Raw genomic sequence first — 72,089 nt, 5'->3', positions numbered from 1 at the left:
ACCATGACCTTAAAATAGGGGATGTTTGGGTGGCTAACTACCGACGTGATATGAAGGTCGTGAGTGCGCTGCTTTGGCCTAAAAGTTTGTTAGCTCGATGGTGATGGGGCTAATGGTGGTGAAGGGCGGTGGTGCTGGGCCGAGGAGCAGAGGAACTGATCTGTTTAGAAGGGAAGGACCCGAGGTGATAAAAGTCATAGGAAGGCAAGGAAGTGAGATGCAAAGAGGGAGGGCTGGGTGTGTGGTGGCACCAATGCGTGGAGTAGTGGCCCATGGCAGTGTTGTGCCGAGATCTAAGTGGAGCTACATTGGCGATGGGCAATGAAGGAAACCGGAGGGAGATAAAAGAGAGATCGATAGAGAGACAGGCCAATGGCGAGAGAGTGAGGGGCTGAGGGAGAGGAGGGGGTGGTTGGCAAACGATAGTGTGCTTGTAGAGGGGGTGCTGTCGACTACGATGACGTGGCCTTGGAGAGAGAGAGAGAGAGAGAGAGAGAGAGAGAGAGAGAGAGAGAGAGAGAGGGAATTAGGGCTTTTAGGGGAATTAATCTAGGCCCTACATCTAAGAGTTTCTAACTTAGATCCAACAGTGGAGACAAATCCAACTAAAATAAAAGACAAATAGGAATAAAGAATAGAAATAATTGCAAGGGAAATACACTAAGTTTTAAACCAACTTTTATTTATGATCAAAAAATAAGAATCTTCATCATAAAATAAAATGATGAGTTTAATAAATATTTCTTAGGAGAAATAAAATCATTTAAATAAATATAGTTTTTTAATATAAAATAAAATATGAATCTTGAATAATATTTGTAAAGAAATAAAGACATTTAAATAAAATGATTTTCTAAAACTATACTATTTTCAGGGTTTCAAAATATAAAAAGGCTTACTTGAAAATTAGGCTTGGTTCAATAATATTAAAAATACATCATTTAAAATAATTTTGGATATTTAACATCTTTGGAATATTTTAAAACACTTGGTTCAATTTAAAAATAATCTGCAATATTTAAAAACAGCGATTCGAGATTGTAGCTGTCAGAGAGGTGGAATTGGTCAATAAACTCCAATATTGCTTGCCAAGTATGGCCTGATTGAAGCTCTCAATGTCCTTGAAACACAATCCTCCTTCAACTTTAGGTATACCAATCTTACTCCATTTTTTTATTGGATCTTTTTGTAATGATTAAGTGTCCACACTAAAACCTGGCCATAGTAGCAGAGATTTCTTTGCACAATTACCTTGGCAACTTGAAAACACTAATTGAATACGTAGGAATTGCTAGTATTATTGCTTTGATAAGAAGCCCCTTACCTGATTGGGAGATGAAGTGGTTCTTCTAGTTATTAATTTTATTTCCAACTCTCTCTTTATTCTGCTGAAAGTTTTGTATTTAGACTTTCCAACCATTGTGGGTAGCCCCAGATATTTCTCATTGTCACCACTTCCTTGCTCTTGCTTCACTGACAATTTGGTCTTTGATGTGAAAACTGGTAATAGAACTAAAGAATATGGAAGTCTTCTGCTCGTTGAGACTTTGACCAGAAGCTTGTTCATATTTCTCTAGGATTTGCATCACACTCCACTCATTCAAGTTGGCCTTGCAGAATAGTATACAATCATCTGCAAAAAGTGTATGATTGATTCTAGTCCTTCCCCTTGCTATTGAAACACCTCTCATAGCACCTTTTTTGTCTGAGTACTTTATCATTGAACTAAGGCTTTCTACACATAAGAGGAAAATGTATGGAGATAAGAGATCTCCTTGCCTAATACCCATTGAGGGGATAATCTTTTCTCCAAGCTACTCATTCACCAAAACTGAGTAATGCTCTGAAGTAACACACTTTATAATGAGTTCAACCCATTTCTGTCCAAAACCAAGTTTCTTCATAACTTCCTCCAAGTAGACCCACTCCACTCTATCATATACTGAGTTATATCCGATTGAGAGCAAAACTCCCTTCTCTTCCAGTTTGTCTTTTTTCATCGAATGCAGAGTTTCATATGCTACCATGAAATTATCAATAATAAGCCTTCCAGGAATAAAAGCACTCTGGTTGAGTGAAATAATATCTGGCAACACCCTTTTTAGTCTATTAGCTAGTCTATTAGCAAGGGTTTTAGCAATTATCTTGTACAACACATTACACAAATTAATAATTCGAAACTTACTAACAGAGATAGGGTTTTAAACTTTAGGGATCAAAACAATATATGTGAAATTATGGAAGGGACCAAGTCCATTCCATTCAAGAACTTAAGAGCAACAGTGCTAACCTCATCATCAACTACTTTCTAGTATGATTGGTATGAACATGCCTCAAACCCAATGGAGCCTAGAGACTTTAAAGGGGCCATTTGGTACAGTGCTTCCTTAACTTCCAATCTAGTAAATTTTTGTTTTAGCCAGTCATTCATGCTTTATGTTACTCGAGCTTCCATATGTTTGAAACAATCCTCAATTGCTTCTATTGAAGGTCTTGTGACTAGTATACTTCTCATAATTCTGGAAAGCATCTTGAATCTCCTCTTGACCTATCCTGATTATAAAATTAGAGTCCCCAATCTATAGAATCTGATTTTTCTTTCTCTTTTTAGTAGCACAAGCATGGAATATTTAGTATTTCTATCCCCAAGTTGATACTAGGTTCTCTTTTACCTTTGCCTCCAATTGATATCTTCTTGCTCTAATAGAGCTCCTACTTCATTCTGTAGTCTTTTGATCAACTCTACATTGTGTGTCCCCTCAACTTCTTGTAACCTTATGATAATATTTGTTTTTTCTCTTATGTCTTTTTCCCTGGCTCTAATTCTCCTTTTGCTCCATCTGGTGCGAGCACCACTACACTAGTTGATAAATCACCAATTTGTCATTCCATCTCAATAATGTTTTCGGATTATTTATCTTTGGTTTAGTTGGCTTCAAATCTAAATAACTTTTGGATTCTATTAAACTTGAGAAATCCATCACTGAATGATAATACTAGTGGCTTATGGTCTAAACATTATGTTGTCAAGCCTTCTACCCGTACTTATTTATACAGATCTCTCCACAAGTGGTTAGCCACTGCCCTATTTAGCCTCTATTTATTAAAACTTTCATATGAATGCTTGTTACTCCAAGTGTACCAATCCCCTTTGCAACCAAGATGAAACAACTGGTTTTCTTCAAAAGCTTTCTTAAAAGTTCCATCTGATGATCTATTCTATCTTCCCCCTTTCTTCTTAGTGTGAACAAAGATCTTATTGAAATCACCAATGACACACCATGTACATTATTGGAATTAAGTCTAGCCAACAACTCCCATGACTCTCTCCTTTTACTAGCTTCTAGGTGGCCATAGAAGCCAGTAATAAGCCACTTCACTATGTGCTTCTCCTCAATGATCCACGTGTTAATGTGTCTCAATGAGAAGTTCTAAACTTTAAGTTCCACTCTTGCATACAAGTTCCACCCCAAAACAATGATCAAAACCCAATTTCCTCTCAAGAGCTTCCAATTTACATGACTTGAGAGAAAAACACTTTGGGTTGCTTTTCCTTTCATAAGGCAAAGATCTTGAACTATCTGAGAGTTCTCAATCCCTTGATAGTTCCAACTTAGTATGATAATTACTCTTGGCAGAGCTGGCTAGCAGCCTTCGGCGATATCACAACATGCACACATTCCCCTTCCCCTCGGTCACTCTTTGCCTTTTTCCCACCCTTTACCTTCAAATTTTCCATTACCCAATTTCAAAATCGAATATTTTTTAATAGACGATAGGAACATAGGCTCACCTACATTTCCATTTCTTGTTGCCCTCCTCTCCAGCTTCCTATGGTGGCCACTATTTTCCCTTGAGCTCTGGGTAAGGAGTGATCATTCGTCGTAGGCTAGTTTACCGTTGAATAAGCCTTTGGGTTAACGGCCTCTGTTGTAGAGAGCCTATACTGCCTATTATCCTTCTTTGGCTCTTGTGGCCTGGAGACCATAAGACCTAATTATTTCTTATTTACAGAGACAATAGGCCCTCCCGCCAAATTGGACTTTGAATCCCTAGACTAAGTTTTGTCTTTACTCAAATTCAAAAATCTCTTCTGATAATCTGTAATTGCTCCAAGATCTATTGCCATCCCCATTGTCTTCATGTTTTTCAAACTTTCATCAGCTCCACTTGAGTTGCTAACATTCTCGCCATCAAACACTAGCTTTCCTGGATCATATCGAATTGGTGTTGCACCGTCTTTTGCTAGGCTAGAACTTGAAATAGTAGGGTTGATGAGCTCCCTTAGGTCATTTTTGTGGTCTTAAGAATCATTGTTGCTCTGGTTCTCCTCTTTATGTTTTTGAAAACTAGTTGATCTACGATAGTTTCTAATATCGACCTTTAACTAAGGTACTAATTGACTATCCTTGTCATTGCTCTGGTTTCTTCTTAGTTCATCACTTGAACAACCTTGATTCCAATGAATGATTCAACCACTTTTGAAGCACATTTTTTTAGAGCTTCACGTATTTTATATGCATCTACATGCTCTTTCCTTGTATGTTTATTGTTCTTCCTCAGGCTACAACATTTCTAAGTTCAAGTTCACCCTTAAGAAATTGCTCCAACCTACTCCATCTACAGGTACATCTGCTTCCAACACTTTACCAATCATTCCCCCTATTTGTTTCTCTACTTGACGATTCATGCATGCCATTGGGATGTTAAGCAATTGGACCCAGTATTGTTCGAAATCAAAACTAATTAGGTGCAGCTAAGTAGTGCCATCGAAGTATTTCAAGATAAAAATGTTGGTATTGATAGCCATGTTTACCTTCCAAAACTCGATCTGTATCTTTTTTTTTTCTTCAAAAGTAATGATGAAGGTGTTCATACAGATCCCAAGGAAAGTCAGTGATATGCCTACCTTTCGAAGCTTCAGCATGGTGGTTCAAACTTCAAATAACTTCTTTCCCTATAAGTCAATCCACACATATCTTGCCAATCAAACTATGTTCCCCTTGATTATGCATCTCTTCCACCTCTTTAATGTTGATGTTGATTTCTAATTGTTCGTCATCATTGAATCTCAATTGCTCCCAAATTTCTTCTCACTCCTCCAAATTGTTCCGCCAAGATCACCTTTGTACCTTGGGACTTTTACGACTCTACTGACAACATGTAGTGCGTGACTGCCACTTCTCCTCTTCCTACTCTCAGAGAGTGAAAGAGAGAAGATTTGTGTGTAAAGTTATGCGTACTTATAGCACTATTCATAAATAAAATAATAAATATTTTTGCTATTCATATCATATTGACAAGTGATATAACGAAATACACTCATATGCTAAATAAATATTTTTTATTTGAATTTTTTTTTCTCAGCATTTTTTATTTGAATTAAATTGAGAGAATGGTAGCTTATAAGCAAATTAAAGTTGTATGTTTGTTTTTGTGTAGTTTTTTTTTTGTATTAAATCATTTCTCATTTATTTTTCTTATATTTTTTTTAGTACTGCTAGTGTGCTGCTCAGCTTTGACTGTTAGATGTGCCCATTAGTAGAAATTGTACAATTTTTTTTTTCTTCTTTTCTTTTTCACCTTTTTTAAACAACTTTAAATATTTTTAAAAAATTAAAAAATACATGAATAGATTAAAAATAATTTTCTTACTAGTAAGTAAAAACTAAAATAAAAAAAGTAAATACCTAATCGTTGAAAATGAGGGACAAATTATGGGACATACTATCAAATAGTTTTTAATTTGTTTTTTGTTTTTTGTTTTTTTTTTGGGAAACGGGGTACAAAACCTTGGCCAGAGGCCCAGTTTCTAACTCCTTTGCTTTGCTTTTGTCAATCTCCCGGTCGTTGTTCCCGGCGAGAGAGCCTCCACTCCAGTCCACTCCTTTGGCTGATACCTTCGGGGTTTCTCTCCCTCTTCAATCGTCGAGATCTGAACGAAATCCAACTTTTTGTTTCAAATATCTACAGAAAATGTCTCTGAAATCACCAGCAGGTTACGGCAGCAGCAGCACCACAACCACACAAACACAACCCTCCTCCCCGACGTCCCTGACCTTCATCGCGCGAGCCACTCGCACAACCCAAACCCTTATAGCCCCACGGCGTCCCTGGGCTGAACTCTTCACCCCTTTCTCCTCCTTCTCCCTCCCTTACTCCTATCCGGACGCTCTGTCCCGTATTAGACGGAACTTCTACCACTTCCGGGTCAACTACGCTTTGACCGTCCTCTTCATCCTTTTCCTCAGTCTTCTATGGCATCCTGTCTCCATGATCGTCTTCCTCATCGTCTTTGTCGCTTGGTTCTTTCTCTACTTCAATAGGGACACCCCAATCGTCCTCTTCGGTCAATCCTTGGACGACAGAGTCGTGCTCGGCGCTCTGGGATTTGTTACCGTGATAGCTTTGGTGTTGACCAATGTGGGTTTGAATGTTTTGGTGGCTTTGATAGTTGGGGTCGTGGTTGTCGGGTTGCACGCGGCGTTTCGGAGCACGGATGACTTGTTTCTTGACGAGGAGAGCGCCGTGGAAGGTGGGTTGGTCTCGGTCGTGGGGACTCAGCCAGTAAGGGCAACGTATACCCGGATTTGAGTTATTCTTCTTAGTTATCATTCATGAAACTTCTTATGATTACAACTGGTTATTTGCTTTCTAAAGTTTGATTCTGGTTGGTATTGCGGTGGTTGGCCGATTTCACAGCTTTGATCCGTATTCGAGTTTTGATTTATAGTGGGTATTGCGGTGATTGGCCGATTTCACAGCTTTGATCCGTATTCGAGTTTTGATTTATAGTGAGCATTGCGGTAATTGGCTTTCTGGGGTGAGGAGATGAGGTTCTGTGCATTGCGGTCTTGATTTGTATATTTATTTTGGGGAACAGATAGTGATATTATCGAGATTGATTTTGCGCTTAAGGACCCTTTCTACAAATTGGTTGGTACTAGTTGTGGGGTATTTGGTTTGTTATATGATGACTTGAATTTTGGTCGTTTCGGTTAGTCTATTGACTCAGATTCATGCTGCCAAGTGACAATGGAATCATCAAGGATAAATGGGTTGTCTTAATTTGCAGGCATCAATTGGGAAGGTGATTTCTTTAGTTTCGTGGGGTTAGTGTTTGTAGTTTGAATTCTGTTTTTTCTGTTTCTGATGTATCTTAAACGTGGAAAACTATCTTTGTTTCTTCACTTCTGCTAAATTGAATTATCCTAATGACTGTGTGGCTAGTTTGAGCTGTTTATTTCTTTGAAGTTGGCATGAAATTTGATATCGGTCTCAGTTTTGTTAGTAGTATACGATTCAGATAAATTGATGTAACAGCACCCCCCCCCCCCCCCCCCCCCCCCCCCCGGCGCCGCGTCCTCTCTCTCTCTCTCTCTCCCCTGCGGTGAATACTCTGCAGACAGACTGTACTCGTACTTTTGGGGTGCTTATGGTGTGGTACTGTGGTTATTTAGCATTAAGCTATAAAATTGAGCCTTTGTTTCTCTGATTGCTCTTACTTATTTGCTCTGCTTTTACTCATGTTGTTTTCGTCTTCTGATTCAGTACATTTGTTTACTTTTTTATAAGTTCGTACATTCGTTTTTTTCTTTATAGGCAACGTACATGTATTTTCTTAATAATTGTTAGAAGTTAAGTCGAGAGCATATGACAACGTATGTGGATTGAAGGACTTGTGTCTCTTTGTAACGTTTTTCAATTTATGTATAGATTGTGGTGAGTTGTGGAGATAGTACAGTCGTTGCACTTGTTACTGCATCCCTTAAATAGCATTTCATTTTCAGTCCATCTTGTTTTTTTTCCCCGTTTTGCTAGCTTTCTGATAAAGGCGGCCGATGCAATATACAATGGGGTTCTTATCATTTGTCGTTTATGTTGTTCACTCTCTTATGTAATGTGATTTGGTAACCCGAAACCAGGTACTGTGATTAGCAATTGAGATAGTGTTGGCTATTACTCCTCTTAAGAGACATACTTTTCTTCCCAATTTATTATTAGCTATTATTGTTTTGATGCTCTGCCTGTCCTAAAAGAAATTTCCATTTGCTCTTTTCTTTTGCGTAAGCTTTTGGTTGTATACAGGAATCAGAAAGATGACTGGCCAGGAGAATTCGATTTATTTATTACATAATATCATACCTGTGGTTTTTTATTTATGGCTTCTGATTCTCTACCTTGCTAGTTTGTGATGTTTTACCCTTTCAGTTCAAGTCCATTAGAGGTATTGACTTTGAGGTTCAGCAGAGTCTTTGGTCAAAAAGTTTGTAACTGCATTATCATTCTGCTTACCTGGAGCACTCATTTTATTGTTCTAGATGTGTGGTATGGTTCAGTATTTTCACAAGTAATGCGTTCAAAATCATGTCGGGGTAGTTCCCTGCTTGGAGCTAACAAACAGGTTAGATTGTGTAGACGTCTAGTTTCAGTTTAAGACCAGCCAGTCTGTATTTGATGCTGTTTTGTCCGATGGGTGCCAACGCCATTTCAGTTTAACACCGGTTTTGGTTCTTAAGAATCAGTATTGTACCCGATTATTTACAAACCGGACCGAATCCACCAATTCGGATCGCTCCGATTTAACCGGTTTTCATTTTTTTTCTACACCTATAGTCTTTAGGCCTAATGCTTAAACTTTTGGAATCTAATTCGATGAAAGGCCTGCTGCGTTTGCAGTATTTAAGGTCGTTTGTGGTTTAAAAAATAAATAAATAAAATGTCATTAATTAAAATTTTCTTAGTATCACATTTTTCTTGTCCAATTCAAAACCTAATTCTACAATATTAGATTATAAATCTAATAAAGTATTAATTATTTTTTACTTTTTCTTATAATATTTATCTAAGGGTCTTTTCTCCATATTTTGCTAGCAGAGTCTACTACTTATATTATTTTTTAATCAAATAAAATATATTTTATATTTTAATTATAATAATATATAATGCGGACTTTTAGGATGGTTTATATTTACAACGTAGTGGTTATTTCATTCATTTTAATTAAATTATTATTTTTTATATTCATTTTCAATGATATTAATTTTTTAATCTAACAGTATTATTTAAAATTCTATAATTGCACTATTTTAAAACTTAACTTGCCAACTTTTCTTGCATCCAACCGAATATCTACATTATCCAACGTAGAGATTTTTGTCTAATTAGCAAAATTGTATATAAGGAAAATGCTGCAGCAATACCAAAGTTATCATTTCATATTTTATTTTATTTATGTTTAAAGAGTAAATAGTATTTCTTCAAATTTGAATATGAAGAAATACTATTAATAGTTATGTAAAATTTTAGAGATGTATAAATCAATATAGATAAATTTAAATAGATATTATTTAAATTTAAAGACGAAGATCAAGATAAAGATGAAGGTGCTTAAGCTAATCCAAGTGCTCCAGAATCTGGAGTCCAGATCACTTTCAAATGACAACAGACTTGCCAATGTCTCCATATGTCTGTAGCCTATCTGTAAAGCCCCCCATCTATCCTACTCGCAAAAGCTGGCTACAGAAACCTGACCTCACCTACGTGTTTCCAGCAATTATCTACTATGGATGCATGCTAGGAGGAACAGAAAGGGAACTTTTCACTAGATTCGACCATCTTGACCTAATACTTTTCACTTATTTTTCATTTACCGTGATGTATAGAAATAAAGGAGGGTGTTATTTGTTAGTTTTTATAGTTGAAGGACATACATAGCATTCAGTGTTAATAGTTTGGAGTACAAAGTTTCTTTCTTTTCTTTTTTTTTAAAAGACATTCAAGTGCCCTGTCCCAACTTCGGCAAATTAGCAACGTTAGCTAATGATATCTCTAGTAGTTGTGTAGCTTTCTGATGATCCCTCACTAAGTTTTGAACGGTGGGCTTGTCAACTTCCAGTGTCGTTCAGTCCACAAGCAAAAACAAAGGAAACAGAGATTTTTTGTGTTGGGGCACAGCATATGTAAGTAGGGAAGCACTTCGATATACACTCTTTTTGTAGTGTGTAAATTTCATTCCGTAACAACTCGTACGTCCTAACATCACCATTTCGCCATTGGAGCTTCAAATGCTTCAAGAGGGAGGAGGGTGGAGCCTCTTCCTTGCCCTTTTTTCCTTTTCCGAATCCCCGATGAGGTGCAATACTCACAGTTGCCCCATCCCACTGCCAAAGAAAAGACAGCAAGAATCTACCTTTGGTTCGTCTTCACAAGAATGAAACATACGTAACACATCAAGTAAAAATATTAAATTCATCTAAAATCCGATAATTTTGATTATAGGCTCCATGTTTTACCCAAACGTAAACCATCTCATCTCATTTTATCATTACAACTTTTACAAATTTTTAGACATAATAAACAATTTAACTTTTTCAAATCCCAAAACAAAACTAATATATATTATAATAATATTTTATTCAACTTTTAAAAAGAAATCTCATCTCATTTATTTAACCAAAAGGGAAATAATTTTACGTTTTCTATCTAAGTACCGTACAAGCTCCTTGTTTTCTTTACTCGCTCATTAAAGAGCAAAGAATGCTGCACATCTGTTAACTATTCAGAATATTCAACTCTCTCGTTTTCAGCTTTCACACCAGCCAACCTACTAGTGCAGGCAACTCTTTCGCAAAGAGGTTTTAATGAATCAGTTCTAGAAACCAATCAAGCAAATGCATAGAATTTTTTAGTGGAAGCTCGATTGAGCTTTAAGGAAAATCTAGCATTAGCCATCCGGAAGGAGGCAGGAAAGGGTGTGTCTTTCCCTCTTAAGTTGGCGTGGTAGAGATCCACAAATATCTGGTAACAGTTTAATATTCTTTAGCCTAGGGATCAACAAGAATCAAACATGCATAATACATCAGGGGACATGCACTTCTACTTCTTTTCTCAGCTGACAAGATAAACATAAGAGATATAAACAAGATAATTACAATATCTAATACATAATAAAAAGTAAAAAAGAATAAAGACTTCTTTGAAACAGAACGTGTTTAAAAGTACTTAACCAGAAAACAGAAACCAATTCATGACATATGCCAAGAAGACTGATGAACACCCCCTTATAAATTCTACCATCTAATGACAATGGTGAAGTACCTGTAATATCTAAACATATCAGAATCTACAGGACGTCAAGTAATCATATCATCGGAGCATAACTAACGAAATTATACAAAAGTTACAGCTCATCCCTATCAATCCTCCTCTAGATTGATGGAGTCCTTGAACTTCCCATACAAAATCTTTTTCAATTCGGTCATCTGCGCAAGAACAGAATCCTTTTCTGCTTCAAGTTTTTCCAAGTTCTGGCCTGTCACCTCTTTCATCTGTTCTATCCTGCCTTCCACTTCTTCCTTTGGCACATGGGCAAAGACTTCACCTATTTGGAACCGAATCACCTCCTCATCAGTGAGAATCAATTCGTTGCTAGCATCCTCCAAATTATCATTTGTTTCCTGCGGGAAAGAGATCATTTAGTAAGAAGAGGCAAATAATTAAACGAAATAACAGGAAATATCTCTTCAGCTTCGTATAAATATACATTTTCACTGTCATATTGCATTCAGAAAATAAAAGATTTCATGCTTTAATGAGCTTTAAAGCAGACACAGATTATTGACCAAAACAAAAGACTGGAAACTTCAAGGGTAACCAAGCAACCGATCTACTTTGCATCTATGATAAAGTGATTTCCCTCTACTCTTTATCTTGTAAGCATATTGTTCCAGTTTCCTGTTGACACCTTGATTTTATGCTACAGTGGGAAATCCCTTGATACATGATATCCAACTACTAACCTAGTAAACATTTGTGGTTTCAACTGAAAGGACTTTATTGCCATATTACTTTGGAATGGTTTGTTTGGTATGATTATATCTTGGAGACCCTAATTAAGGTGATGTTTCGAAACAATTTTCATTTCATCCCCATCTCATTTCCTTCCCAAACATTATTCAAATACAAACACTTTCAAACAACTCATTACAACTTTTTCAAACTAATCATTACAACTTTCCCAATTTTTCAAACAAAAAACAATTCAACTTTTTCAAATCTCAAAACAAAAATAATACTAAAAAATTATATTATAACAATATTTTAACTTTATAATATTTTTTATTGAACTTTTTCTCTCCTTTCCCAAAACTCAATAAATACTTAACTCAAACTATCTCACTACTATTCACAAAATTCACATCTCATCTCATTCTCCAAGCATCCCCCTAAGAGTATGCATTTTGTTGCCGATTGCTTTGGCATGTGGAAAGCTTTAAGAGATTTTAACCTTTGTAGACAGTCATGGAGGGAAAATACTTCACATTGTTTATTCATTGATATACAACAATATGTGTATATATATATACTACATACATATATACTACATACAATTGACAATTATCCTCACAAGTTACACTTATTACAACCATGTCCCCTAACACTCCCCTCAAGCTAGGGCATATATATCATATAAACCTAACTTGAAACAAATAAACTTTAATCGAATCCAACACAATGACTTAGCAAACATATATGCGAGTTGATCAACAGAATTCACATAAGGTATAGAAATGTCACGGGTTTGGATATTAAGAAGTGTTGAGAAGAATTGTGAATAGTAATAAAAAGTAAGTGAAAAGTAATAATAAAATAATGAATAGTAATAAAAAGTAGGTAAAAAATAATGAATAGTAGTAAAATTAGGTGAAAAGTATAAAGTAATAAATAGTAGTGAGAAGTGTTGAGAATACCTGAAGTAGTCTCAGTATCCAAACATAGCCACTAGTATCTTAAGTTATTTTGTGATAATCAAGTCGCAGTGCATATTGCCTCTACTAGTAGTGTGAGTCATTGCCTGTATTCAGCTTATGCACTAGACCGAGCTACTATTGCTTGTTTCTTAATCTTCCATATAACCAAGTTACATCCCACAAAGGTACAATATCCAGTAATAGATCTTCTATCTAAATGGAATCCTGCCCAATCAGCATCTGAAAAGGCTTCAACCCTAAGGTGTCCATTTGGTTGATACAACAATCCAAGGTCAGGGGCTTGCTTAAGATAACAAAGATAATGAATTACAATATCCCAATGTGAGACCCTAGGCGTTTGTAAAAATTGACTCAGTATGCTCATTGCATAAGAGATGTCCGGTCTAGTGATAGTAAGATAATTCAATTTCCCAACACGTCTTTCATACTTAGCTAGATCTCCAAACAACTCTCCTTCCTCTTTCAAGAATCTACGATTTGGGTCCATATGGATGTTAACGGGTCATACACTCAACATGTTGATTTCTTCTAGAAGGTCAAGTACACATTTCTTTTGAGGTAGGTTAATACCCTTTTTAGATCTATTGACTTCAATTCCAAGAAAATATCTAAGCTTGCCCAAGTCTTTTGTCTAAAACTAATCATGTAAAAACGGTTTCAGCCTAGCGATTCTAGTAGTCACTCCCAGTAATTACAATGTTATCCACATATACAACCAACAAAATGTGACTTGCATCACTATGTAGGTGAAATACTGAATGGTCTGTTTGGCATCTATGAATGCTAAACGCCAAAATAGCATAAAAAAACTTCCCAAACCATGCTCGAGGAGATTGTTTCAAACCATATAATGTCTTTTTTAACTTGCATACGGTACCTCGATCTCCTCCTAAGCTATAAACCCAGGTGGTTGCTCCATATAAACTTCTTTATGCAAGTTGCCATGCAGAATTACATTTTTAACATTCAACTGAAATTAGGGTCAGCCTAAATTAGTAGTAAGAAAGATCAACATTCAAACAGAGGAGATTTTAACAACTGTGGAGAAAGTCTCCTTATAATCAATGCCATATGTTTGAATATAACCCTTACCAACCAAGCGAGACGTTCCACCAAACCATCAAGATAAAATTTGATTGTATATACACATTTATAGCCAATATGTTGTTTACTAGGTGGTAGTGGAACAAGATCCCATGTCCTATTATGGTGAAGAGCATCCATTTCATTTTTCATAACTATCCACCATCTCAAATCAGATAAAGCATCTTGAATTGTCTTAAGAACAGAAAGTTTTAAAGTTGAGAAGTAAAACATGAGAATGAAGAAGATAAAGCATAATATGTGACAAATTGGCTAATCGGATGTTGAGTAACACAAGAATAAGTACCTTTGAGAAGAGCAATAAGTGGAGAGTTTGAAGAACTAGATCACTTAGGATCTGAAGATGGAGATATGGTTGGTGGAGGCAAGGGAGCCAACGGCCTCAAGCAACGAGAGTAAACCTGTAAAGGAACTGGGGAAGGCATTGAGGAGGGTTGGGTAAGGTTGGGTGAGTGTGAAGGAGAAAGTGTAAGAGTATGTAATGGTAGAAAATCACACTCAACACTCGAACGTGTATTCGAGAAATAGGGCATGGAGTCAAAGAATGTGACATCAACACTTGTGAAGTAGCGTTTAAGTTAAAAAAAAAAACACTTGGCAGAACATGGAACAAGCTTATCAAAACCTAGGCCAAGGTTATGAACATATCAAACACACCCAAAGATTTTTTAATGAAGGGAAAATGGTGAAGATGAAAGAAACAAGATGAAGTAGGGAGAGGAACCATCGACAATTGATGAAGGCATACGGTTAATAAACGTGACAAGCAGTAAAAACCACTCCAAAATCGTTTAGGAACATGCATGTGCAATAAAAGTGCTTAGGTTATATCTAATAAACAATGATTTTTGTGTTCAGCCACCCTATTCTATTGGGGTGTATAAGAACATGAAATTTGATGAACAATTCCTTTATTACTTAAGTAGCAAAAACTCTAGATTGATATTTTCTAACATTATCAAATTGCAAAACTTGAAACTTTTTGTTAAATTGAGTTTTAATTTGTTTCCAAAACACTTCAAATATGGAAAGAAGTTCAGATCTTGCCTTCATCAGAAACACCCATGTCACACGATAGTAGTTATCAATAAATGTGACAAAATATTGAAACTTTTTTAATTCAATGTTGATTGGTCTCCATATATCAGATTAAACCAATTCAGAAGGACTCAATGCTCGTTTATCAACTTAAGGTACAAAAGATACAGCGATGTTTACTAAATTGACATGCTTCACAAGAAAATGAAGCCACATTTCCTAGATTAGTAATGCTTCAAAAGGGAAAGAGAGGAGTGACTAAGGCGACAGTGCCATTCATAAATAGATGATGAGGAGGATGTAAGGGCTCAAGTGGGTGACTGTTTAACATCAAGATAATATAGACCACCAATTTCATGGCACGTACCACTCTTGTTTCCCCCCCATCTTGAGATTATGAAAGACACATGAAAAGGAATAAAAGGTCACTGAAAATTGAAGACTTTGAGTAATCTTACTAATGGACATCAAACTAAAGGGAAAACTAGGAACATATAGAACATATGACAAGGATATAGAGTGGTGAGCTTAGTGGATCCTATACCTATAACCTTAGCAAGAGAACCATCAGTGAAAGTAACACTTTTTAGAGATGTCACAGTATCTAACTTAGATAAGACAGGACAAACCGGTCAGATGTTCATTAGCTCTTGAATCAATGATCCATGGATCTTGAGTGAATGAGACAAGACATGTAAATGTTGTACCTGAGTGGACAGGAGTAGTTGTGAAAGATGAAGCCCATGTGCAACCCAAAAGCTTATCATACTCATCCTTTGATATACTAATCATATCTTGGCAAATGGCCTAATTAGCATATCCAAATGTCTACCATGTACATGCCAATAATAGTCCACCAAGCAGTTAGTGCGACCACAATAGGTGCACTTACGAAATTCTCAACCTCGAGTGAAATTACCTTTGGCATTACGTCCCCCACGTGGACCTTTACCGCCCCGGCCTCTATGGCCACCAGAAGCAACATAGGAGGCAACCACATCATGTAATTGTGAGTCAAATTTCATTGTCATGGATGTAGAAAAAATATCACAATTGAACTTAGAGACAAAAACTCCACATAGGATATGGGAAAAGCTACAATTCAACTTGAAAATCCGAAAAATACAATCTAGAAATGTAGAAACTCAATCCAAGTATCCAAAAAAGAACCCGAATAACAAAATTGCGGCCCTATATCGGTCAAAATTACATTGTATCGGCTTGGTATCGGCCGGAATCGGGTATCGACCGAAACCGACTTCAACCTAAACTTAAAACCGGATTAGGTTATCCTAAACAAGAATAAGTGATCTGGGAATTACCTTATCCTTGTTACCATATAGGTGTTATTCCAAATAGGAACTAGCTCTGACTCCAAGTTGGGGTTATTCGCACTTGAGGATGGGATCACTTATTCCTGCAACAATACAGTTCGTCCCTACTATGTTGCTGGCAACAGGCAGCACTTCTGACAACTGCTGACAATGGGGAACACACCAGGATGCACAGACAATGACAACGAACTCACCCCTGGTGTAGACTGTTGACAACTAAAAGAGAAGCCATCGGGATGCTCAAAAAATGACAATGACCTCTCGGATCCAACAGTAGAAGCCACTATTGAGCTTAGATCAGACGACAAAATTGAGATCAAACACCAAAAATTACTTCGATCAAACATACTCCAATCAAACACCACAAACTACTCTGGCAAGTGTGGCTCTAATACCATGTAGATAGTCATGGAGGGAAAATACCTCACATTTTTTATTCATTGATGCACAACAATATATATATATACACACACACTACATGCAATTGACAATTATACCCTCACAAGTTACACTTATTACAACCATGTCCTCTAACATATAGAGGGCTCTTTTACTATGTTTTGAGCTTCTTTTTTTTCCCTATTTTGTTTTGGTAGTTTATATCTTGGTTCAAGAGTGTTTCAAGTTACTTTCCTGTTTTACCAAGGAATCCAGGTCCATGCATGAAGAAGCTTGGAAGTAGCCTATATAATACAAGGCAATAATGAAATCTAATATATGGAGAATGACTTCAATAAAATCCCATCAGTTTTTCTTAAAGACCTAAGGGCTTGATTGTGTTCTCCTTCCTATGAGTGATTTTGCTTAGGAAACCTAAAAGTGGTTGTCTAAGTTGTGTTGCCCTATCAATTTTGTTTCAACAGCCTACTGCCAGAAAATTCATGGTTTCTAATTAAGTAACGTTGGAGGCATCAAATCAAAACTTGTTCATACTAATTAACTAAAAAAAACTTTTAAATACAATTGCAACCAAGATTCCATCAAAAAATGTAACTATAGTGCTGAATTCCAAAGCCTCATGCATCAGAGTTGGTATCAGAGTCCCCTAGCTTCTGTCCTGCATCACTAGGTTTAGAAACTTTTAGCAAGATTCCTTTGTGCTAGTTGCTGAACCATCACTGAATTACATAAATGCGAAAGCAATCTTGCAGAGTTACTTTTCTACTATGTGCTTTTCTTGTACAACAACCTTTTTTTTTTTTTTCATAGTCCTGCATCACTTGTATTACAATAATAAAATAGGACAACGAATTGCACCATTGCAGACATTTGAAGCAACTAAACAATTTGTAATCAAGTCGATCTTCTTCAAAGACCTAAAACTTACACAACCCACTAGCCCATTTAGTGACTTCCAAATTGGCCTTATTTATTTAGTTATTTATTTGATCATAAGAATAGGCAAAAGCCCGAGTATATGGGAAATATACAAGAGCATCACCTATGAATGCTAGTTTAGTGATGCAATAAATTCATGCCATTAAAATCAGCTACAATCGACCAATGGAGTAAAGTATTAAGAAAACAATTATTTCTTTCTTTCTTTCTTTTTTTATTTTTATTTTTTTATTATATGCTTGGGAACCTCTCCAAGGTAGGGGCCCTTTGTATCCACCCATGAAAAGTAAACCCAGGTCCCGTGCACCACACCTTCAGAAGTTTCTCAACATGGAACTGGTTAAATAGCTGGCTTTTCACTAGAGGCTGTGGCCCCAAAGGATTGTTTGCACCAATGAGGTGTTGAACCTCGGACCTTGAAGGGAGTGGTACCCCAAGACCAAGGCCTTCGCCACTTGGGCCAACCCCTTGACCGCTCTCAGTCTTTGAAGCTTCTTTCATTCCTCTTCCTCCAAATACACTACTAACATATTGGGACCATCTTCCATATTGTTGCAATCTGAGAGTTTCCCTCCTAATTGTTCTTAAGAAATTAGTTCAAGATATTGAAATTCTCACTCATAATTCTGGTTCATCTTCTAATGTGTATCAAGATATGAAAATACTTCACAAGATGCTCATGAATCAAGTCGAATTCTCTCTAGCATCTTTGTTTATTCCCCTCAATAAGTAGTTGTAGATTTTATTATACAGAACTCAAAAGGGATAGCCTGAATAAATAGAAAGTATAGGAAAGGAGATTCTGAACTTGAGTACTCAAAAAGCATGCCTAGATTTCTCTGATGCATCTTATAGGGTATGCTTAGAAATTGTAAGTTTTCTAGATTGTGGGGATATTCAGGGTTGCAAATGATAACTTGAGTTTGAAATTGTGTGGCTAAAATCACGAGGCTTTTTGGAAGAAACCAAGTAGTGGTGGGACTCAAAATGTTTTCAAGGCTCTCCAAGTTATATTTTCATGCAAAAAACAACGTTAAAAGATTATATGGATGTTTGGAATGAGGTATTTGCGGATATTGGAAAATAGCATAGACTTCTTTTTAAGAGTTAAAAGGCCTCAAAGTGATTGATAGACCATTTTATGGTGAAGAGAGATTAAATGAGACACTTATAAGTGACCTGCAAGGGACAACCCTTATCGAGGAGATATGTTGGAGACTAAAGTCCAGGGGTTGGTGGCTTCAAGAGGGGGATAAATGTACTAAGTCCTTCATCGGCTGGCCTATTCAAATAGAAGAAATAATACCATTGATTCCATATTTGTACACTGAACAAGTTAGTTGGGATCTATGTTGGAAACATTACCCACCAAACAATTCCCTTGAGGGAGGCCCTTTGGTTAAAAAGACCCTTTGGAGTGAGCAAGGTGTGGGAGGTAGTGAGAGCCCTACGTGGAGATAAGGCATTAGGCTCAAATGGATATTAGACAGGATTTTTCAAAACCTGTTGGGATGTACTAAAAGAAAAGGTAATGAAGGTTTACCATGAGTTTCACTTGAAAGGCTTCTTTGAGAAGAACCTTAATGCTACTTTAATTGATCTTATTCCAAAGAAGCAAGATGCGGTTGATATTAAGGATTTTTGGCCTAATAGCTTAGTGGGTAGCGTTTCCAAAACCGGGCTAAGGTAATAATGTTAGGATTGCGCCTCCCTCTCTCCCTCTATGATGGCTCTTTCCGGTGCCATTGACTAAAAATAATTACGTCTCCTTTTTCTTTGGTTGACTAGTCATTCGATCATTTTCTCCTTTACTTTTGCTCCTCCATTAGTCCTTTTCGTTCATTTTTTCTTTTCTATTATCACAGTGGGAAGAATGGGTGTCATGAGGAAGTTATTTGTAGAGACAAAGGTATCTAAAACCATATCAGAAGGTGCTGGCATCGTTCGTTTTGTGGAAAGATGCAGAAAGGTGGCGAAGGAGGTCAGCATGCATAGAGTCACAGTAGGTTGGCTTGCACACACGGTGGAGCCTTGTGCGGCATTCTTGCATAATGGCAAGTTTCATAAAGCCTTTAGAGACAAGAACAATGCATTTTTGGCCCAAAGGTGCTCCAACAAGTACGATCATTACTTGGTGCTAAAGTGGTGTCGCAAGAAGAGGGTTCAGAGCTATACTAGAAGCTGTTAAAGGGAAGGGGTGGTTGAGCTTTACAGAAGCTCTCAAAGGTCTGCTAAGAAACTTTGTTTTAGGTGTCCAAAATAGAGGATCCACTATTGCTGGTGCCCTAAGCAGAGGATCAGGATATATAATGGTATGAGTTAAAATGATAGAGGAAGGAATTAACCTAACCCAAAGAAATGTGGTGGGTCAAGAATGGCGTCGGGCAATCTTCTCCAAAAGCAGGTTCTTCCTAGGGGCCAATTATTGGGGATTTTACTATGCGCATCACCCAAAAAAGTGTGCCAACTGATAAGGAGGCCCTAGAACATGGTGTTGTTGCAAGGAGATTGTAGGGCAAACGTCAAGAGGCAGGGTGGTGGGCTCAGTAGGTCCTCATACAAACTCATCGGCAATGGCATAGTCTTCATGCCAGGTTATAGAGAAAGAAGCACCGACAATTAAGTCTATTAGAAGATGCGACACTGCTGGGATCCATATCGATAAGGAAGTTTGCAGGGGTGGTGAAAGTGGACAGTGTATTGGGTTTGGCCTCATCCAAACTCCCCCGTATCTTTGCAAGCTTCAGTGGTAATGTGTGAAAGGTGTCCTCGTCTCCCTCAATCACTGGTAATGTGTGAAAGGTCAGATAACTTGGAGCTAGTAGATGGGCAGGTAGATTGGGTTGGCCAGACATTGCAGTTTGAGGATGGGCTGGATGGGACAAGGGAATTGCCATGGGCGCCTTAGGAAGGAGAACTATTTGGGGCAGATGATCAGGGTGGCTAAGGACGTTGTTCCTCCAACTACTTTGCCTCTAAGCCATAATACAACAATTGGATGCTACAAAAGGTGAAGGAGATACAACAATGTGGGGACCTCATTTGAAGGATTTGAGGACTAGGTCACTACTTTACTTACCGCTATAGAGGAGGGTCATCTCCAAACGACCAAGTCAGGAGCAAGGAACAGGGAATTAAAGTGGCTTCCTTGGTCTATTTATTATGATGCAAAGGAAAGGCATTCAAGTTAAGGTAGGACCAAAGTGATGGTGACATCAATAGCTTATGAAGCCTAAGGTTAATAACTGGCAATGTCAGGGGGGCTAAATGAGGCTAATAAGGGCCTTCAGATAAAATGGAATTATATGTAGAAGCATTGTCTAGAGTGTGTGGGATTGACAATATGTTGGTAGGTCTTATCTATTTTAGCGGTCCTTGGGTGTGGTAGTAGTCATGTGGAATAGAAGTGTGTTGGAGAAAGTTGAGGAATACTTGGGGATTATACAGTCGCTTGATCTTTTAAGAATGCAGGTGATGACTTTACTTGGGCGTTAGCTCAACAGAAAGAATCCCACCCAACCTAAACAATTAAAGCCCATTAGACCGTGACTTCAAAGGATACATATATGCACAAGAAAAGAGCTGTTAGCTTGTCCTTAACTTCCTTGGTTTTAGCCTTTCCCAAATGTCCTCTTTCATATACTTATAAAAAAAATGTCCTCTTTAATATCTTCTTTTCACCATATTTTCACATCGTGTCCTGTTTCTATTAGGGCTCAATTCAAGCATTACTAAAAATACACTTACACCTACTATTTTTTCCATTTATATTCAATTGATCCAAAAAAACCCATTAAACGAAACCTGGAACTCATCTACTATTCAGATCCAGCTTAGCAACAAGTTTGACAAAACATACATTCAAACACAATCAATCCAAACAAACAATAATAAACTATTTAAATTAAAGAAAAAATCGGAGCCATGTTAATTCTAACTTCCAAAACCCATCTACAATTAAATAAAAATCTAAATAACTCCCTAATCAGAAAGTAACAAAAATACTTACCAAGAGTTAACAACAGATGAAGTGAGAACCAAACTATATCCGTCGAAATTACGCCAAAATTAAAATGGAGTATAAGAATTTCTCAAAACCCATTTCAAATTATGAAAAAGATAGTAACTCACGACTCCAAATAGCACCTGACAGTATTTATTCAGGAAAAAGAAAGGAGGGAAAAGCACGAAACAAATGAATGCACATCAAGATGAATCCGAACTTTAATAAGAACCTCAAACAATACAACATTATCAGAAACCACGTACACTAAAATAAATAAATAAAAACTCAATTATAACTTTTCCAATATACTTGTATGCAGTATACCTTGGCAATTTTGATCTCATCCTCGAGCTCGTGAAAGCGGTTGTTTAATCTTCCAAACTTATTAATATTCTGCTGGTCTTCCCAAGTCACCTCCGTATCGGGACCTCCACCCTTCGTGTCAGATTTCAAGCACGCATAATGGATAAAAATAAAAATAAAAATAAAAATAAATTCAAGTATAGAAGTAATGATCATACGAATGGATATTTGAGGATCTTGTTCGAGTTTCATACGGGTTTTGCTTACCTGCTGCATGTTTGTTTGATGGCAGAAGATTGGGGAAGCTCGGTGCAACTGCGATCTGCAGAGGACACACTGGCGGTGTTGAGTGTATTAGCCCCCTGCGATACACATCACACCTACAATTTTTTTATCATTATTTTATTATTACTATTTTTTTTTCTAAGCAATTTTATTTATTATTACTATTGATCTAAGTCGCTTGATTGGAAATTTAAGATGTGGTTTGGACATTGAGATAAGATTAAATGAGATCAAATAATTTTAGATAAAAGTTAAAAATTAAATAAATTATTATTAAAATATTATTTTTATTTTAAGATTTAAAAAATTAAATTATTTATTATATTTTGAGATGAAAAAATTGTAAATATGAGTAAAATAATTTATTAACATTATCAAATGTTTTGAGTTAAAAAAAAAATGGAGATATCCCATCTCTCTCCATTTGATTTCTCTCCCAACTAAAACTCAAAGATCTCATCTTTTCTGTCAATGGGAAATGGAGCTTTGACTCATTCATTTCTCTCGTCTACTGCTTATTAATTTTTATTGTGTTTTTCAACTCTTTTTTTCAGATTTTATTATATTTTCTATCCATAGTAAGGAAAAGTGTCGATTTACTTCTTTCCGACCCCACGATTACGAGTGCATCACCGTAGGACTCCCCTACCTTCGATCCTTCAGACGGTAGAAATAGAATGTTGAAAGGAGCAACACGTGTGGCTCAACCCACGCGTGAGATCCACGCACCACTACACCAGAGAGTTCCTATTGCCGCCGTGCATGGCATATTCGACACTAGCGACCACGGATTATTCAAATCCCACCAACCTCCACTTTCATAAAGTGACGCATGGCCTTCACATGCCTGCATAGTTCCTGGCATTCGTCCTCTAATGATTCGACGCATCTCCTATTTGCTATTTTCCTTTTTTGTCGCTTCTCCTAACTAAGGATAGTAGGAAAGAGGTAGTAAAAATCTCCTGCAGCCAATCTAGATCAGTGAAATAGTGAAATGTAGCAGAACTCACTTCACTGTGACTCTCAATCATAGTATTACAATCTGTTTATCAAACTCTATCAAAACAGTTTCAAATAGCTTCCCCTTGTGAAAAATAGGTGGAGTCGAGTCATTGGCACCAAATCCATCTTCTTCTTCTTCTTTTATTTTATTTTTCTCGTATTATATTTGCTAATTTATGATGAATGTTAAGGCTTCCCACCCTATTGACTATTGTATCATGTAACTATTAAATATATCTATAATATGCTTATTTTAAAAAAATTATTTTGAGTTAAAATATTTTATTAGATTTTGAGAAATAAGAAAGAAAGATTTGAATAAAATTACTATAAAGTTAAAATAATATTTGAATTTAATTTTTTCATACTAATTGTTTTTTGAAATTTTAAAAAATTATATATTTTTTGTATTTTATTTTTTAAGTTTGAAAAAATTGTAATGATTAGATAATAATTAAATAAAAAAAATTGAACATTTGAAATTGAAAAGTTTTTTTATTTAAATTATAATTGGGAATAAAATTATGATGACTTTTAAGATGAGATCTTACTTTCCAAAAAAGCCCTAAATCAAGTAAAAGAATTGTGTCACTTTATTAAAAAATAATTTTAATTTTCTATGATTGTTTTTCGTTTTAAATGGAATTGTCAAATAACAAAAATTTTATATGTAGTTATTTTTGCATATTTCTTGCACCTTACACTAATGTGATTGGCCAAATCAGCTAATCACATTAGTGAAATGCGTAAGAAGTATGCAAAAATAACTATAAGTAACAAAACTCAAAAAATTAAAGATTTACAATTGAAAAGTATTTTATATTTGATTAATGTTTGGGAAGAAAATTATAAGAAGTTATGAAAATATATAGTGTCCAAATAAGCCCTAAGTCTACACAAATCATTTTTTATTTTAGAAAATGATTTATACAGTCTTACAATATGTAAGTATTGCGCACTCTTTTAAAAAAAAAAAACAATCCATTTTTTCTTGGTAGCTCCTACTTCTTTTAAAAGGAAATGTGTGCGATTGTACACTATAGGATTATATATAGCAACACTTCAATTTAATAATAAAGCAAAATCTTGAAATATAAACTCCTAAAAACTTCTAAAAATATTATTACTAAAAAACAATCAGTGAAATTAGAAAATACACTTAGTCCGGTCGTTACTCGAGGTGGCACCACCCTACAAAAGCGGACGCTAGAAGATTCACCAATAAGGTAGAACTACTGCCTCCCTATGCCATTGCCAGATCTACCATCCGATATTGATAAGGTTCAGAGACCATCCACCCATTTTTGTACCTTTTTTTATTTTAGTTATTTTAAGTTTTAGACTTTTTAACTTGGTATGGGTGTGCTTATTTTACCCTTCAATTGAAAAAGGACGTATCAGCTTTCCATTGGAAGGGATAAAGAATCTGGTAATTCACACCAAGTTGTGATTGTAGATTTTTCCTTATAAAAACCATCTTTGACAATTAAGAAATATAGCTAAAAAAGAAACTTGTAATGAAATAAAATATAAAAAATTATTTTCATCAATTATATATATATATAAGAAATCGAGAAATGCAGTTATAACGGTTAGTACTCAGAGGATAAGGGAGTTACTTCTTGTTACCTAAAAATATCTTTCAACAACACATATATATAGATCCAAAACTATAAAGCATAATATCATTTGTTCAAATCAAACATGCTTGGTCAATAACAAAAAATTACAAAACATTATATAGAACAATCGGCTTGCACTAAAGCATTAAAATCGAGTATGGCATTCTTCTGATCTTGGTAGAAAATACTAGATCATTTATTTTCATGCAATGAGACTCCAAGAAATATGATTATATACTTTACATTCAAGTTCTAATTTGTTCCTAGCATCAAATCCAGCACCACATGGCATGAATCTAATCAAAACATAACCACCAACTCGAAAAAGCTTCAAGTTTGAGTTCTAATCAAACCTTTGCATGAAAAAGATTCTTCCAACAAAGATTTAAGCCAACTATCTTTAAATAAAAATAATAAAATAATAATAAATAAATAAATAAATAAATAAAACTCTCAACACATAATGGAAAGCCGTAATAATAGCATATACAAATTTCATAGACATTGGACTAGGTTTCTAGAACTAACAAAATATCACATCCCCAAAACATAATTTGTTTTGTCTGTTCCAGTTTCAACTTCAAGGAAGGTGTGTATAACTCTTTAATATAAATGCTAACATGCCTTGACTAAACTCATAACATGTATAAAAACATGTTAAAATTTAATCATATCCCTAACTTTAACGAAGACTTCATATATTAGTAATTTAGCATATAATACAAGATTATTTGATATATAATTATATATATTAGAAATAAAAATTATATATAATATAAAAAATCATATAAAATATTTTATAGAATATAAAAAATTTAAAAATAGATATATTGATATGAACAGATCTGATCTGGTTAGAAAAAAAAGGAAACCGATCCGATTTTCGATTGATTTTGAAAAAAATAGAACCGATACCGAACCGAACCCATTTAGAACCTAAACAAGTCACTAATTCGGTCCGGTTTGATCCAATTTACTGGTTCACCGATTCTTTTTTTTTTTTTTTTTTTCACCCCTAGCTGTAATATCATTGACAACTTTACAGTGGTAGGAGGAGTTAATCCAACTTTACAAGGCTGATCCTAAAATTCAACTACTTGTCCTAGAGATAAAGGATGAGAAGTTAAGCTCTCATTATGTACAAAGGGAAGGCTTGACTTACAAGCAAAGGTTGTATGTGGCCAATGATGCAACCTTCTAACATAAGTTGCTTAAGCATGATACACAATAGTCTTAGTGGGAGACACTCTGGCTTGGACAAAACTCTCCATTGAGCCCACATGGAATTTTACTGGCCAGGCCTTAAAGCAGAAGTGAAGGAGTTTGTAAGATAAGGTCAGATTTGCGAGCAGATGAACTCCAACAATACTCTCCCAAATTGCCTTGTCCAACCACTTGCCATACCATCCTAATCTTGCTCCCAGATATCTATGGACTTCATAAAGGTTCTACCTCTTTCCCAAGGATTCAACAGCCTTTGGGTGGTCATAGACCGACTTACCAAATACAACCATTTCACACCCTCAACCCACTTGTACACTGCCACCACCATAGCCAACTTATTTCTCAAACACATATTCAAACTACATAGAATGCCTAATTCTATTGTCTCAAACAGGGACAAAACTTCATCAGCCAATCTTGGAGGGAGCTATTCAAACAGCAAGGGGTGTAGTTAGCTTTCAACACTGCTTACCATCCATAGACAGATAGACAAACAAAGGTTGTCAACAAAACACTAGAAAACTATTTATGTTGCTTCATAGGTGATAGGTTGAAAGATTGGGTGAAATGGGTACCCTTAGCAAAATGGTGGAACAATACCACCAAACATTCATCTACTCAACTATCATTCTTTGAAACTTAATATGAGTATTCCTTCTCTTGGGTTGCTTAGTTACCTTCAAGGGAGCTCCAAAGTAGATGTAGTAGACTCCACCCTTTTGACCAGGGAACAGAGCAGGTTACTTATGTTTACAACTGTATCGGTGGCTCTTAATGGCTCAATGCCGAAACACTAAGCTTGCTTCTCATTTCTACAAACCCTTTGAGATTACTGCTAGATTGAGAGAGGTGACCTATAGTCTAAAACTTCCCGAATTGGCTCAGATTCACCCAGTTTTCATGTGTCTCTTATAAAGAAACATCTTGGCCAGTCTGTCACTCCATTACCAAAGTTTCCACCCGTTGATTCTCATGGAATTTCGAGATCAGAACTAGAGGAGATTTTGAATCAAAGGCTCAAGAAATGTGGACATTCGACCTATAGTAGAGCTCCTAGTTCATTGGCAAAGGCAGCAAGCAGATGATGCCACATGGGAGTCTTACCACCAATTCAAAGACTCCTTTTCACACATTGTAGGCAAGGTGTTCGAACAAAAGGGCATTGTTACAAGACGAGTTGGAGGGCGAAGGGAAGGGAAGGGAAGGGAAAGCAATAGTTTGGTGAAATCGAGCACACATGGAAGAGTTGGATTAGGAAGACAACTGCTTGCTAGGGAACTGTAAGATTGATTGAATGGTGGAGATTTGGCAACAAGACGTTAGTTACTATTAAATTATAATTCAGGCACATGATTAAGACCATAGAAGCTTATATTTCAATTTTAGCATTTTGTTATTCTGCTGTGGAATTCACAGTAGCCTGAGAAATAACAACGCTAGGAAGTTGTTATTGTCTTTGTTTATATGGGAGGGATGCATTGTATGAAAATTAATACAACAAATTCCTATTTATCTCTCTCTCTTTTCTCTGAGGCAGCTCCCCTCCAAGTGAGTCTTCTTACTCAAGCTTGTTACAAAAAGTTAGGCAACCCGTTGTGGTACCCACCACGAGAAATCATGCACTTAATTATCATATTTCTTTGAAGCAAGCAAAATCACGATGGTAATACAGGAAACATTTGAAGCGTGGAGCTATACCTGCTGAGCGCTAGACAGCTCCTGTATGTGAGCACAATGCCACAAAAATCATTTCGAAACAAATTCAGTAGCGTTTTTGGATCAAATTGCAGAACAGATGAAAATTTAAACAGTAGAAAGCCCCTCTTTTTATCCACGTATCAAATATGGTGCAAATTGAATTAAATTGATCATGCGAAGGAAGAAACCAAAGGAGATGGATGAAAAGACATTTCCTATGTGATATGGCAAACCAATAGAATAAAATTAATTAAAAACGTTTATTCAGGTGAAAACATAGATTGCACTAACATACATTATTGATCGAATGACCTTAGTTGATGCAGCCTCAAAGATTCAAAGGACTTGTATAATTAGAGATGTAGATTGCAAGGACAAGAAAGGGGAAAAAACTGAAAAAAAGTTCTCTCAAGGGGTTTGGACTTTCCGGCAATATGACAGGACCATCACAAAGTCCTTAGCAGAGGAACCAACAGATGCTGGTACTTTTTTTGATGTTGATGCTGTCCGAAACCACAGATCTACCAAGTTTTGTAGTTGCGATGATGGAACCACCGGCTGACCTCGGCACATTATCTCCACCTACAAGCAAAAATAAAAAACAAAAACAGTAAGAGTTAATCCCCTGAATTGTCACCAAATATGAAGTACAAGGGGAAGCATTGCTTTCTTTGTCAAGTGGTGAGCATTTGTCTCTGTAGACAAAGAACTAAGTGTGCATTTAGGTGCCTTTCCTACAAAACATGACTTCAACAAAAGGAAATGAAATCTGTTCAAGCATCATACTGCCATGGAGCATGTAGTGATCTTACACTGCAAAGCTTCAGAAGTGGAGAACTGATACCGGTAGTGAAGAATGTTTACCAGCAAATTTTTTGTGTGATTTCTGAAAAGCTGTGATGTTTTTTAATTTTTTCCAGCACACTGGAAGCGAGGTTTTTAAAAATTTTCAATGCTAAATTTTTAATCTGGGACTTTTTTCTGTAATATGGACAAGTTCTCAGCCCCTCTCTCTATGAGTCCCTCTCCCTGTCACTCATTCCTCCCCCCATAAAAGAACGGTGACTTTTTCCCCCCACAACCTACGAGCTTCTATCTCTTCTTCCTTTTTCTTCTGGCTCCCTTCAACAAGCAGAGCATTACAGTTGTCCTCTTTCACCCAAAAACATAGTTCCACCGAAAAAAGTACTTTAATCTAATATGGAATTTATTTTTCTTGTAGTTGCACACAACACACTAACCATTCATGTTACTAGGGTAACATGTTCATCAATTTTTCTACTATCATATCTTATGAATATTTCTCTTTGGACACTACACTTAACAGAACTTGCATATTATTTCTATCAGGGTCAAAGAGACCTTTGCGTTCAAGGGTGCCCAGCACTTTTAACAGCACTGGTTGAAGGTTATCCCTTTATTTATTAGAAATAGGAACCAAGGATAGTCAACTTATAAGATGCTATCATGTTTGATCCTCTCGAATGTTAAAAGAGTACATCCTTTATTATTGATTATGTTCTTTATTTATCAATGTACTTCATGAAATTGTTATAGGATTTCATTTGGTAAGTTTTGCCTCAATGTCCAATAAGTGCTTGTGATAAGAGTAAAATCAGAAACGTGAACAGGTAGCATCTATGCCAATTAAAAATGCTTTTATTAGTGAAAAGTAAATAGATCATATATAATTAGATTTGGATAAAGAAGTGGATAAGAGAGAAATAAATGTTTCTCCAGTTTTCAAGTGAAGTTACCAATTGAGTAAAAAGGTCTGGAAAATAATTGTGGTCCAGAAAAATGTTATGCCAAATGAGAAGCAATACAAGAAAAGCCAAAAGAAAAAACAGCAACTTTGGGAAGTTAAAGGCAGCAACACTACCAATAACACAACAGAGTCATTTTTTTAATCGAGGAATGATTTGCTTTAAACAGAAAGCTGCTACCAAGTACACAGGAAGCCAAATGAAACCTGAGGGTGCGTTGGGTTGGCGGAATAAGGAGCTGAAATGGAATACCCATTCCTACACCATGATGAATATCTATTCCTCCCAACTATAAGAGGAATAGGTATTCTTGGGGAATAGATATAAAATTTATACAAACACATTTTATTATCATTATTTTTTTAAAAAGTTTTTTTGGTGACCGACCAGCCATCAAAACCCATGGGGTGGCCGGACCACCCATGGCCAAGTGGGTGGCCAACCACTGTCCTTCTTGTTAATATTTTTTATTTTTTTTTAAACATTTAAATTCAATTTTTTAAAGAATAATAGCATTTTTAAAGAATAATAGCATTTTGTTAAAAATATAGTGAAATTTGTATATTTTGGAAATTTCACTCCAACTTCATAAAGATATTCATCTTTTGTCACCAAACAAAAGAATGGGAATAAGTATTACCATTCCTAAAGGAATGATCATTTTGCAAACAAAACATAAGCTTCTTTTTTCTTTCTTTCTTCTTCTTTTTTTCTTTTCTTTTATTTATTTATTTATTTTTTATAAATAAGACAGACAAATGAAACTCAAGAATAAGTGCTAAAGTAGAGAACATCTCCCAAGATGATGATAAATGGCAGAAATTCATGTTAGCTAACACTATGCTGAGCCGAAATTAACTTAAAATTTTTATAGTTTTAATAAAAATTTTGCTACAGAACACTGAAACATGCTGTCGCTTTATATAACTAACTATGTTGATAGGATAAGTTTATTCCAAGCAACTTAAGAAGCGAAAAAAAAACCATAAGATCAACAATCAACTACCAAGGACAACTTTCTTTCGGCATATATATTGCAGTTCAATGGAAAACTTCTCTATTATAATGACAGTGGCTCTTTTCGCAGCATTTTCTAGTTAAAATCATCCATTGTATGTTGTTGCATCTGGGCATAAGTATAGTCCAAAGGATGCATTTATATACCCACAGAAAAAAATAATATAAAACAGCTCGTATGAGTATCTTTAAACTTGCATAGTAAACGCAAGTTGAACACATACTTGCTTTCATTTTTAAAAATTCTTTCCAGCTTTTTCTAGCACTTTTCCCATTGGTTTGTTAAGTGGCTTCATGTATACTTGGGTTAACACCTTACATTATTAATAAACTTTATCTTAATCGTCAAAGCTTCTTTCCAGCTTTCATGGTTTCAGAAAACAAGAATGAAATAGACATTATATGTAGAAAAATATTCAATGGGAAACAATATTTATCAAAAAAATATTCAATAGGAAAAAAGAAAATAGTTTATCAAAAACACACGAGAGAAAAAGAACCAAAACACCACCAACAACATTAATAAATCCTCAGCTTTCTGGAAAGGCAAGAAAGACAAACATACCTCAGTTTCACTCGTAAGATCAAGTTTCTTCACAAGATACTTTTGGATAAACGAAACAGGCATTTTACCATCCCTGCAAAAGGAAATAAGTGTAAACAGAAAATAAGACATTTAGTGATGAAGCACAGCAATCTCTAAGAGGTGAAAGAATTCAAGACAGGGACACTACATGAAAAGGCTAAAAAAGAAAAATTAATTATGGAACAATTTACACATGCCACAGCAAATAACTACCAGTGATAAGAGTATTGCCACAAATCTATCACGACAAAAAAGTAATTATTTGGGAAAACAGGATGCTTTTTTTAGCTACGAGGCCAATCTGAATATTCCTCACAATACAGTAACTCACTAACATATGAGTGTAGACAAAGCTGGTGAGAAAGTCATGAATTAACAAGTTTTGGTGAGTGTTCCATGATTGCTTTAAATGGATTTCACTTCATTCCTGGCTTCCAGGAAATATAGATATGGGTTCAGTTATTTCAAAACTGTAAACTTTTCAAATTAAATCTCTCTTATTCAGACAAAAAGATACGATCTCAGCCCTCCCTTCATTTTGACCAAGTTAAAGTAGACAACTCTCTGTACATGGAAGTTCACACAATCTAGCACCATGGTCAAAACAATATTGTTGTTTTGAAATAGCAAAATACGGTTGCAATACCAATCATTACAGGAATTATACGAAAATCAAAACCACCTCAAAAGTGTTCTCCATTCCACTTGTAATCAAATGTAACACCCCGATCCAATATTGTTAGCAATGGAATATGGATAATTTTATTGGGCCTAAATTAAGTTTAATGGGTCATATTGGATAAAAGCCCACGAGCTATTAAATTATTAAGGTTAGCTAGGAATTTAAATTAGGCCCAAAGGACCAAGAGTTTGTTTCCAAGCCTGTTAAAGTTTAGTGAATTATTTTAAATAGGCCACAGACCCAAAATTTATTATGATGGATTAATGGGTTTTATTGGGCCCAATCATTGGATTAAAGCCCATTAAATATTTGTGGACCAGGTGGGCCTCTATTTAATTGGTATTAGTCTCAAGAATTTATTAAAAGCCCAAAAAGTATTTATTGGACGAATTATGCTCATTTTGGAATTTAAGATCGGCCCATTAGGGTTGTAAAGTTAGTCCATAAAATTATAGGCAAGCCCTATAACATAGTTGGACCCACCAAATGCCACCCATTTGTTAGAGCCCAAAATAGGACCCAAGGAGAAGCCCTAAGGTGAAGCCCATGAATTGGACCCCAACCCATGTATGTGTATTGAAACCAACCCAAGACCATAAACCCATGAAAAGCCCAAACCCAGTTGTACAAAGGCCCAAACCTGCATGTATAAAATCCATGCTATGTGTACACCTTCATCTTCTTTCCCCTAGCTTAGGGTTATTGCAGCTTTGGTTTTTGCAGGGAAGTTCCTCTTCCACACTGCTGCACAGAAGATAACTGAAGCCAACCATAATCTCGCTTTTCGTTCCACACTCATGGTTACTCCCTATCCCCAACAACAGAAACCCAGTTGCACCTCCTCCTTGGCTCCATACCACAACAAGCCCAGCCCCAGTTTCTCTCTTCTGCAAGCAAGAGCAACCAATGGAGGCAAGCCACACCATGCTGCAACGACAAACCCAACCATCCCAAGCCCAACCAGCCTCCTTGGTCACATGTAAAATCAATGGCAGCAAGACCCGCACCACTGTAAACCACCTTCAGCGTAAAACACCTTCAACCCGCAAGCGGCCACTGCACTACCAATGCAAAACAAGCAGCCCCTGTTTTATGCTAACGGAAAATCCCCATCATACAATCCGAAACAGAGCACTTCCATGCCGCGTCTCTCTCTGGCCAGCCCCTCCTACCACGCATTCTTACACCACACAGCAGCCCTATGTCACATCCTGTGTCTCAGCCGTGCAAAGTGAGGAGCCGCCATAAGTCAACTGCACCTAAGACCCACATTGACAGAACCCCAGCTGTATCTCAGTGTCACCCAGCCACTGAAGACTGCTTCAGACACAGCCAACTTCCACCACGGACAGCCCAGTTGCACCCGATTGGAACCCAGCCCAATGCCTCAAGCAAGTTGCACCAAGAAACTCTCTCTGTCTCTCTCTCCCTCTTGGCTCCTACCGCCATTATGCTAGCACCACAGAGGCACAACTCAGTCATGCACCAACAGATTCAAGCCACAGCCCTCCTCTCCACAATGAACCCTCATGGTACCTCTCTTAGAACTAGTTATTTAGGTTATGGGTGTTTTACTGATTTAATGGAAAGGCAACATATATCAGGCAAAACTTTAAGAAAGCTTGTTATGGCTGTCACATATAGCTTCTAATAGCATGGATTTTACGTTGATCATAGCAGGGCCATATTATAATTGTAACTTGATCAAATGAGAGCTTTTAGTGCACAGGTTTGACTACAGTGATTAATCATGGAGTTTGGGTTACGGGTACTCCATGTGATCAAGGAGGTTGTGGAGGAAACATTTTAATGGTTTGATTATTTTATGATGACATGTTTGATGATAAAATCAAGAGAAATAAGATGTTTGGGAGTGGTGATATTTTTAGGCCTTAACCATGTAATTATTTGGAGAAATTGTGCCGACACCAATTATTTGGGGAATGATGATATTTTAGGGTTATGGGGATTTTAGGCTTTATGGACATATAAGTTATTTAAGTATTTCGGGTAAAGTACATGCTTAATTATAGATTTCTTACAATTGGAAATTTACATAAGTTGCGTGCCTATTTTATAGGTGATCACTTATGAGGTAAGTAGCATGATCATACCTTTACACAGTTTAATGGTAAATGACATGTCTTTTATGAAAAATAGTATGTATGTACACCCTTCATTGGAAGCCCCTTTTTATATACCCAAGTCAAGAAGGAAGTGATTTTTCACTGCCAAGATGGGTTCATAAATTCCATGGTTTTATGCATAAGTTTCATGTTAATTTGCATGACACATGCATCACAATATTTTATGAAAAGTCAAGATTTTATGCAAGGAGTCATGCATGAAGATATTTTATGAAAAGTCATGATTTAATGTGAAAAACTAAGCATCAAATTATTTATGAAAAGTCATGATTTTATGTGAGGAACCATGTATCACAACATTCTATGAAAGGTTATGATTTCATGTGAAATCCATGATAAGGCAAGATATGAAAAGAAAGCATGCATGTATAATTATGATGAGGTATGAAAATTAAGATACATAATGACCTATGTTATGACAGTGAAGATGGTACCATGAGGTGGGCATATTGCATTGCTAGGATGGACACACTAGTAGTGCAGTCAATGTTGTCATCCTCATGTATGGATTCCCAACCTGGGGACACGGGTGGAATTTTAATCTTCAAGATTTACTAACCCTAACTCACACGAGTCAATAGTGGGTACCGGCCAATGAGGAAAAGTGCAAGACAAGTTAAGGCATTTAATGCATAGTTCAAGTTCAAGTCCATATTCATGTTATTTACAAATGTAATTATGAGTATGCATGCTTTCCAAAATCATAAAAAATGAGTATGCATGCTTTCCAAAATCATAAAAACATACCAAAATGAGTCAAATACTCAATAAGCAACACATCATACAATAAACATAATTATGAGTATGCATGCTTTCCAAGAAAACCCTATGTCTATATTATGTTTATTGTAAAATGTGTTGCTTATTGAGTATTTGACTCATTTTGGTATGTTTTTATGATTTAACCACCCCAAGTGAGAATTTTTATGAGGATGGAGCTGCAGGATGGGACTTGGCCTAGGGAGGCGAGGCAGAGGCTTAGACAGTTATGACAGGCTCAATTTATGGTTTCAAGGGGTTGAAAAAAGTTGTGAAGGCCTTGGTCTTGGGGTATAACTCCCTTCAAGGTCCAAGGTTTAACACCTCATAGATGCAAACAATCCTTTTGGGCCACACCCCTTGGTGAAAATCTTGCGATTTAACCAGTTCAGTGTAGGGAAACTTTAGAGGGTGTAGTGCATGAGATTGGGATTTACTCTGCAGGGGTGGGTCCGAAGGGTCCTGCCTTGGAGAGGTTCCCCGACATAAAAAAAAAAAAAAAAAAAAAAAAAAAAAAAAAAAAAAGAATATTGTAATATATATATAAGTTACTCTTGTTAAACATGAGACTTGATTGATTTTAATAAGACTATCTTTTATATTTTCAGTATTTTAATAAAGAAAGACTTAGTTTATTTTATGGAATGTTTTGTACTTGGTGCTTCGTCTAAGAAGGAAAAAATTTTTAAAGGCAAATTTAGTTGCATTCTAGTTCCCCTAGATTTCTAAAAACGATGTTATTCATCACCCTAGGGGGATTGGGTGTTGTTACATCAAGATACCTGAGCATTGATATGGTTAATATACTCTAACCTCCCTCAAGTTAATTGAAATAACACTTGTAATCCATGCTCAAGGATTTTTATTCATCGAAAATGTTAATTGACACTTACCTCTAATAATTTTTTTCAAAAAACAAAGAAATATTAAGACTGCAACATCCTAAGCAAAAAGCATTTAAGTATGATGTGCGTGGGGAGTAGAAAGCAATATTTTGTGAATTTTGGAGTATAAGAAAGGTTTATCATGCTACTATGAATCTTTTTGTAACAAAAATTTGCATATTTTAGGTAGTTCATTGTGCTTTGAAGTATCGTCAATAGTTTTTATTTTTAAGTTATTGACCATGACAATAAATTATTGACTTACAGTGTTCTGAATGAGTCAATGAATATAATATACACAGGCACCAAATGATAGAATGAGAAAAGTGCAGAAAAATCCTCATGGGTGGGGCTACAGATACTGTAACATACGGGTTCGAAATTAAGGATTAGATTTATTATAATTTTTGTTAATTATTATTATTGATCAAGTTTGATTATTATTATTATTTTGATAAGTTATTATTATTTTCTTTTCTTTTGGGGGAGAATAATTGACTAAGATCACTGCCCCTTCATGCCGTGCCGCACCTTGACGCTGCCATCTTCTCTAGAATAATTTCTTAGTTTGAAAGTTTTCTAACTACTAACCGACTTACACGCCGGAATTTTCACCTATAAATTCTCTATTTCCTCCACAAAATTCCCTCCCTTATGCCAACAAGCCCTAATTGCTAGAACCTCCCCCAAAGTAAAAATCAAATTTTCTTCTGCACGGTAAAGCCTGTAGCCTCCTCACAGCAAACCAAACGCTTACCTTGCCGGAAACCACCATAGAACATGCTGACGAAATTTCCATCGCCGTGGTTCTCGGCTAGCCACCCAAATCTACCATTGCCGTTGTTCTCGGACAATCATTTGTTTATCCTATCATTGTATTTTCTTATGGGTTGAGTACTAGCCTAGACACCAGTGTGGCCAATTCATGGTTTTTGAATATTTTAATACATGAAATACCAATCACTAGGTGGGGAATATTATACTCTACATGCAATTTTCTCTATTAGCTTTTCCAAATATTTTATACATTTTAATTTGGTGTGTTCTCTCTTGTATACTTTTTGTGTACTTGGGCTATACCTAATTATGTGGATTAATAAATTTTCTTATAAAAAAAAAACATTTTATACATTTTATTGAAAAAATAAAAACAATCTGAAGCCGCATCAAGACAGCAAGTATTGTTTTTTTCCAAGAACTATTAATGTACTAGAAAGCATTTATAGCCATATGCATGTAAAGCCAGAGTCCAGAACGTGTTCTATCTGTTATTTTAATGTACGTCAAACTAACAGATGGAACATGTTCTTGGACTCTGGCTTTACATGCATATCGCTAAATGTTAATTTAATGATACGTATTAGCCTCAATCTAATACTCCATAATATCATCAAACAAGCATATTATCATTTTTCCCACTTTTTTTCTGTCAAAATTTGCTAATGAGGTAAATGGGGAAAGAAGATGCACAAACAGAAACCCATATTGTTGTACCAGCTAGTCAAGTCAACATTTACACATTCATATGCAAGAAAATGTTGACAAAGTAGAAACTTCAATCCAATAAGAGACCAAAAGAAACTTACTTTATCCTTATGTAACAGGCAGATATCTGTGGCAAGGAAACATCTGCTTTCCTGCATACATTTATTTGAAAACAACATAGAGGCAATCACAAATCAAGATTAAGGAATATAAGAAACAATGTCATGACATGTTAGAATAGAAATTTACCTGTCTTCTGAAGCAACTAATGAGAACCAAATTGGACTATTTCTTCTGTTGCGCTTAGAACCTGAAACATCTAGCATGACTTGGGACGAGGAGTGCAGCTGCCTAGATGCAGCTGTGATTTTACGACCTGCTGCACGCAACCTTCTACGCTTTAAAGGTCCTGGAGGTGAGGTCGTTCCATTAGTTTCATCCTGGACTTTAGCATTGTGTCCATTTCTTTTGCTTCTAGGCATATATACTTCACTGTCAGGAGCACTAGGTGATTCTGCTCTGGCTTTGGTTTCAGGCATATATACTTCAGTACCATGGTTAGGTTGCTCCAATTTGGCAAGTGACAGCCCCGATGAATTAAACTTAGAGGTTTTGGTTCTGTTCGCAGCTTCAACAAGACAGTTCAAGGGTGTCCACAGATCAACTTTCCCTTCAATTAACTCCACATCATTCTCTGTGTCTTCCTTAGGTATTTGCTCATTAAAAGATTCAGTGCCTGAATAATCCTGCAACAATGTAACAAGATGCTGAACCATTAATACAGTAAAGCAAGTATGTTGTTTCCTACAAGGAGATGTTTATAAAAGCAACTTCTTCTAAGTCTAAAAAGCACAAAAGATCAAACACATGCCTTCCTTTACCTGCCTTTTATTTCGAGTAGTTTTAAATTGAGAATCAAGTGAGCTGGAGCTCAACGGATGATCACCAGCAGAATCTTCTTTCTTGGCAACTTCCTCAATGGAAAAACTGCATCCTCGCATCACAGAAGCTTTTCTTGCAGCTTTTGTTCTCCTTCCAGTCAAGCCACTCTGTATTGGCACTTTGGGAGTGCTGACCACCAATGAAGATAGTGATCTCTCCTTCCTTTTAATTGGCAGTGTTGTAATTTCAGGGGCCTCAACTTTCCTTCTCTTCAGAGGGAAAATTTTGGCCCTTATATCTTGCAAATTGTGGTCTGGCCTGCACATTAGTAGTGACCAGGCTCTAGTGTGAGTGTATTAAAACACAAAGCATAAGGACACATAAACAAAGTGATTTCCATTTCCTCAGAAGAAAGGTACACCATAACATTATGATTGAAAAACTGGTATCTGGATACATCATTTGCACCTATATAAACATAGAAAAGAGAAACAAAATATAAGAAACATATTTAATGCGGCATGTATGCCGGCCTATCTCAAAAATATCTGGAAAAATAACCTCACTAATAAATTATTGTATTGATGAAGCACTAACTTTCAGTGCATAGCAATCATTAGACCATCACAATCTTTTTATAACCATTTCCAGATACTAATTCAACATCATTGACACGATACAATAAGCATGAAAATCTGGCAATGTGTCCTTGGTAGGCAGGAAAACTGAATAATCGTAGAAATGATACAATAAGAAGCCATGCAGAATATCTAGAGCCACGATCTAGAGGTGGCAATACAGCACTTCTCTCTCTCTCTCTCTTTTTTTTTTTAATTTATAAAGGCATAACTTCATGTAAATTCTCAAAAGTTAGTGGAAAGGTCCAAATGACATGATTTCTCCACTAATAACATCATATGAAAAAACCCTTTCAATGAGATTTACCTATTGTTACTCATAAAGCATAAATAGAATTTAACCACTTCAAATCAGGAGAGAGAGAGAGAGAGAGAGAGAGAGAGAGAGAGAGAGAGAGAGAGAGAGAGAGAGAGAGAGAGAGAGAGAGAGAGAGAGAGAGAGAGAGAGAGAGAGAGAGGGAGGGAGGGAGGGAGGCCTATCATAATATAGATTAAAGGACTGGCCTGAGTTTCTCCACTGGAAGAATGCCCAGATCAATGTTGCATTCAGGACAACGATCCACCTCCTCATCTGAGAGCTTCTCATATATGCACTTCCTGCAAACTGATTTGAGGTTTGAACTCCATGTGTCAGAGATGGTTGTGGAATGAGGCAAAAACATAACAAGAGATGAGGAATTTGACTATTTAATTCTCCCAAGTCTGTAGAAATATATACAGCTGAATTTAACAGATTCTTTTTATAAGTAGCTGAATTTAACAGATATTACCAAAAACAAAATATGAAGAAGAAGAAAGACATAGCACTTAGTTTTGCTTAGGTAGGGAAGGAAATATTGTGTCCAGCCAACAAAGAAAAGAGGCCGTGTAGAGATTAGCTGTAACAACCCAGGGAAAACACTAATCACACCTATGCTATAACCCCAAAAAGACAAGTCAATTTGAAACTTCTCTAAATTACTTATAAAACTCAGTTTCACCTAGTTAGTAGTCAATTAGAGACTTAGCACTCAAGATTACATTGATAACTTACCCACACTATTTGAGTTATTCATTCTGCCAAAGTGGGATTGGGGTGTAACAAACTCCCCCTCTTCATTTACAAACATCCTGGTCAGGTCATAAATGGTACAAAATTGCATAGTTGATCTTACTGAATGGTTTTGAAACCATATGTAACAACCCATGGAAACCTCTATCGACATCCGCAGTATAACCACAAAAAGGCTAATCAACTTGAAACTTCCCTAGAATCACATATAAAGCAGAATATCACCTGGTAAGCAACTGATGTGAGCTTTATAAGTAAGAAGATAAAAATCTTTATGAGCAACCGATGTGAGCTTTATTACTAAGCAACCGTCTCTAATCAGAAAGTAAATTCTTTCATAGAAGAAATTAGTAAGAACATAAACTTTCTATAAAAATTTTATCAATATTAATTGTTCTTTAATAAGTCCAAATATCTAATAATTGTTGAAAACTGCTTCACAGCAAGCGAATTGCCCATGCATCGTAACTGGGGGAAATGGTATCTTTCTTCTGAGATTGCTGGGGATGACTGTAACAGTAGGCAGCCCCACTTCGCATAAATCACCAATTGTACCGACATGTTCACATTAGCAGTTACTTTTACTCATACAAAAAAAAAAAAAAAAGAATGAGACGGAGAACTGCTCGAGTTCTTACAGGATAACCTTAAATACCCTTGTTAGTGTCTTTAGACCATACACCCTATAAAATGTGGATAAGCAATTGAATCCGACAAACCAACATGAGCCTTAAAATCCATTATACGCAAATCCATAAACTTGGAATCCTACACATCAACACGAACCTTTAAAATAAAATAAAATAAAAGCACGCAAATCCATAACGTTACAACGCATAGTCGGAAAAAACACGTAAGAATCTTGAGATTGCAAAATACACGAGTCCCCACATCTCAGAGAGTTGAAATAGTAAGAACAAGATCGATAATATGCAAATCAGAACAAAAATTCAAGAAGTACATATATCAAGAATTGTACGATGACACAAAAATTGAACAACCCAGATCAGCGTAAACACGGAATGCAAGCACAAACCCAGATCAAAATTGTCACAAAAACAAGAGCAATTAGACGCAAAATATAGAAAAAGCAGATAAACTCACACGTGTGGAGGCACAAAGATATCGTTGTAGCTTCCTTCAAGAGCTTCTTACAAAGAAGGCACGTCATGCATGCCTCCAGGGTCTCCCTTTTCACTTTCACAACCTGAGTTGCCATCTCTTCCCCTCCCACTATCTGAAAATCTCTCTCTCTAAACTGCAACTGCATTAAACAAAGACGACAATCACAAGGGAAAAAGCATGAAAGTTTAAGAGGAACCGAAGACTTTTGTGCTTTTAGCTTTAGCTATCATTGGACGTGAGAGAGGAGTGGATCTGAGGTTGTGAGCAAAGTGGCGGGTTTCGGGGCTAGATTAGGAGATTTCGACTGTTTGCGGCAAAATTACGTTGTTGGATTTTGGACAAAGAGGCGCTGTTCAGGTTTCGGCTTTGAGTTCGACTAAAGACCATGAAAATATGTAATATAATAAAGACGCTTTTTGTGCGTGTTTTTTAGTGTTGCGTGAGGTCCGAGCACGAGCCGAAACTCACTCTTCCCACTGCAAAGTCTGTAGAAGATAAAAGTGCGTCGTTCGATAACTGGTGTGTTTTCCCCCAGCTTCACCCCTTGCATCAACTTTTTACCATCATTTTAGAAGATACAAGTGAATTATTAAAAAATTAAATTTTTTAAATAAATATTTTATTTATAAAAATTTTATATATAATTATTCTTTTATATTTTTATATGTATTTTATAATATAATTGATTATGTATTAAAAAAATTAATATAATCAATTACATTAATAAAATATATAAAAAATATACAAAAAATAACTATATAAAATATTATTCTTTTATTTATTTATTTTTAAATAATTATACAATATTTACGTACTTGTAATCACAACTATCATCTCTTTCTTCAAATATCCTAAGAATAGTATAAATTCTAACATACTGTTTGCACAATTTTTATTTGAAAAATAATAAAGCCATCGAGAAGTTTTACCGATGATGTTTACTGAATTGTAATTTTTTGTTTTTATTTAATGACTAAGAAAATATTTTTAATGAATTTGTGATTTTTTTAAAATTATTTAAATGGATTTGAAAACTGTTTAAGGTAAAAAAAAAAAAAAAAAAGTAAAGTACAATTTGCACTTTTGGAATAAAATCTCAATTCCCGGAAGAGATTTTTGGTGGACGTAGCAACGTGCGTTTTATTTAGTACAAATGTGCACACAAAATGTGCACATTAGTGCAAATGATTTTTTTAATTTATTTTTTTGTAATCATTTTTTAAATATCTTTAACCATTAAGAAAAAAATAAAAAATATATATAAATTTACTAATAGTCATTTCCTTAATCATTAATAAAATAAAAATATATGAATTGACACATTTAGTGGATATATTTGATAGTCATATTATTATTTTTCTTAAAAAAAAATACTTTTTAAGGTAGAAATGTTATAAAAGAAAATTTGATTTTTCATAGTTTATAACTCTATCCTTGATAGAAATCAAATCTTATAATTAAATAATAACAAAAATAGTCTAATAAAATTTTCAGTAAGTACAATGAAAAAAATCTCTTCAACGATGCATAAGAGTAGGATTGTTCAACTGGGCTGGGTTTTTACCCTGCCCTATCCAGAATCTAGAAAACTGAATTCCAGTTCTGGGTTTCGGCCCTAATTAAATCTGGGCTAGAACCCGGATTGCAAAACCCGGACTTATCCGGCTTGGATCCGGGTACCGGATTTAAAACCCGATACCTAATTTTCGTTTAATTTTTTTCTTTTTTGGCAACTCTCACTTGAAGTTGAAACCCTGTACCCGGTGTTCACACATTCTCTCTCTCTCTCTCTCTCTCTCTCTCTCTCTCTCTCTCTCATGTAAAAACCCTAGCTGCTGCCGCTTTCTTCTTTATTTTTGGTTCTCTCTCCTCTCTCTCTCTCTCTCTCTCTCTCTCTCTCATTTTAACGTTGTCCTTGAATCTTCTCATTCGTTAATTTTCTTGGTTGCCATGGCAAAGAAACAACCTCACTTGAACGGAGCGACAGTGGACACAAATAAATGGCCGTTAGAGGCGGATCTGAGGTGCGACTCGATCCCGTAGTAGAGTGCCTCATCAGCAAGCTCTTGCATGGAGAATCTGCGAGATGTGGAGGGGAGACAATTTGATCTGAGAAGGGAGAGGAGGACTGAGAAGATCTGGGGATTGCAATCTGAAAACCAGGTAAGCGTCTCTCTTTCTCTCTCCCTTTGAGCATTTATAAACATGGTTTTCCTAATAGTTTTCCTAGATCTGCCAGTTTTTCTTTAACATGGGTTATTTTTCTCTGTTTTGTTATTTTTTCTTTAAGCATCAGAGACCTGCTCTTTATTTGGCCCAAAATGGTAACTCTCTCACTTATATAACTCTTATGTGGGTATGTATATTCTATTATTTTGATAGATCTAGATATTTTTTGTTACTTTGTTAAACATGAGTATAATGTATATGCTGTTATTTGAGCAAAACCCAGATGATAGAAATTGGTGACCGGTGCAAAACTGCAAGTGCACAGTATCGTAGTTTTATAGTAAAGTAATAAGAAGAGTATCGTCCTCAGGGATTGGTACCTTACGTTTGCCAAATACCAAAATTATACTAAACTTGATTTTATCTAGAGGAATCACTAAGATTTTTGTAGTTGCAATTTAAACTAAAATCGACTCAAAGAGAAATATGCAAAGGAAATAAAGCTGATGTTCGAAGATCAACTTAATGGAGATGAAAACTTCTAGGAAATCGATTTCACATAATTCTTTACTATGCTTTTCTCATCCAGCTAACTTAATTTAAATCTCTTTTATCTATTAGCAAATCTCTAAATCATCCAAAAGCCTCTTTCGATAGTCAATTGGAATTGACTCTTGGTTATCAATTCACACAAGAATATGCAAATTCAATAATCAAAGACGCAATAAGACCAAAGTTTTAATTACTACATAGGTTCATACAAGTCTCTCGATCTCTATACTTACCTATGTTGAAATATCTAAGATCTACCCTATGATTCCCTCTTTCGATAGCAAATCACAAGATTAATTATCATCTAATCAATGACCAGTTAATTAGAAGCAATAAAGTTAGAATAAATCAGATAAACAAAGAGAGAATTGCATTAAATTAGCGTAGACAACCAAGCATAGTTCAGAAATAGGTTACATCGTTTTCCTAAAATAAAGAAAATTTAGTTCATGCTAGAAATGGAATTCAACATAAACGAATTCACCATAATTGTTCTGAGAAGATTGGAAGAAAATAAACACTGAAAAATCTTCCTTGCAGCCGCAAATCATCTTCAAAAGCTCAAGGGAACGATTCAACGCTTTTCTCCCGTCCGTGCTCGTGTATGATTCCAACGTACGTGCAATAATTGGAATTCCCTCTCCAAAACAGATGATTTAAATCCCTCTAGCTATATTTTTCTGTCCCAAGAAGTGTTCTCCAGTCAAAAGTCGTGGCCCTAGAGTGAAAAATTACTTTTATATGGTGTGACGGCGGAAAACCTAAAATCTGTCAAAATACGATATTCGCTCGAGCGGGGTGTCGAGCGCACATCGAGCGTTCGACTCTGTCTGATTTCGCTCGAGCATCCTATCGAGCGCACGTCGAGCGTTCGACTCTGCCTGATTTCGCTCGAGCGGCCAATGTTTCCGCTCGAGCGATCTTTGTTTTCCAGCAACCCGCTCGAGCTCCCAGTCGAGCAGCAGTCGAGCGTTTGAATCTGCCTGAATTCGCTCGAGCGGCCAAAAGCCTCCGCTCGAGCGAACTTGTAAAATCTGCAATATGAAATTTTGCAAGTCATCAATTGGTAATCTATTCTGGGTATTTGGTATTTAGTGTTTGTGAATCACTGTCTGGTGTGGGTTTTCTAATTTTGAGGACTGAAGGGTTTGATTGGTTTGTGGTCTCATTCTCTATTGCATGTGTTTCTATTTTTGTTGTTGTTGCTTCATGTTATTTGTTTGCTTGTTTGATGTTTGAAAGAGTTGAGATTGGAGAAAACATGTGCTTCAGGGCATGTATGATATGTGTTATGATGACCCTTCATGATAATGATTATTTGAGACAAAAATATATTCATTTTGACATAAAATAATCATTTTTGCAAGAAATAATTAACCATAAATAAACAATTTTCTTGTTGTGAAACGTGTGAAGATTTTCCATCAATATATACATTTTTCAACCTTGAGTTATCATTAAACGAAAGAAATATCAGACATATAGATCATTAGTGTAAACTTTGCCTCAAAAAAAAAAAAAATTGAGCAACTTTAAGAGAAATCTTAGCTTCTATTAGGAAATAATTTAATAAATATTAATAGAGGAATTAATGGAGTACGGATTTCACACTCTATATAATACATTGATTGATATATATTGTGTGAATGACCAAATTGTTTGCATTATGTTAAATTCTGCTCTCAAATGATCCACCTCCACTCCATGAAAAGCCTTCCTATTTCCTTTAGTTATTGATGTATCAAAATATTTTTAGCAAATTATGTATTCTTGAAGCACGGATGATACGATCATAATCTCATAGTGTATATTAACATGTCATGTAATTATAATTGACATGATTTCCTATGATAGGTAAGATCAGTATTATATATCCCATGCATATCTGTAATATAAAGTATATATTAAGCTTTCACAGGGGTTATAAATAATTAGCCAGAGCCAAACAATAAAGAAAGCCCTTTGATCAGTAGTACTAATGTTGATATCAACAGTAGGATATATGCGTAAACATCAAATTAAGAATCCTTGTATGAATGTACATAGCTGGCCGAATGGAATTATCAAGTTGCTATCAACTCCTGAACTCGCAAAAAAACTTTTTCAGAATTGCTTCTGACCACCCTGCAGAGGGCTTAGGAATTGTTAACTTGTTATGGATGCTTGTTACCTATAAAAAAAAAACAAAAAAACTTGTTATGGATGCTCTTTGCCTCCCTTTTATGATACTAATATTCTTTTAATTTCTTCTTTGCTTCCAGATATATGTAATGGTGGAGCCCAAGAGGTGGAGAACAATGAGATGCACATTCCTTTATCTTAATCTATGATATGGATTGATATCATTCAGCTTGCTTTCAGATTTACTGATTTTGTAATTCATATATTGTAATTTAGTATTTCGTAATGGAATGTATAAATAAAAAATAATATAATATGTAGTGGATTGTATTCTAATGCATGCATACTTGTATAGATGAATATTGGAAATATTTTTTGGTTTTACATGCATTTTTATTGCGAGGCAAATTAAGTGAAACTTTGATACAAGAGTATATGATACTTTTCAACCCTCTAAATTGCACAATCAAATTTCTTCCTTTTAAAAAAAATAAAAACTAGAGCTACTGAAAATATAGGATATACATTTAGGCTTAAAAAAAAACCAGGTTCAATCCAGAACCCAGAATTCGGGTTTTGGCTCGTGTCTGACCTGGGTAAATCCAGTTAGGGTTCCTACCCAAATTTGAAATCCGGGTTCCGGTTTGGGTATACCTGGATTCCCGGGTTGGAACCCTGATGAATAGGCCTATGAAAGAGCAATACAATTACATTCAATATTCATAACATTTTTACTGGATATCTCTGATTGTTGCATGCTTAAGTACTAATATTTTGCTTCTTCCTGGATGAGAGTTTCATAGGAGTTAGAAAGCAGTTGCAAAGTCCAAAACGAATATGGCTTCCTCCCAGTTTCAATACCAAATGGATTTGAAAAGATGAAAAAATCAATAGAAACATACTCCTTGGGTAAATTTATTTCTTATGCAAGAAGAATGCAACGATAAAATTGTTAATTGATAATTTGAAAGAATTGACAAGTTGTTGAACTGGACACATGGCTGACCTCATTTTTGGGACTCACACTCTCATTTGGTTGGTAATGGTTCATGTTGAATAGCGAGCTCTACAGCAAAATTGGAGGACAATTTGGTAGCACTACTGGAGACATAGCTTAGAAAATCAGAGAAAAATGAGGCAATCAAGTTTGAATAGCTCTATCATGCCGTTTGAGTGTTGCTCTGGGTTTGGAAAGTTAACAGCTCATTAGAAATTTAGTGGATGAATTTCTTTAGGACTTAAGAACGTCATAAAAATCCCAAAAAGGTCTTACGAATTGAGTAATTGTGTAGATTTTAGTCTGTTAGCTTAATTAGTTTCTTACCCATTTTAGTGAAAATAATACTATTTTATTTAGTTTTCAGATACTTAGGAGTATGAGATTGAGAGACGGTTTGTGCCATTAGTTTCAGATGAATATTTAGGATTTTTCGGTACAATAATATAATTTTCATTTTTCGAATGATAGTTGTTCGAAAATATGTTTTGATTTATTCGAGGCACTTAAGAGTCAAAATTTGCCATGCACTATTAGGTAATTCATAGTATTATTTTGGATTTTATAGTGCAAAGTTATTTTTATTATTTTTGGAGTGAATAGTAACACCCTTGTTAGCACATAGTCTAGTCATTTTCAAATCACAACGTGAATTGTTCAAATTAGTCATCTAGAAAAGTTTTATTTGGATACTTGACAAAATCTTAGCCATACTTGATGAATAGTATAAGATACTTGGCACCAAGAGGAACCATGAGAAGCAAATGTGAAGGAAAATAAAGTATTGTGATCATGCCACCTAAGCCAAACATTATTCCATCTAACCATTCATTTTTTAACCAAACCAAAGAGGGTTTCAATACTAGTGAAATTGCAAATATTTGAGATCAAATTGAAACTCCAAAACCTTTGTGAAAGTCAAAACACTAAATGGTTTCCCCAAACCCCAAATGGTTATCCCAAACCCTAAGTGTTGGTCAATTTTAGCTTAGTGTTTAATCACTTCTACATGCTATTAACCGTTCAAATTATTTTTTACACCCTCATTTATTCTTTTATACCTTGGTAATTTTATTGGACTAAGAAAAATTAGATTTGGGTTTGTTAGAAACCCACCCCAAACCAAACCCTATTTAAACCCCGAGTGAAGCCTAATTAGTTTAGACCCATTAAAGCCCATTGAAAAGCTCCAATGCAAGACTTCTTGACGAAGTTTCCCCTACTGCCTAGGTGTACTTCCGTTGCCCATATCAGTCCAAATAGTGGCAGATGGGAGGTTAATCAATCACCTCATCACCTCCCTTCACATGGAAACTTCCTTAGCTGAAAACCATGTACTGCTTTGTAACGCCTGTCCTTGTGGTGAGTCCTTTAGGAAATGATTTTAATAAAAATAGACGGAAATTATGGTTCATTTTGAAAATTTCTTTTCCTTTCATGCCAGGATACAAACGACTCAATGTTTATAAATAAAACTCGTTTTCTTAATTAAAAAAGTTATACCGGAAAACATTAATTTTCATAATTAAACTCTCGTACAAAATAACATGCATAGGGTTTCATGCTCTTCCCCTTGGGTTATGCCGGTCTTGACACGCCACGCTCATCTTGTCCCTGGGAGGGCACACATAAAAACTAAAATGCGTCGAGGACTTGTAACACATTACTTCATATAGTTAAAATATAAGAATATAGGTTTTCAATCATGCATTTATCACTCCATACATATCATACGTATCATGCATAGACATGCAATTCCTTTAAAAAATGTTGCAAGGTGGGGTTTTTCTTTAAAAACATTTTCTTTTCGTAAAATAGTTCTCCATGCCTCACTGCCTTCATTTCTTAAAGAATCTGTTCATGCATAAATCTTTTCTAAAATACATTTATGCATACATCTTTTCATACATATATGCATTCTTTCTTAACATGCATACATTCATTCTTTTTTATCGTTTTCATTGGTTGTTGCACATTGTTGCACCTCGTGTGCTGGGATTAGTGGTCTTTTGGACCTGATTCCGCCCTTGACCACGGGTTGGGAATCCATTTCGTCAAGGTGCAACCTTGGGTGCACTACCAGTACTACTTACCCAGCACTGCAATCTGCCCAGTCCAGTCCTTTGGTACCTTTTTCCTTTCCATTCATATGGCTGTCACGTATCTTTATACATCATGCATTCATTCCTTTCAGTCCTTTTCAGCTCGTTCAATCCTTTACATTTCTTTCATTCAGTTTTTATAGTTCTTATCAGTTCCTTACAATTCTTTTAGTCCTTTCGTTCGTAAAAAGTCATTTTAAAAGCATGGGACATTTTTTAAACAGTTTTCTTTCTTGGTATCGTTCAAAACGTCAATTCATGCATCTTTTAAAACATCAGTTCGTTTCCTTTCGTGAACATACATACAAAACGTACCACATATAGCATCCATCCATATGCATACACTTACTTACTTTGGGTGCTTGAAAAGGGGCTACCTGGCCGTTATTTACGTATACTTGAAAACTTATACTTAGCGTTCTTTCTTAAAAAGTCTTTCATGTCAGTTCATAAAGCATTTTAGAGAAAAAACATTTCATTTTCCTTTTCGTTTATTTAAGAAAACTCTAGAAGAGTATGAACGCAATATTTAACTGGACTTCATACCATCATCATTCCTGCAGTCCATTCGTGTACATGTTAGATGGCAACTTACATGCATACACATAACCTCATGTCATTCTTTGTCTAATGCATAAGTAATTATACTAGAAATAGAACTATGTCTCACTTGGAATACTCTTTGTCCATCCTTGGGCTCTTAGGTGCCATTTACTATGCTAAAACCTTCAAAGTCTTATACCTTAAAGTGAACCTCCGTAATTCACCTTAAGGTTAAGACACTAAGACCTCCGTCTTATTCTTCTATTTCCATATTCCGACGCATGATTCCGACTGACAAAGTAGCGTTCCAACCTTAGACGATACACTCGTCACTACCTTCATGCATTCTAACCCATACTCAATCCTCATTCCCATCCATGCATGCCACATGACTTTAATCCAATTTTGAGGCTTAAACATCGTGCAACCATACTGATGACAGATTACCCATTACATATAATAAATTTGTCTGGCATATGTGTCTCACCAGAGGCATCTGTACCTTATCTCTTTTATCACCTAAGACCAACTTATAGTTCAATGAGCACCCACTTGTATAAACAAGCTCTAGATTTCGATACCAACTTGCTCAGATCCGGTCAATAGGACTCTTCCTACTTCCCAACCCTATACAAGTTCATCCCGATACTTAACAAGAGGACTGCATCCACAATGCATCTCTGTCTCGTTACGTAGCTCGAGACAAATCCCGAGTTATGGTAGGATGCTCGTTATGCTTCCGCTGCACTACTCTGATACTTTCCCACCACTTAACACATACTCTCAGCCACAAGTCAATCACAAGGTGACATCCATCACCTTGCGCTACAGGCCACATCATAGCTATTTAGGGATATTGTTACATAGTTCCCGACACTACACAATACACTCTACGCTCTTCAACTACGCAACCATCCTTTTATTCGCGACACGCCATATGGTGCATCACTACACAATACAGAGCACACGCTAAGTGTACTCTATTCACTCTACGTCACGGATCACCACGGCACATGTCACACGGTGCATCGCTGCACTACATGGAATACGCTCCATGTGTACTCCCTTCACACACCACGCCACATCACAACTACGGCATACACCTCACACCCATACTTCACAACATAGTCTACAACACTACACAATTATGCCCAACATTTCACTACATAGCCACACTTCACAACGAACTTCACAATACTAATAGCACAATCCACAACCTATTAACTAACATATATCATAAGTAATGAGAGATAGAGGGTTATACTATCTACGGGATAACCTTTGTGTCGCTTGTTGCCTGTCACAATCAAGGCGTAGGAGGAGTCATACGTGGCGGTTAAACTGCATAAGGTGGCGGTTAGCCATGAACAATAGTTTTCCACCACGTAATGTGGCGGTTTGAGCTTGGGAATAGCTAGGCGTGGTCTTCAAAAGGCTCAATGTGGCTTCATGGTGGTCTGAGGTGGCGGAGCACAGTGGTATCACATTGTAAATAGTGCATCCGAGGGTAGAAGAGTGTGTGAAAGAGGTGGGGACAATGAAATTTCATGGGGAGTTAGGGGGAGGAAGAGGGAGGTTGGTGGAAATGCTTGGTGGCAGGGGAGGTGGAGCACGGCAGCGCTAGGGCCATCAGTGATAGATCTAGGCCATGAGAGACCCATTTTGGATAGAGAGAGAGGGGCTCGTGGAGGAGGTTAGGAGGTGCTGATGGTTCCTTGGTGGCTAGGGAGCACGGTGGTGGTGCTTGGTGGCCCAGCTGGCCACGCATGGTGGCGCTAGGAACTACACACAGTGAAGCTATGCATGAAGAGTCCCGTGCGAGAGAGAGAGAGAGAGAGAGAGAGAGAGAGAGAGAGAGAGAGAGAGAGAGAGAGAGAGAGAGAGAGAGAGAGAGAGAGAGAGAGAGAGAGAGAGCTGGAGGAAAAGGGGGCTATGGAAGGGAAGCTCATGAGGTGGTGAAGTTGTTGGTGATGATCAGTGGCCACGTTGGCTACGTACAGTGGTGGTAGGAAAAGATAAATGGGTTTTTATACCCATTTGGTTAAAGGGAGGAGGAGAAAGAGGGGGTTGCTGGTGGGACTCACCACTGGTGGGGATGGATTGGCCGGCGAGAGGAGGAGCTGCCGATGGTGGAAGTGAGGTTGGGCGACTGGTGGTGGCATCGACTGGGAGGAGAAACCGCATGGTTGAGGTGAGGGAGCAACACGTTGAGCTAGAGAGAGGGAGAGGAGAGAGAGGAAAAAGGGAAAAGTGAAGGGAAAAAAGGGGCTTGCGTATTTAATCCAGGTCTTTCATTTTAGAATCTACAAAACGATCTAACGGTGAGTTTAAATATTGATTTAAAAATGTGTAAATGTTTTATTTAAAATAAAATACTGAGAGGAATTAAGATAGCATATTATTTTATAAACTAAAGTTTATGAAATAATATTCCTTCTCTCGAAGAGAATAAAACCATTTAAATTAATTTAGAGTTTTTTAACATAAATTTAAATCTCGTAATATTTTTAAATGACTAAAATATTTAATTTAAATAATTTTTCACAATTATAATATTTTTAGAACTCATCAAAATTTTATAATTGTGTTATTTTAAAAACAAGTTTAGTCTAAAAACACTGGAAATATCACATATAAATATTTTTAAAATATTTAAAATATATGTAAGCTTTAAAATATCGAACTTGATTTAAGATCCGATTGATATATTTTAAAACACGCCATCGAGGCTCGGCACGTAGATCAAAGCTCATAATTAAAGAAGAAAGAAGGAGCGGGTTATCACAATCTTCCATTCTTAAATAAATTTCATCCTCGAAATTTGCTTAACGCCCTAAAATTTTGCTTAATGTCCTAAAATTTGGCCTATCCTTATTACAAACCCATTTAGATAGGCCCTTACGTCGTACTTGCGTTCTCGTGCATGTTGTGCATCTTGATCATTCATGGGGGGAAAACTCCTTTCTCGCATCTCGTTGCTTGTCCATCAACACGCACGAAGTTAACTTCAGGTACTTAGCCACATCCATCTAGTAGTGCTCGCACTACCCAAGCTGAGGTCTTTGCAAGAAAACTTGAGGTCATCGTCTCTTCTTCCATCTCGGTCCTTGCTTGGCTCATGGTTGTTCATACATTTCCTAACTATTGCAATTCATTTAACAATTTTATTCTATTTGTTCACGACAAGGAACTACATCTATATGTTCCTAACCTTTCATCTTTCATTCCTTTTCTTTCTAACTATGTTTATTCCCTATTACTTCCTTCATGACATGCACTTAACATAACCTTTCCTAGTAGGTGCCATTCTGACATGCATACATTAACTGGGTTATCCTTGTAAAATACTATATTAGTTAAAAGAAAATACTTTCTTATACTTACTACAGGATGAGACATGCCTTGGGAATACGTTAGCCTAGGTTTTTCCTCCTTCCTTCAGTTCTCTTTTCAAAAGTTTTCTTTCATGTAAAAAGTTTTCATTCATGTAAAAAGTAAAAAGTTTTCTTCTTTTATTTTGAAAATGTTTTATAGAGTCTTTCATAACTAGGTTTTTGCTCTTATACCAACTTGTAAAGCCTGTCCTTGTGATGGGTCCTTTAGGAAATGATTTTAATAAAAATAGACGAGAATTACGGTTTCTTTTGAAAATTTCTTTCCCTTTCATGCCAGAATACAAAAGACTCAATGTTTATAAATAAAAGTCATTTTCTTAATTAAAAAGGTTATAGTGGAAAACATTAATTTTCATAATTAAAGTCTCTCGTACAAAATAACATGCCTAGGCTTTCGTGCTCTTTTCCTTAGGTTGTGTCCGTCCTGACACGTCATGCTCATCTTGTTCTTGGGAGGGCACTAAAATGAGTCGATGACTCGTAAGCATTACTTCAAATAGTTAAAATATAAGAGCATAAGTTTTCAATCATGTATTCATCACTCCATACATATCATACGTATTATGCATAGACATGCAATTCCTTTTAAAAACGTTTTCTATTCGTAAAACAGTTCCCCATGCCTCGTTGCCTTCATTTCTTAAAGAATCTATACATGCATACATCTTTTCTTACATACATTCACGCATACATATTTTCATATATACATGCATTCTTTCTTAATATGCATACATTCATTCTTTTTTATCGCTTTCATTGGTCGTTGCACACTGTTGTGCCCAGTGTGCTGGGGTTAGTGATATTTTGGACCTGATTCCACCCATAGCCACGGGTTGGAAATCCTTTCAGTCAGGGTGCAGCACTGGGTGCACTACCAATACTACTTACCCGATATTTCAATCTTCCCAATCTAGTCCTTTGGTACCTTTTTCCTTTCCATTCATATGGCCGTTATGTATCTTCATACATCATGAATTCATTCAATTCATTCATTTTAGTCCTTTTTCAGTCCATTCAGTCCTTTACAGTTCTTTCATTCAGTTCTTATAGTTCTTAACAGTTCTTTCAGTCCTTTTGTTCATAAAAATTCATTTTAAAAGCATGGGACATTTTTAAAACAATTTTCTTTCTTGGCATCATTCAAAATGTCAGTTCGTGCATCTTTTAAAACATCAGTTCATTTCCTTTCATGAACATACATAAAATACATACCACGTATAGTATCCATCCACATGCATACACTTGCTTACTTTGGATGAGTGAAAAGGGGCTACCAAGGAGGGTCGTTACTTACGTATACTTGAAACTTTATGCTTAGTGTTCTTTATTAAAAAGTCTTTCATGTTAGTTCACAATGTATTTTAAAGAAAAAGTGTTTCATTTTCCTTTTTGTTTATTTAAGAAAACTCTAGAAGAGTATGAACGCAATAATTACCTGAACTTCATGCCATACTCATTCCATGTAGTCCATTCGAGTCAAATGGCAACCTTCATTCATACACATAACCTCACATGATTCTCTATCTAATGCATAAGTAACTATACAAGAAATAGAACTATGTCTCACTTGAAACACTCTCCATCCATCCTTGGGCTATTACATGTCATTTACTATGCTAAAATCTTCGGAGCCTTATTCCTTAAAGTGAACCTCCGTAATTCACCTTAGGGTTAGGATACTAAGACCTCCATCTTATTCTTCTATTTTCATATTTTGAAGCATGATTCTGACCGATAGAGTCACATGCTCCAACCTTAGATGATATAGTCGTCACTACCTTCATGCATCCTAGCCCATACCCAATCCTCACTCCCATCCATACATGCCAATTGACTTTAAGCCAATTTTGAGGCTTAAACATTGTGCAACCATGTTGAGTAGAGATTACCCATTACATATGGTAAACTTGTCCAGCACACTTGTCTAGCCAAAGGCACATGTACCTTATCCCTATTATCATCTAAGACCAATTTATAGTCCAATGAATACCCGCTTGTATAAACAAGCTCCATACTCCGATACCAACTTGCTCAGATCTGGTTGATAAGACTCTTCCTACTTCTAGCCCTGTACAAGTTCATCTCGACACTTAACAAGAGGACTGCATCCACAAATGCACCTTTGTCACGTCACGTAGCTCGAGAAAAATTCCAAGTTACGGCACGACGCCGGTCATGCTTCTGCTACACTACTCTGATACTTTCCACCATTTAACACATACTCTTAGCCATAAGTCAAACACAAGGTGACACCCGTCACCTCGGACTATAGGCCACATTATAGCTATTTTGGGACACTGTTACATAGTTCCTGACATTACACAATATACTCTACGCTCCTCAATCATGCAACCATCCTTTTATTCGTGACACAGCATACGGTGCATCGCTATACAACACAGAGCACACACTAAGTGTACTCTCTTCACTCTACGCCACAAATCACTACGGCACACGTCACACAGTGTGTCGTTGCACTATATGGAGTATGCTCCATGCCGCATCACAACTACGGTATACACCTCACACCCATATTTCACAGCACAGTCCACAACACTACACAATTATGCCCAACACTTCACTACGCAGCCACACTTCACAACGAACTCCACAATACTAACAACACAGTCCACAACCTATTAACTAACATATATCATGAGTAATGAGAGATAAAGGATTATATCATCAACGGGATAACCAGTGCGTTGCTCGCTGCCCATCACAATCAAGGCATTAGTGGAGTCATATGTGGCGGTTAAACTGTGTATGGTGGTGGTTAGAAACGTATAGTGGTTGTCCACCATGTAAAGTGGCGGCTTGAGCTTGGAACTCACTAGGTGTGGTCTTGAAAAGGCTCAAGGTGGCTTCATGGTAGTCTGAGGTGGAGGAGCACAGTGGCATCATGCCAGGAACAGTGCATCTGATGGTATAGAGTGCATGAGAGAGGTGGGGACCATGGAATTTCGTTGGGAGCTTAAGGGAGGAAGAGGGAGGCTGGTGGAAATGCTTAGTGGCAGGGGAGGTGGAGCACGGCGGTGCTAGGGCTGTAGGTGGTAGATCTAGGCCATGAGAGACCCATTTTGGGTAGAGAGAGAGAGAGAGGCTCATGGAGGAGGTGAGGAGTTGCTGTTAGTTCCTTGGTGGCTAGGGAGCATGATGGTGGTGCTTGGGGGCCTAGCTGGCCATGCACAACGGCGCTAAGAGCTATGCATGGTGAAGCCGTGCATGAGGAGTCATGTGCGTGAGGTAGCCCAGTGGAGAGAGAGAGAGAGCTGGAGGAAGAGGAGGCTATAGAAGGGAAGCTCATGAGGTGGTGAAGCTGTTGGTGGCAGTCGGTGGCCACGTTGGTTGCATAAATGGAGATAAATTAATTTTCATACCCATTTGGTTAAAGAGAGGAGGAGAGAGAGGGGTTATTGATGGGACTCACCACTGGTGGGGATGGACTGGTCGGTGAGAGGAGCTACCGGTGGTGGAGGTGAGGTTGGGCGGCTGGTGGTGGTGCTGATCGGGAGGATAAATTGAACGATGGAGGTGAGGGAGCAACACGTTGGGCTAGAGAGAGGGAGAGGAGAGAGAGATAGAGGAAAAAGAGAAAAGTGAGGGGGAAAAAGAGAGGAGCTTGGGTATTTAATCTAGGTTCTTTATTTCGGGATCGACAAAACGATCTAACGATAAGTTTAATACTGATTTGAAAATGTGTAAGTCTTTTATTTAAAATAAAACATTGAGATGAATTAAGATAGAAAATACAAAGTTTATAAAATAATATTCCTTCATCATTAATTAAAATGATGAAGTCTTGTAAATCCCTCGAAGATAATAAAACCATTTAAATTAATTTAGAGTTTTTAACATAAATTTAAATCTCATAATATTTTTAAATGACTAAAATATTTAATTTAAATAATTTTTTACAATTATAATATTTTTAGAGCTAATCAAAATATTATAATTGTGTTATTTTAAAAACAAGTTTAGTCTAATAACACTGAAAATATCACATATAAATATTTTCAAAATATTTAAAATATCCGTAAGTTTGAAAATATCAAACTTGATTTAAAATCTAATTGATATATTTTAAAACACACCATCGAGGCTCGGCACATAGATCGAAGCTCATAATTAAAGAAGAAAGAAGAAGAGAGTTATCACATGCTCATGGTTTTGTCCATAGTTTTTGGCTAAAAAACCACTATCAAGTAGTCATTCTCCTGTCCTCACTCAGCCCCCAGCTCTATATAAGTTGTCCATAGCTTGTTCCTCATGTTTTGGTTACTTTCACTTTGCTTTCTTGCAGAGAACGTTAAAGAAGATTTCAGATAGTTTTTTTGGTCATTCTTGTTTGAATTTTTTTGAAGCTTTTCTAAGTAGATACCTTGTTATAAATTGTTTCCTTTTTAGTCTAGTTTCCATTGGTGTATTTTGTGTGATTTTTCATAGAGGTTTGATTAGTGAAAAGTTTGTTTAAGCATGCAAAAGTCTTTCTAGTTAGCATTTTGGATGTTGTGTGAAATTATAGTTTATTTGATGAAGTGTTTGGCAAGACCTTGGTCCGATATTTTTATGGTTTACAGCTAACATGTTAACATGAAAGTTAGATTTGGATTTGTTTCATGTTAAGAGGTTTTTCTTAGAGTTTTGCATGATTTTAGAAAGTTGGAAACTTGAGGTGTAAAAACAATTACTGTTTTGGATAAGTGTTGATATTTACTTATGGAGGCATGATTCTATATGGTCTTGATATTCACATATGTGGTTCTTATGAATTTGATCTATATGCTGGAAAGTTAATCTTGGAGAATCATGGTCTTGATGTTGATGAAATGAATTTTATACATGCTAAGGTTCGGTTAGGATACAAACTTGAGGCTCACGGGTTTGTTTTATGTTTTTGTTTTTTGGATTTTTGCTATGTGATCTTAGGTTTAATGTGTAGATCATGGTTAGAACTTGATATGATGTATATGATTTTTTTTAAGGTTTATTTCTTGTGAAATTTAGATCTAGTGGTTTGATCTAAAATCAAAATATGTGGTACTCATTTTTAAAATTAGTATGCGAGCCGATTGTGGTGAATGATGTTTTGTATTTTTTGTGGTCTTTGACATGTTTTTACAAGCATGATATTACTTAGAATTGACATATAAATATGTTAAGAGTATGTTTATGAACTTTTGGATTTCTTAGAGTTCATTTGAAGAGTGTTAGACTAAGAACGTCAAGGATTGTTCTATTTGGTCAAAACTTAATGTTTTGGTATGTTTCTTGATATAAGGAGTTATGATTTTTATGGAATGTATATGTTGATGTTTAACATGACTTTAGAACCTAAGATATGATTTTTAGAAGTTAGTGTTTGAAGGTCAAGTATGCAACATAGTGTTGATTTAGCCCTAGTAATATGGCCTAAGCATAGTTCTTCTAGTTGTGATTTGTTTTAAGTTTTTCTGACTTGATATTTAAACTTTTGACAAAATTTACTTGAGGGTAGGATTTTCAGTTTGTATGCAAAATCCTTATTTTAGGGGCAAAATTGTATTTTTTCACACGTAAATGAGTAATTTTACAATTTAGCCCTAAGTTAGTGAGTCTTTATATTTGTGTAAGCTTTAGTAAAATATTCTAACCTTGGGAATTACCTTATTTCAGTTAACGCTTTTTCACGCTATGATTTACATTACGCGACAATTATTTAAGTTGGCCTTAACTTACTTTCATAATACTTGTGATATGGTGGTAATGAACCATCATTTATATTGTTATGTCATGTTATGCCATGCCATGATTTCATTCCAAGTAAATACTTACCTGTTATATGTTATGTCATGTCATGACATGCTTAATTATACAATGTCATGTTATGCTATGTTATTTAGTCACACATACATGTCACGTCCTGTTAAGCCATGTCATCTATTATTTTATTTCACGACATGTCATTGTACCATGTGTACAGTTGTCACAAAATATAATATTTTCTCAGTCAGTCATGCATGGGATACTTGTGGTATAATCACTATGATTTTCCGAGTTAATTCATGCAATGTATTTCTGGCGTAATCATTCTAATTGTTAGAATACGTCTACTAAAATGTTCATGGCGTAATCATTCTGATTGTTAGAGTATTTTCATTAAAACTATTACTAGGTACTCTTAGTGTAATCATTATGATTGTTAGGGTATCTTATTTGAAATACTCATGGAATAATCATTCTAATTGTTTGAGTATCTTTGACCGAATATGTTGGGCAGAATTATTTTGATTGTTCACCTATTCCTAAAGAAACAACAGGCAAAATCATTTTGATTGTCAGAGCTCATGTTCAATTTCAAGTTCATTCCATATTCAGTTTCACGTTCAACTCATGTTTAGTTTCAAGTTCAGTTCACGTTCATGTCAGTTCTAGTTCATATTAAGTTCAATTCATGTCACGTTCATGTTAGTTTTAATTCATGTTAAGTTAAGTTCAGTCAAGTCAGGTCACATCTATGTTTAGTCACATATTCTCGGTCAAGCTATGTTATGTTTAATTAACCAACTCATTTACTGAACAAGATTCTAAGTTCATGTTTAGTTTCTTTTTTAGTTTCAAGTTTAGTTTCACGCCATGTTTATTTCACATTCAAGTTCAATTCATGTCAATTTAGGTCATGTTACCACATGTCATGCTATTTTTCAAGTCATGTCACGTTCATTCATGTTCACGTCAATATTCATGCCTTTTATTGTCATGCATGCATTTGTAAACTATTAGTTTAACTTGGTTGTTAACTTATTGAGATTTTTAATCCAATATCACTTGATAGTCCCAACTACAATTCCTCCCGATAGTAAACTATGTGTCAGGATCAGGAGGACCTACAAAGGATCATTTGGACGAGGTCGATTAGATTGCAATGCAACCATGAATAGCTCATCACCTTGATGTTCCAACTTTTGGATAGGATTATGGCTATCCTGCCTGAGTTGCACAGGCTACTCCTTAGGTTAACCTAGTAATTATTATGTTAGCTTTATGACGTACATGAGGATCCTCGTCTCTAGTACTAGTGATGTTACAAATATTTTGGACAAGTACTGTAACTTTTGAACTTCCATTATGATATGTTTATGAAATATGCTTATGTTATACCTAGTTAATAGTATTGCTTAAGAAAAAAATTTATTCGATACGAATATTGCACATTGTTAGATAAATGCTAGGTACATTACATCTCCATCTGTCATAAATGGGGACAAGTAATCTTGTATTGCATGTCTCGACACTTCAGAGTTTACAAATTCCAAGTAGAAATCTGGGGCCATCACAAACACCATCAAAGGGAAGATATAGGAAGAGAGAAAAGTGGTTGTTGTTGAATCTATAATGTTGAAATTTATATAGGCATTTTTGTCTTTTGACAATTTTTTTTAAAGTGTACCCACGTTCTCTAATATTAGCAATATACATTAAAAGAAAAGCATCAAAATTTCTCAAATGTAATTTCTAGCTTATTTGGACTTAGAAAGTACTTTAATATAGGACACTCAAATAACCCAAAATTATCATTAAAGTACTTTTAGTACTATCTAAGTACTTTCCAAGCATTCTACCGCAACTCTAAACAGGCTTTTAATCTCTATATAATAAGAGGTTGCGTTCGGAGTTTCTATCTCCATTTTGCCTTTGCATTCTACACTATTTTATGGGAGTTAGTTGCTACTACCTACTGCATGATTTAAATGTTATGTTTTTGCCTTTGGCATGAATGACATGTAATCTTTCACACCAACTTAGTGTTCTACTTTATGTTGTTTAACCAACCATGTGTAAGACAGACACCTTTTTGCGAAGGCATGCGTTTGCGTTAAACAAGCAGCTTTTTGAAAAGGTGTGTTTGCTCCCATTCTAGCCTTTGGCTTAGGCAATAAATTGCAGGGTTAGAGCATTAGCATTGGTTTCTTTATATACAAATGCAAAATCATATGTTTTGGAGGTTGTCTTTGCCATTCAAGACAAACTACCATATTGGATTATGCATGTTTCAGTCAAAATAATAATAATAAAATATTTTATTATTCTTAACTTTTTTTCCTAAAATTAATTATATATATATTTTGCAATTAGCACCCACTACATACATTTGGCATTAATACAAATATATTAATAAAAAAAATTATAATTTTTTTTATATATTATATTAAAAATATAGAAAATGATAAAAAAAAATATAATATCTTATAATAATAAAAAGAATGTGAAGGTTGTGTTGTTGAGGGAGGGAGAAGAGGAAAATGTTGTGAGAGGGAGAGTGGGAGGAGAGAGAAAAATTAATAAAATAGCATTTGAGAAGTGAACAGTGCATCTTCAAAGATGTATTGATACTGTTCATAGCTATAGAATATTTCCATATGCATAATCTAATGTAGTCAATTTAATGGTTTAGTTAAGAAAATATGTGTGTGTTTACATTTACATATAGATAACCCAATGCCAATACTTTTAGCTACTGTTGTCTATAGCATGATTTTAGCATTCCATTTTTGCCATTGGCATTAATGGTTTGTAATTCTTCACTCCCTACTTAGTGGCTTGCTTGGTGCTGTTTGTACATCCATGCATCAGGCAGGAAGCTTCTTGCAGTTCAAATCTAGCAAGCAGATCTTGCCCCATCTCTTCACACCATCCCATTGTCAAGTTTTCTAGCCTCAACAGTGATGTCCATTGGGCTAGCTCCTTCCACTCGTCCAAGAGATGGCCTCAAGCATGGGTTCATCTTATGTGTGAGTAAGCATTTTGTAGTACAATGAATCTTATCTCGTATCTTCTCACCATCCCGGTGTCAAATCTTCAAACCTTATTGGTCAAGTCTGCTATATAAATAATGTGCTTGCGTGACTTGGTTCTTTGAGCAGCATTCATGGTTCTCCAAGGCTATAAGTTTCATCATTTTTCATGATGCTCCTCACTGAGGCGAATAGCATGGGAAGAGCAAGGGTGATTGCCACCTTGGCAACCAAAATCAACTCAAATTGAGAGAGGGATTACTCAGTGCAAGATTGGCTCAAATAGTTGCAATGGGAGTCAACGCAAGCAGGAATCGAAAGGACTTATTGAAGGAATTTGTGTGGTTTGGTAGTTATCACACTGTGCTTTTATTGGTTTCAATTTTTGGATTCTAACATGCAGTGCTCATCTAAAGAGCAAACAATGGGAGCTAATTTCTATTTGCAGGCGACCTCCTTCTATTTCTTGTCCTTACTTGTTTTTCCCCTGGATGAACATTGCATGTTGGAGAATCGAAGAGTGGATGTTGATAAATATGAAGAACAACTCATGCCTTTGCCTCCCAAACGAGTACAACAACCTTATTTGTCGTGGTGGAACAACCACCAAACTACATGAATTCCTTGATTGAGGATGCCCCGACTCATGCTTGTGTTGATCGACTCTCAACACAACATAGCTACTTGGTACAATCTTGCATTTATTGATTATTCTTGAAGGATGATGGGGGTGGCAAGCACCATTACTTCTCATGCTACTCACTTGGACGGTGGGTGCCATGAAAGGTGATGAAGCTTCAGGCGTCGTAGGAGTACAAATGATGCTCAATCTTAGGAAAGGACCAAGGAGAGCAGAAGTCCTCACCCCTAGGAAAGCACCATGCAATGGTGGACCTCGCATCATTGGAGAAGGGCGGCTCCTGCTTGGTTTGAGGATATGACCAAGGAGAGCAAAAGTCCTCACCCTAGGCAAGTGCCATGTAGGATGGTGAAGCTCATAGCATTGGCGAACATTGTGTGCTATTTCAAATTTTAATATGTGTTAACTATTAAACACTAGTTGTATGAACTACCCCATAGAGGTTAGAGGTTCCACTGAGGTGAGCACTATTGCTAGTATAAGTAATAGATTCTATGCTTTCTTGTTTTGGCTATTCCGGAAAAATCAAGATTTCGAGATATGTTGACATTCTAGTTAACTTTAAGGGTGAAAAGAAACCAATGGATCGAACTATTTTTGTTTTTCTCAAAACCGATTGAAATCGATTCAGTTCCAATTTTCATTTTCTAACGCTAGACCCATTCATATATATATATATATATATATATATATAATTTTTTAAAATGAACGCTAGACCCATTCATATATATATAATTTTTTAAATTATATATAATTTATATATATATATAATTATATATAAAATAATTTTATATTATATGTTAAATTGCTAATTAATGTAAAATTAAATTTTAAAATCATATTATGCAGTATAATAATAAGATAATATCTTCTAATCAGTGCTTTTGTTGAAGCCTTCAAAATAGGCTTTAATGAATGGTTGCCACGTCATCATTCCAGGTACTTACATTGAGCCACAAAACACATGACATCCACTTCCAGAACTTCACAACCTCACCTAACACCATCTCTAAAACTAACTTTCTCTTTCAAAAATTCAACCAAGACCCTTTCCCTAGAACTTGACTTAGCAAACGCAAATACAGGCTTTTAGCCATTAAGAATCCTGGGATCTTTATCTTCCTTAAACTTGGTGTCTTATCCAAAACTAACAACAGTTGAGATAGATTTCAAGCTTAGGTTGGGCTTAAATGGAAAACTCCCAACTTGGATCTAAAGTTCAAACAGAGGTAGGGTGGAGGTAAAACTCAATCGAGCCAGGCTAAAACCAAAATTTTGGTTAATGTTCATCAATTTGAATACACAGATGCAATTAATATTCTCACCAGCCAAAAGGAAAAAGAAAATAAAGTTTTTTGGAACAAAATTTTGTTGAGAATGTGAAGAAGAAAAGGGTTTTGGAGGACATTGATGATGGTGTGTTTTTTGGTTTTTCTCTTGGTAAAAATGATTCCCTTGTAAAACACCTACAAGAGAAGAAGAATGAGATAGAAGCTCTTATCCCTTCTTGGTACTCGTGTATGACCTAGTTGCTCTACTCTTCTCTCTTCTTTCCCTTTGGAGCTCTTCCTCTATAGAATACCAACGTCTTCTTCATTCCCACAAGAGAACTAGTCTTGTAGCTATAATCTCCCACCAACACACCACAACCATCATCGTTACAACCAAAAGCTGCCATTAGCTGTTTCGTACACTCGTCGTTAGGATTTGAAATATTGAGAACATATGTGGTATTGTTTTTTGTGTTTGGTTGCTTAGAAAGGTGAGGAAACTGAAATGTGTTTTTTTTTTTTAAATCAATTGATGGTTTTTGGTTCTTGAACTTTCCTCTTTAGAATGGTTTCCCAAAGTTCACCTACAAATTGAACAAGGACTACTTTGCTTTGTTTGGACCTTCACTTACATTGATTTTATTAGATGTAAAGAGTCACATAATATGCAGTGGAGTATTGCTGATGTGGCAAGCTATTATTAGCGTCTGTTAAAGTCTCAAGAACATAGTGACCGTTTTGAAAAGGGACTCTAATAATAGTCTAATAATATAAAATTAGTCATATAAATGTTAATATAACTTTTGATATAACATTATCATTAAAAATTTTAATTTTATAACATAAATTAATATCTTAAAATTATCAAGCAAAGTTTTTTATTCTTTTTGCATGCTAACATGGCAACGAATAATTTTTGCTTTGAATCCCCTCAAGCTATCCTTGAGGTTCATTTTCTGTTTAGGTAGCCGAAACTTGTAGACGGAGAAGTTTTTGTTCAATTCTCTAAGGAGAAATTGGAGAAATCGGCAGCATCTTTCAAGTTTGCTCTTGTTTTGAAGTTTTTACAACAATGACCATTGTTGGATAGGATTCGTAGTTTCATTCATGGGCCCTGGGGTTTGTCGCATCAACTAGTGGTGTCTACTATGAGAAAAGCTTGGCATATTTTTGTGAGATTTTTGAATTAGGAAGATTGTCTCAAAGCGTTGTCGAGGGAAAGTTGTGATGTAGACAAAATTGGTTATTGGCCATTTCAGTGGACGACAGACTTTAACAAGGATTCAAAACCAGCCTTTGTTCCAGTATGGATTACACTCCTTAGTCTGTCGCTGAATTTTTATCATGAAGCCTTTCTAAAAAATATTTTAGCTCTGATTTTTATTTACATATGCAGGGACAACGCTACACATTGTGCTATGAGAACAAATGGCACTAAGGTTTGTGTTTTGATGAATATCTCTCAAGATCCGATTTGGTCATTTTGGATTGGCCCTCCGAAGAATCCCATGAGTTTTTTGCAAGAGGTTATCTATGAAACTTTGACGGCTTTTTGTTCACATTGCAAAGTGCAGGGGCACAATCTGTCAAAAGGTGGTGCAAGATGAGAAGAAAAAGGATGTTTCTAAGTCATTTCATGCTTGGATATAAAAAAACATTGAAATACCGGGAAATACTGAGACAGGCCTTATTGGCCAAGAGGAAGGTATTTCCTAGCATCTAGTGCTTGACTTGGTTTCAAATGGTGGAATCAAAGATTTGCCTCCACCTTCTATCGATGGGGTGATGGTATGGGTTCTTGACTTTAATAAGCAAACTGTCAACGTGCATGATGTGCATGGCAAGAAAAACCTATTGGTTTTAACTACGTCGACTGAGGATGGATGTTTGTTGCCTATGGAATCTAGTGGGATCCATGATAGAGATGATACTGTTTGTTTACCATTAGATTCGGGTGATGCATATGTGGAATTGGTCCTGGGTAATAAAGTGCAAGGTTTGCCGGGGTTTTGCTCTATGTCGCCAGTTGCTGAAGAGGGCAAATTGGTGGAGGAGAGTTTGCAAGTTGTTGTCTTTGCTGAAGGTAAGGACGTGGTGGCTTCGAAGTAGTCTGATGGTGAAGGGTGGCTTCCCCATTTAAGGAAGGAGCGGGATGGTTATTCGGATTCCAAAATAGTGGCAAAGGGTGTGACTAGCAGTAGATTTTTGTGTAGTTCGTCCAGGGCTCCTAGTAGGCCCTTACGGCTGGACTTATGATTAGTTCAATCATGTTTTGGAATGTTCGAGGGCTTAGCAGCTCGAAAAAATGACGTTGGTCGTTGTTGAAGCTGTATAAGCCAAAAATACTAGTTGTGGTGGATCCTTTTTAGGTGGATTGTCACTTAGTACATTGGAAACAAATTTTGCATTTTGATGAATGTTCCTTAAATGCTGATCAGTTAGGCAAGTTATGGGTCTTCTAGGATGTGGAGCTTCAAGTTAGTATACTGGGGGCCTTTAATCAGCATATTACCTTGCTAATCAATTCCTTCATGGTGATGTCGGTGGTTTACACGAAATGTTTGTACTTCGATCTCTAAAATCTTTGGTCTAAGCTTCTTGTGTTTAGTTCATTACATTATCCGCGTGTTGTAGTTGGAGATTTTAATCTTATTTGAAACGATGGTGAGAGATAGGGGGCCATCTGAGGCTGCCTTATGCGATGGAGGATTTTTGCACTTTCATTGATGATGGGGGACTGGTTGAGGTTCCATCTAGTGGAAATAAATTTTCTTGGTGTAATGGTCAGGGTGGAATGGTGCGAAGTTGGGCTAGGCTTGATCGAGCAGTTTGCAACATCAATTGCTTGGATTGATTTCCCTCTATATCATTGAAATATTTGCCTTGTCCCTCTTCAGACCATGCTCCAATGCTCTGGGATTGACGGTTCTACTTTTAAGGTATGGCTCGTTATCCTTTAAGTTCTAGCAAATGTGGACCTTGCATGAGGATTTTTGACAATGTGTTTCAAGTTCTTGGCAATGGAGTGTAGAAGGCTCGGGTGTATGGCATCTTGCTTATAAATTAAAAAGACTTAAAGTGGTGCTTCGTAATTGGAATTGGGAGGACTGGGGAGCATATAAAAAATCTAGAAGCAAGGGTGGAGAAAGGGGAAGCTCGACTTCAAGAAGGTTTTTTGGAAGATGTTGAAGCTGATGTCTTGGCTTTTGGAATTGAGCTCTCTACTTGGTTAAAAGGAAGAAATCTCATCTTGCTCAGCAAGTCAAGAATACATGGGTTGCTCATGATGAGACTAATTCTTCTATCTTCAAAGCTCTACGAGTTTGAAAACCTAATGTGGTTAGGGAGATGCATTTGAATGATGGCCCTACTTTATCTTCTCAAAATCTATCCATGAAGCTGCAATGGTGTATTTTAAGGATTTTCTTCAATAATATCTTGGTAACCCTCTTCTAGATTTATCGAACTTAATCCAATTTGAGGTGGCGGAGGGGGAAAATCAAGCCTATGCGGCATCCATTCTGAAGAAGAAATAAAAAAAGGCCCTATTCTTTATTACGATGGATAGTAGCATGGGGCCTGATGGGTTCAGCTCTTTTTTTTTTTTTTTTCCAACACTGCTGGGAATTAGTGAGATCTGATTTGAGGGAGACGGTTTGTGATTTTTTCAAGGGCTCTCCTTTTCCCAAGTTTTATACTTCCTCCTTTATTGTCTTAGTTCCAAAAGTTTCAAGCCCCTTGTCCTTTGAAAAATTTAGGCCTATAAGCCTTTGTTCTGTTGTGTATAAAATTTGCTCCAAAATCTTGGTGGCTTAATTAACTCCTGTATTGAGTCCTCTTAATTCTTTAGAGCAAGGTGCTTTCCTCCCCGGACGAAGTAGTTTTTATAACATAAGTCTAACTCAAGAGTTAGTCCATGATTTAAATAAGCTAGTTTGATGGGGCAATATATTAATGAAAGTAGACATTGCCAAGGCATATGACACTATTTATTGGAATTTTTTGTTCGACATGTTGAGTGCTTTTGGGTTTTTAGTGGAAGTTGTCAACTGTTTTTCCAATGTGTTACTATGCCATGGTACTCAGTTGTTATGAATAGGATGGCTAAAGGTTTCTTCAAGTGTGGCAGGGGACTTCGCCAAGGGGATTCCCTTTCCCCTTACTTGTTCATTCTTGTGGAGGAGGTTTTTTCTCATCTAATAAAACAAAGATTTGAAGTAGGAAAAATTGGTGGTTTTACTTATTCGAGAAGTGGGTCCTTCATTTCCCATTTATTCTATGCTAATGATATAGTGATCTTTGCAAATAGTGGTAAACAGTTGGTTAAGGAGATTATAAATACACTTGGATTATATGCATTGTGGTTGACAGCAGGTGAATGAGACAAAGTTCTCAATTTTTTTCTCTAAGCAAATTTCTGGTCATCGATGTGTGAGCTTTTATCTATCACGGGTTTCTTGGAAGAAAAATTTCCAATTAAATACTTAGGGGTGCCTATTATTTCTAGAAGGAAGAAAAGGATTTACTTTGAGGAATTGGTTCAAAGTATTCGTGATATGAACCCACGGGAAGAGAATCCATTGAACCCACAATCAATTTGAAAACTTACACAAGAATGCCAAACTCAAGTCTATGGATGGAGAATTTAGACTCGTTGAGAACTCGTTTTAAGAACCTAGATTATATCAAAATCTAGACCCGTTGAAATCCCGTCTCAAGAACCCAAATTACAAGGAGGAACGCCATAAAGGTTGTGATTTACCTTTGATAAGTTCAAGAGTTCAATTAAGAACAAGAGGAGAAAACTCACTCACAATTAAAATTCGAAATAAAATAATGTCTGCCTTGAAATGGCTGGTTACATCCTTTAAATACCCTCCCCAAAACATGATAAAAACCCTACACTAAAATTTGAGACCCTTTCTCTTAAAAATGTCCCTAGTGAACAGTAGGCGTGGGTACTGTAGCGTGAACAGTGTCATGCTACAGTACGTCTAAACCCTAGTTCAAATAAGTAAGACATATGTGGGTTAAGCATCCTCAAGCCCACTTATTAAAAACTAATAATAAAAATCCTTTAAACAAATTGAAAACGTTAATATTTACAGGCCATATTTCTAAGTCAAATCTTCCATAGCTTGGATCAAGTGGATCAAAGCTGGTTCTTCTTCTTTCAAGCTCATCTTGAGTGTTGGCTCTTGCTAGCTTCTTCCCAAGTGGTTTGTACTAATCCTTGCATTGCTTCCTTGATGTTCTTGGCTCTCGATCTTGTAATTGACCCATTTAGAACTTGCAAAGGATCTTTAAGAGTAGGCCTGCCTTGGTTCCCATCATTCCCCCTCTTCTCAAAAGGATTCAACCTCGAATCTTCACCTACATCAAAAAGAGAAAGATCAGAAACATTTAAGGTAGCAGACACATTATACTCACCTGGGAGATTTACTTTATAGGCATTGTCATTAATTTTCTCAAGGATTTGGAAAGGTCCATCTCCTCGAGGATGTAACTTAGTCCTCCGATGAGCTGGGAATCTTTCTTTGCGCATGTGAACCCAAACCCAATCTCTAGGTTCAAAGATGACACGCCTTTGCCCTTTATTGGCTTGGGAAGTAACCCTTTCATTCTTTTGCGCAATTTGAAGCCATACCCTCTCGTGGAGTGACTTCACCAACTCCGCCTTCTTTTGTCCATCCAAGCTACTCCTGCCATCAACCGGTAAAGGCATCAAATTTAAAGGGGTAAGCAGATTGAATCCATAAACAATTTCAAAAGGAGAATATGAAGTAGTAGTATGTATGGTCCTATTATATGCAAACTTTATGAATGGTAAACAATCCTCCCAAGTTTTTAAATTCTTATGAACAACAATGCGTAAAAGCTGAGTTAAGGTCCTATTACCTACTTTAGTCTGACCATCAGTCTGCGGATGACAAGTAGTGAAAAATAAGAGCTTGGTACCCAATTTCCCCCACAACACCTTCCAAAAGTAGCTAAGGAATTTAACATCCCTATCAAAAACAATACTCCTGGGAACACCATGGAGTCGCACTATCTTCCTGAAAAACAAGTCAGCTATGTTTGTGGCATCATCTGTTTTATGGCATGGAATGAAATGGGAAAAGTTTTGCAAACCAGTTGATGAGGGGGGCGTTGGTTTGAGGAAGTTGTATGATGTTCAAAAATCTTTGCATCTAAAGTTTGCATGGAGTTTGTTTTCTACTGATTCTTTATGGACAAGGATTTTTTAGTTGAAGTATATTAAAGGCCAGCATATTTCAGTAGTTCCTCATACTAGGGAAACTCATTTATGGAAAATGGTTGTTTGTGAAGTTCCTTTTGTGATTAAGCATTCTAAATGGTTGGTTAGATAAGGGAATATATCCTTTTGGCGGGACAAATGGCTAGACTCTAGTCCTTTATGTGAGCAACAACAGATTGTTGATTGTCCGACCTTAGTTGTGAAACAATGCATGGTGGATAATAGTTGGGACATGGATTATTTAGTGTAGCTGGTAGGGCAAGAGAAAACAAATTTAATTGTTTCAAAGTTTGGTGGTACAAGAGTATGTCCGGACCACCTGGTTTGGCTGGGCACTTTGGATGGTTGTTTTATGTCCAAAAGTTCGTGGAACTTTGTTCATATTGTGGCTTCAAAAGCATAGTCGTTGGAGTGGATTTGGCATGCTACATTGCCAAAGAAATTCTGGGTTTTAATGTGTAAAGCTCTCTCATAAAGTCTATTAGAAGTTTTTGATTCACTGTTACCCAAGTTTTTCTGGTAATGAAAGGCCACTGAGAGTTGAAAAATAGATTATGGATCTCGAAAGGACATATGAGATTTGTGGATGTACTGAGAACCAAAAGGTTCTATTCCAAGGAAAAGCTGGAATATGGTGGGATACATGTAGACAACTTCTAGTTAGGGAATTGGGAAGTCTGGCTACACAGACATGGGAGAGATTCAAGGAAGTATTCGACAAAGATTCTTCTTAGATTCTGTCAAATAGCTAAAGGCATAGGAGTTTGCATCTCTAACTCAATGTAAAACTGTAGAGCAGTTCGCCGCTAAGTTTATGGCGTTAGGAAGGTTTGCACCACACTTCATTTCTACTTAACGAATGTAGGCGCAGAAGTTTCAAGCTGGATTTCAGCCTAGAATCTGTAGTCAAGTAGCTTGCCTTAGAATAGAGAATTGCCAAGAGTTGGTAAATGTGGCCGCTATAGCAAAGGCTGAACAGAGAGGTCTGGCGATCTAGAACTTTACTAAATGAAAGAGGACCATGCCATTTGATGCAAGCAGTAGTGCCTAGAAGAAAAGGCCTTTTTCTATCTACCCACGTGAAAGGCAAGGGAATAATGACAGGAGGGTAGATGACGTCTTTTTATTTGCCACGCCCTAAGTGTCGAAAGCGTCGTCCTAGAGAATGTCACAGTGGTTATTGAGTCTATTACTAATGCGGAAAACTTGGACATATGATTAGAAATTATCCCAACACTACGCAAGGTAGTGGAGCTGGTGACCACAAGCTAAGGCCCCACATCCCAGCACACATGTATGCTATACCACTAGGTGATATAGATGCTAATGCACCAGAGACTGCTGAAGCTAGCATCATCACTGGTGTTTTCCTTATAGCATTTATGTCTTTGTAGTAAGCATGAATTTTAGAATTAATATTAATACTAGTATCGTATTATATTTTATTAGGAAACGTCAATCTGTTAAGGTTTACGACTTGTACACTATTCAATTTAGGGGCATAGCAGTCCTTTGTGTATGCAATTTTTGCACAAATTTGTAGTTTGCAAATGAAGTTTTTACCACGATGGGTTGTAGTGTTAAATCCCTAATAGGAATACAGTAACTTGCACCCATTTAGTGAAGAATTGTCCTGTAAAGCTAGAAGGAAGAATGTTGAAGTCTGACTTGCTAGTATTTGGTCAAATGTAGTTCGACCTAATTTTGGGGATGGACTAGCTATTCAAGCACTACGCTAAGATAGACTATTGAAAATGAGAAGTTGTGTTTGAACCCTCAAGTGAAGATATGATGAGTTACGAAAGAGCATCAGTTAAGGCCACCCCACTAGTGATTTCGGCTTTGCAAGCTAGGAAGTGTATTAAGGATGGAGCCTCAGTTTTTATATTGATGACTATAGAGAAGACAGTCAGGAATGTAGTAATTCGTGGGATACTCTTGGTTAAAGAGTATCCTATGAATTTTTGCCGATGAGTTACTTGGTTTACCATCATATAAAGAAGCAGAGTTTGAGATAGAGTTTGTATTGGTGACAACTCCTATTCACAAGGCATCATATCGTATGGCCCCTACCAAATTGAAGGAGCTTAAGGTGCAGTTGGACTAACTTTTGGTAAAGGGTTTTATCTGCCGTAGTTCTTTGCCGTGGGGAGCACTTGTGCTATTCTTGAAAAAGAAAGAGGGATCTAAGAGGATGTGCATAGACTATAGAGAGCTGAACAAAGTGATGATTAAGAACAAGTATCCATTACCAAGCATCGACAATTTGTTGGATCAACTGTAAGGAGCAGCGGTGTTTTCAAAGATCGACCTGAGATCTGGTTGTCATCAGTTGAAAGTCAAGGAACATGATGTGCTGAAAATGGTCTTTAGGAAAAGGTACGGCCACTTCGAGTATTTGGTGATGCCTTTTGGGTTAAGCATGCTCCAACTGCATTCATAGACATGATGAATAGAATATTCAAACCCTATCTGGATAGTTTTGTTTTCGTATTCATAGATGACATCCTAATCTAC

At 36.3% G+C, this 72,089-nt stretch overlaps 3 protein-coding genes across 4 annotated transcripts; 1 reads left to right on the top strand and 2 right to left on the bottom strand.

Moving 5' to 3' along the window:
• The first annotated feature begins 5,797 nt into the window (after nt 1-5,797).
• LOC122317265 (PRA1 family protein E-like) lies at nt 5,798-7,229 on the top strand. The gene has a single exon (XM_043134252.1). It carries the CDS (start codon nt 5,977-5,979, stop codon nt 6,592-6,594), a length of 618 nt encoding a protein of 205 aa, XP_042990186.1. The 5' UTR covers nt 5,798-5,976; the 3' UTR covers nt 6,595-7,229.
• Nucleotides 7,230-10,957: 3,728 nt separating this feature from the next.
• LOC122316774 (probable prefoldin subunit 4) lies at nt 10,958-22,317 on the bottom strand. Its single transcript, XM_043133549.1, has 3 exons — nt 22,164-22,317; nt 21,918-22,028; nt 10,958-11,459 (listed from the first exon to the last, which is right to left on the bottom strand). Exons 1-3 carry the CDS (start codon nt 22,170-22,172, stop codon nt 11,199-11,201), a joined length of 381 nt encoding a protein of 126 aa, XP_042989483.1. The 5' UTR covers nt 22,173-22,317; the 3' UTR covers nt 10,958-11,198.
• A 5,630-nt stretch (nt 22,318-27,947) lies between these two features.
• Nucleotides 27,948-41,194, bottom strand: LOC122316671 (E3 ubiquitin protein ligase DRIP2-like). Of its 2 annotated transcripts, XM_043133378.1 has the most exons (8): nt 40,729-41,194; nt 39,607-39,820; nt 39,078-39,177; nt 37,935-38,253; nt 37,303-37,799; nt 37,155-37,205; nt 31,076-31,148; nt 27,948-28,309 (listed from the first exon to the last, which is right to left on the bottom strand). In XM_043133378.1, exons 2-8 carry the CDS (start codon nt 39,776-39,778, stop codon nt 28,136-28,138), a joined length of 1,386 nt encoding a protein of 461 aa, XP_042989312.1. In that variant the 5' UTR covers nt 39,779-39,820; nt 40,729-41,194; the 3' UTR covers nt 27,948-28,135. The 2 variants fall into 2 exon arrangements, with proteins under 2 accessions (XP_042989312.1, XP_042989313.1); XM_043133379.1 differs by lacking the exon at nt 39,607-39,820 and having other exon boundaries at nt 40,729-41,187.
• Nucleotides 41,195-72,089: the final 30,895 nt, after the last annotated feature.

Source organism: Carya illinoinensis, chromosome 7, assembly GCF_018687715.1.
Source record: "Carya illinoinensis cultivar Pawnee chromosome 7, C.illinoinensisPawnee_v1, whole genome shotgun sequence".
NCBI lineage: Eukaryota > Viridiplantae > Streptophyta > Magnoliopsida > Fagales > Juglandaceae > Carya > Carya illinoinensis.
The sequence above is the reverse complement of the archived record's forward strand: the minus strand, read 5'-3'. Positions and strand labels throughout refer to the sequence as shown.

Coding starts and splice junctions, on each gene's coding strand:
- LOC122317265 (XM_043134252.1), top strand. CDS start 5,977: ATGTCTCTGAAATCACCAGCAGGTTACGGCAGCAGCAGCACCACAACC.
- LOC122316774 (XM_043133549.1), bottom strand. Junction 11,460..21,917: donor ATGAGATCAAAATTGCCAAG/GTATACTGCATA, acceptor TCTTTCCCGCAG/GAAACAAATGATAATTTGGA.
- LOC122316671 (XM_043133378.1), bottom strand. CDS start 39,778: ATGTCGATAGAGGTTTCCATGGGTTGTTACATATGGTTTCAAAACCAT. Junction 38,254..39,077: donor CTTCCAGTGGAGAAACTCAG/GCCAGTCCTTTA, acceptor ACTAATGTGCAG/GCCAGACCACAATTTGCAAG. Junction 31,149..37,154: donor GCCTGTTACATAAGGATAAA/GTAAGTTTCTTT, acceptor TTCCTTTTGCAG/GGATGGTAAAATGCCTGTTT.